A 72,089-nucleotide genomic window follows, 5' to 3' on the forward strand; every position below is an offset into this window, starting at 1 on the left:
GTCGCTCCACACAAGTGGAACGTCAAATGGCGTGAGAGCTTTACTCACCACTGACGCTAGGGGGCGATGTTTGTTTATTTCTCTGTTCCAACACACCCCATTCCACTCATTAGTTAATGACCAGTTTTAGTGTTCATGTCGTCTCTTACAGCAGAAACAGACTCTTCTGTCTCTTTAGACTTGATGCTTATAAGAGCATGCTTTTTAAACCTTTTTTCAGTATGATAAATTTTCATTACACAGATTAAAACTAGTCTAGTAAAGATTAGTTAAATTAGTCTGAATTAGATGCCTTAAATAATCGAATAATCTTTTCATAAGATTTTCAGAATGTTTAATATTATTCCCGTTAATCTATTACTTTTTTAAACTTGTTCACTTAAAGTTCATTTCCATTTCGCATCTGATGAGGAGGTTTTAATTTTCAAAACAGCTGCATATGTAAGATCCCTGATAGCAAAATAGGTCTGGCCCAGATCTGGCCCACACAATGCACTTACACTCGGCCCACATACCACAAAGAATGACTGCCCTTTGGTGGCCCATGTCTGGTTTGCCAGAGGCTGGCCAGATGTGGGCCAGCACTGGGCCACACCACATAAACCAAATGATAACCGGGTCACATCTGGCATGCCATCATATAAACAGTGCCATCACTGCCAGACCTGGTCCGCATCTGGTTGACATACCACTTGCCATGCCAGAACTCAGCCAGCAGTGCCGGCTTAATGCCAGATCTGGCCCAGACCTGTCTGCTATGTGGGATGGGGGTAACATTACTGAGTAACATTATTGCTGTTTTGGACAATCAGGTGAATAAAATACAACTTGATAGCTCCTGTTTAACTGAATTCTTTTTTGCTACATATAAGACTAGTGAATCAATTAAATTACAGTATAAGAGTTTATCCATTGTAGTGAGTTGTGTGGCTGGTTGGTGTTTAGAGGGGAATATTTGTGCTTGCATCATATTGTCATCGTCAACGCCCAACTTTAGGTATGAAAGAAGTCCAACTACATGGTGACAGCCAACCAGTCAGGTGAGAGAGTCAATATAGTTGATAAAGATCTGATTTTTTTTCCTGAACAGTAAGGCATTTATTTATTCTGTAACTTGTGGGAAGCTAGCCTTATAATGATCACTTCATTGATCCTTTTTGCATTTGTGGAGGTTATATTACGGCTGATGTGATAAAGATATGTATGTGGATAGATGCGTCTGGTGTGTTTCTGTGGGATACTTCAAGCTGTTACGGTATCAATGCTTGTCTTTTAGCGACCAGATGAGGCAGTTTTTTTTCCTTTATACTTCATTCTAGCTAGCTTTCTTACTACCCTTAGTCCTAGAGATGCACAGCCTTGTGGAACACCTCTATCTTTGCTCTGAGATTATAGCAGTGTGACTCTTTTCTCTTCAAGTAAAACTAGCTAGCTAAGATTAGGTTATTAGTTCGTTCAGCTGTAGCTTATGTGCTGTTTACGGCCTTGCTGGAGACACACCATTAAGTGATGAAGGTAATGTTCCTGCTCATGTTAAAGTTTTTATCATAACAGCAGCAGATACCTACATCCTCAGTGTCATGGACACTTGGGCCACGTCTCAAACCGTATACTGCTGTAGTAAATGGTTGTTGCAGCATTCAAGCCCTTGTCTTGATTGTGTTTTAATGTTAGAAAATCCTCTTGTTCCTGATTGTGAGAACAGGTATCATTTCCATATATCAGGCGGGTTTAATATATCCAAAGTGCAATTTGTTCTACTACTTGGAAATAGTTTTCATAGTATATATATCATTTGTTCTGATACATAAGACTAACGTGATTTTTTTTTTCCATGTTTATTCTAACTATTGATTGCTCACCTGAGAATGCATCATTAATTATTGCTGTTTCATTTAAAGTCAAACATTTATAGCATCTCTTTCTTTTTCCAGGTATATGCATGATATGATAGGATCATGATAGGGATAAATAAAATATCTCAATATACAAGAGGAGAATATAATAATGTATTAACTAAAAAAAGGAAATTTAAATAAATGTCTGGCTTGTGTAATGTCCACAGTAGAAAAGCCAATGTCCATTGCTCTGCTACTCAATCGCAAAGCTCTTATTATTTTTATGTGTGTGGATTTGGAGAGTAAAGGAATACAGGAGTGCATGTATGAGTGCTTTGAGTGTTTGGAGTGCTCTGTAATCTGTTAGAGAATGGATAATGATGGAGCTAAGAGAAGCTGTGTATGGATATGGCCCTTTAATTTAAGTTATTTGTGGATTGGCCTGTAGTTAGCTGGATTTGGTTTAGTTTGGTGAGCTCCACTGTTTCACAACACTCAAAAGAAAAAAATCGTTCAGCGTTTATTCGACTCATTAGTTCGTCTGCAGGTTTTAGTATGTGGCGAGTCGTTTTCTCTGTTACTGCCGCCTTTTTTTGTTTTGTTTAGTGCTGCTTCAAGCCAATTTATACGTCACTGACGTACACGGTTTCCAGAACATCAGTTTTCTATCATGCCTAGTGCTAAATTTAAAAGGATTTTGAAAAGAAGTGGTGAAGCCTTGTCTATCGTTAGTGGTTAGCTGGATTTGGACATAAGAAGGTCGAGCTCTTTAGCGCCCTCCTGCGTACTGCTGATGCCGCAGCTATTTGAGAGCTCGGGGAAGTGAGGGGAGCGAGGCGAAGATGCAGATACGGGCGAGCTTGGATTCTGGTTCACGCCAGGTTTCTTTTGGGTTATGGGAGATGCAAAGCTTCTCTCCCCCCGAGGGATTATGGGTGAGCGGATGCCAGGCGACAGAGGGCATGACCCTTTACTGGTGGGTGAGGATGCTGTTGCAAGTGTACGGTAATCAGTGCCAAACGGTGAGCTGTTAGGAGCGGGTGCTTTGGCTGCTGCTTGTTGGCTGGTGAAGCGTGACAGCACCTGTGTGACAGTGTTGCGAGCCATCTGCTTGGCAGTGGTGTTCTCAGATAGAGGGGGCACTGGTGTGGAGGTGGGTGAAAGCTCACGAGGCGACAGGGGCATCGCTCCACCTTGATCAGCCTGCTGGAACTTGTGTCTGGCGGCATGGAAGCGCTGGTTCACGCTCGACTGGTAGGATGATGGGTATGTAGGGCTGCAGCTTCCTAACGAAGCCAGGCGCTTGGCCAGGACGGGCGAGGAGCATGGCGAGGAGGAGAGTGATGAGCAGGCAGTGCTACTGGGAGACAGAGACTGGAGCGCATGCACAGGTGAGCTCAGAGCTCCTCCATTTTCTACTCCTCCGTTTTCGGCGCTTCTCTCTTCTGAAGACTCGCTCTCTTTACGCAGTTGATGCCCGTTAAGTCTCAGCCGTTGAGCTTTTTCGGTGATGACCGCTTTCCCATCTGGCTCAGTCTGGCAGGCTGCAGAAGCTGACACTACTTTAGGCTCCTTTTCAGCTGCTTTCTGTTCCTCCTCCACTTTCTCCCTCCATCTTTTCTCCTTGTCCCTCACATCCTCCATGTCATTCCTGAGGCGTTCAATCAGTTCCTGCAGCTCTCTGTTGTGGCTTTCCTCTTTGCGCAGCTTCGCTCTCATCTGCTCGCGCTCCGTGTCGAACTCGGCCAGCTGGCGCTCGATTCTGGCCTCCGTTTGCAGGGCACGTGTTTTCTCCAGCTCCAGATCTCCTTGTAGATTCTGCATGGCACTGCGTTCTTGCTCCAGCTGCCGGCACAGCTGGGCAACACGCTCACTCTCCTCCTGGGCTTGGGCACTGGCACGCTGGCACTCCTTAGCCAGGTTAGAAGAGAGCTGTTGCTGCTGTGCCTGATTTTCCTCTACCTGGGTGGAAAGAGAGTGACATTCACGCTCCAGACGCTCAGCTCGCACCCTCTCCAGCTCCAGCTGCACAAAGACAAGCAACAACACTAATCAGCAGGAAGTAATTAATCAGTCACCTCACCAATGGGCATTTTACTGCCTCTTCTGTCCTATTTTCCTCTCCCTATTTAAAATATTCTTGCACAAATATTCTTGGGAAATTATCTCCTAGACCTTAGGACCAGCTTTCTGATTACTTTTAAACGCTCTGTTTCTTTCATAATAAGACTGGGTTTTCTACCAATTAAAGATCTCCTAATCTAAACATCACCTAGCCTTTATCCAATGTTAAACAATCAGATATCAGTGTCCAATGTATCCACAGATTCCTGTTCTTGGCTGACTGAAGGGGAACGTGATGTACCTTTCTGCTGTTGTAGTCCATGTGCCTCAGGGTTTCATGTGTTGTTTGCTTCCCTAGATGCTTTTCTGCTCAGTATGGGTGTAAAGAGGGGCTAGCTGAATTACTATACAGTTCCAGCCAGCTAAAACAAATCTGGGCTTTGAACTTGTGTGCCATTTTTATGAAAATATTTTTTAAAAATGCAAACGTTTACAAGGTGAGCTGAAGAAATAAAAGAAGCTTTGCTGGAGGTAGAGCTTGAGTGTGAACCATGTTGCTTTTGAGGAAATTCATAAACGGTTTGATCCAAATGATTATGATGAATTCTAACTTTGTGAAGAGTTTGGAAAATATTTAACAAGCCACTGAAAAACGGTTGTCAAGTATATAAGAAAAAACTGCAAAGCATACCAAATAAACTTTATTAAAGCAACAAAATAACCATAAATGTACTACATTATATATATTAATTAAATACTACATGAGTGTAATGCATTATCATGACCACTAGGTGGAAGCAGAGCGCTTATTGTTTCTGGACATTCTGTAAAGCAGCACCTGCTCTAGCTCTGAGGCACAGTAACAACTACATACAATTAAACAGGGACAGGTACTTTAAAAATAAATAAATAAATAAATAAATAAATAAATCATTCTTGCTCTCTGATGCCAATTTTGGAAATACACGACAGTATAATAAGAGCGCTAGGAAAAAAAGATCTGGCTTCTGATAAATTTAAGCTATAGCATCATGTCTTGTGATGGACATTTTTACTGAGTGTGTAATGGCTTTTCTCTAGGCAGGGCCGGAAGGCAGGAAAGAGCTCTTACGTAACATAGTATATTCTGTCCTCTGACCTTATCACCCTTTCCTCTACCCATACTACATACTGCAGCAGAACACAGAACAATGGGTTCTTTTCCTCTGTGTGTTTCCTATAGAGCAATTCTGGACTCCTGCTGCTCACACACACACACACACACACAGTCCAAAAGGGCCATTGTGTGTAAGCTGTTTTCAGAAGCGTCTGTATTTCACCAAGTACAAAGCACAGATCAGCACCACAGCTGATACACTTACTGCTGTCTTCCTGACCCAGACTATAACACAGTGTGCTAGTCACCAGACAGGCAGCAATGATTTCTGAATACACTGGCTCATGGCGCTGTAAGGGTCTGGCTGTCTACAGGTGTGTGTTTGTTGGTGTTTTGGTGGTGCTGCTAGGTTACCTGCTGTAGTAATCGCTCTCTTTCCTTCTCCAGCATGTATGTGACATCATCACCCTCAGCTGTGTCTTGGGCATGGCGCCGTTTCTCTTCCTCCAGGTCAGCAATAACCTACACACACACAAAGACACTTTCTAAACATATACAGGTTTGAGCACAAAAAATATACTTTATCCAGGTCTGAAGTGAAAGAAAGATGGAGTCTTTAAACAATGGTTAGTTAATTCTGGAGTGCAAAGGTGTTGCTAAGAATAATATGAGTTATAAAATGTTATACATTTTGCAGCCATATATACAGATAGAAATACAGATGGAGGAGCAGAATTTACTAATATGGTGGAATAATAAAGGCTTTTCTCTTTTTTATTGATCTCAGTTTTAACTGCAGTGTATCTGAATCAAGTTCCACCCAAGCATGTGTGCATGTTTACATACAGATGCATGTGTGTGCATGTTTCTACTGATCATACTTGTTCATCATGACTACCTTCTCTGTCTCTCTCTCTCTCTCTCTCTCTCCCTCCCACACACACACACACACACACACACATCCCTGTTCTTCCTAGACTGAGATCATACAGAAATCCAGCTGTATTCTTTGATGATCTATTCAGGTTGATCAGGTTTCACACTAAAGTTCCTAAATCAAAGGTGGTTAAGAAAAAAAAAAGATCTTATTCACCAGGGAGAGAGAGAGAGAGAGAGAGAGAGAGAGAGAGAGAACGAGAACGAGAGAGAGAGAAAGAAAGAAAGAAAGAAAGAAAGAAAGTGGAGAGTGTGAGAGAGAGAGAGAGAGAGAGAGAGAGAGAGAGAAAGAAAGAAAGAAAGAAAGAAAGAAAGAAAGAAAGAAAGAAAGAAAGAAAGAAAGAAAGAAAGAAAGAAAGTGGAGAGTGTGAGAGAGAGAGAGAGAGAGAGAGAGAGAGAGAGAGAGAAAGATAGAGAGAGAGAGAGAGAGAGAGAGAGAGAGAGAGAGGGAGAAAAACTGACCAAAAAAGAAAAGCTGAGAAACCAAGAACAATATAGTGATGAACAGAGTTAATAGACAGGGAGGGAAAACCTGTAGCCCTAAATGAACCTGCTTCATTGTGTGCATTGGACTTTACAAGAAGCTCTGTGTGAGACAACTTAGATTCTCTCTCCCTCCCACACACCCACACACACACACACACACACACACCCACACACACACACACACACACACACACACACACACACACACACACATGGAACCTGTGGCTTGATAACAGTGTCATTGTGTGGAACTGAAATTTAGAACAGACAGGAACAACATGCATGGATTTCCTCTCTCGCGCTCTCTCACACGATACACACGCATATGCTGTGTCTCTGTCTTGCACTCATTCTCCTCACCCCAGGAGCTCTATTGTTTCTTTTGAGGTCACAAGGCTCATCTGAGCCGGGAGGGTTAAGGCTTAATCGCACATCCACACAAATGAAACGACTAGAATTGCTCTTGTGTAATACTACATGAGCCGCAGTCTCAGACGTGCTGCTCTTCTTTATGTGTATTTGGAATTATTTTTCTCTTTTCTCTGAGCTCTTTCTCAGATTTCGAATGATACTTCTTTTTGCTGCAGCGAATCTCCAAGAATAAAAGCAGACAGGAACCGATAGCCGATAAAACTGCATGGGTGTATGCAATTAAAAACACACACAAATGCTTTGCACACATCCCCACCTACAAATATAGACACGCTGTACTCAACGCTCTTCCTTATTACTGATTGCTGCCTACAGGAGCTAATAAGACATGCCACGTCAGGGTTTGGTTACAGATCCAGGACTAGCAGTACCTTCTGCAAATATGTGTAACTTTTTCATTACATACTGGGAGCTGTGAAAGCAGAGAGAGTTCTCTGGTGACTTCAGTAAAATACTCGATAATGTGCAGATTTATTTTCTTTGACACTATATAGATACTGGGTAACTTAATATTAATACTCAACTGTTTAGCATTTAATATAATTATTATTATTATTATTATTATTATTATTATTATTATTATTATTATTATTATTATTTATTTTTAATTTATTACATCTTTGCTGCGATCTTTCCAGTATAAGCGACATTCTTTGTTCATTAAATATCACTTGACAGTATTTATATTATTTATAAAACAAATCTCTTGGGTTTGATCAAAGCATAATATTCGCCACATAAGGAACGCTGCACGCTCATTTAGTAAAAGTAAACTAAAATCATTTGGTGACACATTTATTTATTTCCTGAAAATGTTAAGAAAATCCCAATTTGTTATGTCTGATGTGTTTTCACAGATACTGTAAATGGGACAGCAAAAAAAACTTGACTTGATTTGCTCTGACAGACAGACAGACACTCACCCGTCTGTGTCTGCTCTCGGCCGCCGCTAGCTGTGCCATCATTTTCTCCTGCATGCGCTTGCAGTGGCTCATCACCAGCTTCAGGACAGCTAGTGGGTTTGGGGTGACCTGGCTTCTCCCTCCGTGACCCCGCGCCTGAGTCTGACCCTGCTCGTGACCTTCCATAGCCTCGCTGTCTCTCTGAAGAGCCATGAAGGGGTCGCTGAGGTCATATCTCCCGTATCGCTCCTGCACAAACGCGTCTCGTTGCTGTGCCTGAGGTGGACATCAGAAGGTCAGAGGTCAGACCACAGGTAAGGTGTGTTATTGACATACTGTTGTAGTGATGTATGGTAAGATGGTTTTAATGCATTTGGAATGGGATGGATTTGGTTAAAAGCCGGCTGGCTCTGGATTCTCCAGAGAGGAGGTCTCATTAAATATTAATCATGGGTTGGCTTAATGTTAAAAAAGTGCACTAAAAAGCCAATTAAAATAAAACAATAGTAAACAACTCTGCCTATATGTGTGAGCACATTTTTTGTGTAATTTATTTAATTTTTTTCATATTTGCTTTTTTTTTTTAATTTATGAATGATTCTGGAGTTGATTTTACATGAATAATAAAACTACAAAGTATGAAAAAAATGCTTATTGATGAATATTATTATGAAATAAATATCAATAAATAAATAAATAAAAATAAATAAATAAATAAATAAATAAAATTAAAACAAACAAACAAACAAATAAATAAATGATTCTGATATGATATATATGTTACTTGTGTTGGAGTTTAACTATTGTTAAACAAGTCAGCCCTGATTTTTTTTAATACATTAAAATCCATCAAACATTTAAGTACAGTGTGTAGTATGAGGCATGGATGATCTTATTTTCTGCATTAATTTGTCCAAAAGTGTCATGTGTTATTTGATGTTCTGCCCTGAATCAATCACCTCTCTAAAGTTGTTCTATATATCTGCCCTGATGCATTATAGTAAAAGTTTTCCAGTCAGCTTCTACTCTTACACAGAGATTATATATAACATATACAGCCATTTAAATATCTAAACTGTTCTCAAGACTCTGCTTTTACAGCAAGTCTCTACTGTGATGGCACACAACTCATGAAAATAAATCAACCTGCCACGCAGGCATTTATTCAATTACAGCTCTTTCCTCAAATGGTTTTTGCAGCTGCAGAAGATGAATGTAGTGAGCGAATGTGGCATTTTTGCACGCTCTGGAGAATGTGTGGAATGTGTGAACAACTCTGAGCTGCTTTAGTTGGACCTTGCACCACATTCAAAGCTTCAGTCCCTAACGACTTCTCATCGCTCCCTGGGAGACCACGTGGAAATATGTGCCAGAGCTTTTGAAGGGTTTCATGCAGTGAGTGCAAATAGGGTCGAGCTCTGATGTGGATGTGGAACTTCTCTACTTCCTCATACAGGATCTCAGCAGGTAATGAGAAAGCGGGGGCGAAAAACATCACGAAAAAGATGAAACGCTGGAAGAGGGAGAGAGGGAAAGAGCTGCGGGCTGTGAGACATGTTGAGACGCAGTGAGATGGGACAGCAGGATGGCCTTCCTCAGGATGTCCATGCCAACACCAGCAGGGATCTCTGCTCTCATTTAACAGAAACCAGGTGCTCAGGCACACACGGTACATCCAAATCGACTCATAGAGGGATGACCAGATGCAGCCTGGGCTTCATCAGGTCTTCTTTCATAAATAATAACCACACACAGACACACACACACACACACAAACACAATACCTCCCTGCCCCCAAATCCCCAGACGCACACACTCTCTCACCAGGCCTCCATGGGCAGGTGTTAAACCTTCCCTTGGGGAGTGAGGGTCACCACCACAGAAAGGAGTACAAAAGGAGCAGCTGGTGAGGCTGGAACGAGTGTGTGCATGTGTGTGTTTGTGGGTGTGTGTTGCAAATGGGGACCAATTTGGCATGGCAATATGGGCTGGACTTAATGAATGAATTGGCAGATGGAAACACACACACACACACACACAAAATATATAGTACACATAGTACAGTGATATATACAGTCCAATATGAAACCTTGCATTAAAGTATAGCTCAAATAACAACTTACAAGTCTATTTTTGTCTGCACTGAGTAACAAAATGCATCAGGACAAACCCAGCTAACCGGCTTAGTGCAGGGAAGGTGCACCTTCCCAACATCAAAAACAAACACTAATTTCCATAACATAAATTAAGCATGCATGGATCCGGGTAACGGTGTCTGATATCATGCTCATTTACTTGCATTTGTAAAAGTATACCAACAACTTCTCAGTTTGTTTTTTGTGTGTAATGTGACGTAAGACTAGTGTCCATTGTCAAGTAACAAAACAAAACAGACTCCAAACTGTGTTTGTTACAACACCTTCCTACAATAGAAATAACCTAATAAAAAAACAACTTAAACATAAAGCTCACTGTGATATACAGGCACAATCAAAACTGCAGCAAAACATTTGCTAGGTCCAAACAAACGTCTACAGCCTCACTCAGTGAGTGAACATAACGGCTCTTAGGCTGTATTTTGTTCTCGATGATCAGCTACTATGGGACATTGACACCAGGGGATTCTGCTGCAATGAAAACAAAAACACACTTCATTTATAGCTGAACAGAAGCACTTTTCTGGAAATCTACTCAATACAAGGTAACTAATGTACTTAGCATATCCATAGTAAATGAAACTAGCTAACGTTTGGAAGAAAAAGCCTAGTCGCTTAAGCAACAAGTAACGTGCATATGTCACTGTGGGAACAGATACTGAGGTAAATAAAGTCTTCTGTGAGGTCTCTGATTGATTAGAACTAAGCAGATTGGTATCAGTATCAATGAGTACCAAAAAGCACAAATTTCTACTCATTGCTGCCTAATTTTTATGAAATCATTAGACTTCCCTGTGCAGGGAACCCAAGCCTGGATAAAATGGGAGGGTTGTGTCAGGAAGGGCATCTGGCATAAAACCTGTGCCAATAATTAAATATGCGGATCGGATGATCTGCTATGGTAACCCCAAACACTGAGCAAGAGAAAGACAACAACAACTTTCAACTGTTATTCATTTAACAGCAAACAGCACTCGTTATGAACGACGCTGAGTAAAATGAGTTAGCGCATTTTTGGATTTGGACCGGATAAATGCATGCTGCTTAGATTCAGTGTTGAAAAATGGATTCAAAATGAAGTCAAACTTTTTTTTTTTTTTTAGAGTTGAAAGCACTAAATGGCCCTCCGATGATGGAATCAGCCTGAGGACTGTATGAATGAAGGATTCCTGGAAGTCTGGAAAAGGCTGTGGGACAGAAGCTGCTCTACATTCTGCATTTTAATAGATGGAATTTATTGTGATCATGAAAATGGTCATATTACATAACAGCCATGTTGGTGCACTATATAATGGCATGTGTGTGTGTGTGTGTGGTCATGTTCAAGTCTACAGCAGAACTTACAGACATGTAACACACACACACACACAATTCCTCCTAATGAGATGGTTTCTCTCAGTTTGCTAACCTTGTTTTTCATCACACAAATAAACTGCCTGCACCTGTCTCTCCTTTTATCTGCTTCCCTTCATCTCTCTCTCGCTTCATATTTTCTCCCTCTCAGTCTACCCGAACAAAGCACGTCAACCTTTTCATGGGTACAAGATTACAGGACAGACTGAAATAACAAAGGGCGTGCATGGGTAATATTTAAACTAGCTTTACGAGCCTGTGTTACTGTTCTCATTTGACTAATCACGCCAGTCTTAGTAACAAAGTCCACAGGAACAAATAACTCATACACAAAAATATACAATCCTGTGGGCAGTAAAGCTTTTTTTTTTTTTTTTTAGGATCGTTCTGGGCAGTGTGTGTGTGTTATTATGATTTGCAAGTCCAATGTGTCTTATTTCAGCCTGGGTGCAAGACACCCACAGCTGAGCACAGTCACGAACACATGAAGCTCTTCTTTTAGCATCTGGTGGTGTATCTTAAGTGTGGTTAGACTTATAAACAGTGCTGAGTGAGTATGTGTCTGAGGCATTCCGATGGTGAGAAATATTAGATAAATATCATTAAAACACATACGTATCTTGCATTGCATTCTCCATAGTTACTTGCATTCAGCCATAGATTTGCATAAAGGACAACACAAGGTGCTCTTCAATGTGTGAGACTTTATCTAGGATCACTAGGGTACAGTCTCTCACTCTCTCTCACTCTCTCTATCTCTCTCTGGAATGTGTGGACTCTCGAAGTGAACCAGCATGAATTCTGGCCATGAACCTGCAAAAAAAAAAATGTCTGTAGCGTGGGACACCCAGGGGAGTATGGATAGATGAAAAGTGAGAGCAGCTGGGCCCCAAAAATGAGAAAGAGAGAGAGAAAGCAAATGAGTAGGATTTGAATTGAGGAAGCGGATGAGTGGGCACTGAATGGAGGGAGGATGAAAAGAGTGAAAGGAAAAGGTTAAATGGGAACCGAATGGACAGGGAGGAAGCAGATAAGACGGCACAACCCGGGCCTTAATGGTGGAAAAGGAAGCTGAGGAAAAGAATACGCAGGGGCCAAATGGAGGCTTATAAAGTGAGATTAATGGAAGCCGAATCCCAAACTGAGGGAGACAAAGAGGATGGGTGAGGTGCAATGGAGGGAGAGAAAGTGAGATAAATGGGGGCTTGAATCTGGAACAGAGGGAGAAAAGATGCAGGAGTAAAAGCTGAATCGAGAGAGAGAGAAAGAGAGAGAGAGAGAGAGAGAGAGAGAGAGAGAGAGAGAGAGAGAGAAAGAGAGAGAGAGAGAGAAAGTGGAGGATTTGGAGAGTTAACCTACTACAATCTCAGAATTGCTTTGCTTACACAGATGAAGAAGGACTTTACTTACGTCAATACACAAGTACACTTCTCCATGTCCTTTTGAATATAAAAATCAACAAGATTCATATTCTTATATTATTTTAGACTGAGTTTTCAAACACTGAAACCTCTGCAGCTGTGCTGACTTGAAAAAAGGGAAACAAACTAAAAACAAGATAATGTGTTCATCATCAATTAATCACAATACTTAAAGAGGTCAAAGAGGTTCTTTATGCACTTCTCCACATGTGTGATGGACATTCAATGATCTGTTGTATAACAAAATTTTCCAAGCCTCCCTCAATAAAAGAAAGAACTGCATATTATGCTACATAGAAAGCACAATGTGTGTGAAAAAAAAAAAAACTGCACCAGCTTTCCTCTACTGCAATCCTCTACTACTCAAGTACACAGCAGTTACTTCCTGGATTCTTCTAAGATTTCCATAGAAGACTAAACTTCTTCCTCTAATGAACTACACTCCTGTTCTTCGCACTGAACTATCAGTGACACATATACTCCTGTTCTACACACACACACCCACCCACCCACACATACACACACTGAACTATCAGTGACACCCTGACCAGTCTAAGCAACCAAAGCTTGACTTTATAGGGTATGTGCTTTTTAATAAGTTCTGAATTGAACAGTCTTCTCTGCACATGACTGATTCAAATTGAGTCAGTTCCTCATTCGCTTTCTAATTCTGCTTTTCGGTCTAATATTAATTCCAGAAAAAGACACACGATTTATAGGAAGATATACCGCAGTCCTCAGAAATACATGGGCTTCAGATTTTCACAGTGAAACCTTCACACTGAATACAGTTTGCATGAACAGTGTACCTGACTTGTTAGTGCGTAATTACACGAAAAGGTAAAGTCTAAAGTTTGTGATTGTAGCTTACAACCAGTGTCTGTTTCCTGTGTCTGGTCACGCCTCTATCTTTCTCCCTTCAAAGCTGTAGGCAATACGGTCATCAATCAGCAATAGTTAGGGGCTATAAAAGGATGATGGCATATTACACATGACCTCACAAGCGTAGTTAATGGTTTCCTGCTGATAAGTGGAGCCATTGGGAAATTAGAGCTTATTTCATCTCTACCTAACGAGATTGATGCAGTCCTATAGTCTGTCCAGCTCTTTCGCCTCCTCACCTCCGACAGATAAGCTTCTAAAGCTTCAAATTACAAGTTAACACTGCCATCAATGCCATTGTCCTTCGCTAAATAGCCGAGCCAATTCACTGCTATAACTACTGCTGTTAACTGCTGCTGTGTTGCATTCTGAAACCTTCAGGCTAATGTTTGTTGTCTCCACATATTTACACTGGCTTTCTCATTAGGATGACATTAAACATTGCTGAAAATGTTACTGAGAAAAGAAGCCCGTTCTCTTTTGTTTTAAGAGCTAATAAAAATCGGGCTGTTATCACTCATACAGTTCTTGCAATCATTTCTTTCCCTATTAAACACCATTACAGCTGAGCTAGCAATAACAATCTCCCCCTGTGGTGCCAGAATAGCACACATCATTCTCACAGGAAAAATACATAATTTATAAAATGCAGCCAACATCAACAAAGCACCAGAATCACTAAACAAATGGCACATATTTTAATCTAAACCTATGTATTGCTGTAGGTTAAATTTTCTCTTTAAAGCCTACGTTGTAATTAAGTCATAAAGATTAGCATATAAAGTAAACCTGTGTTAGTTTGGGTGGCGAGTACCGGGTGAATGAACTGGGCGTGCCGCTGTCTGAATGACGGTAATTTATACTCAGACCGCCAGGAGATCACTGTTTATTTTTCTTATGCTGAATGTAAAGCATTAATCCATATCACTGCAGCTAATTACTGCTAAACCACTACTCCAGGGGATAGAGCTATTCACTTTTTTCCTCTGCCTGACCGCTTCTGGTCGCATTTATAGGTCCTGAGGTCAAAAAGACAGAAAAAAAAATAGAAGAGAAAATGAAGAACAGGCAGAAAACTGAGAACAGAGAGACAAAGATAGAGAATGTATAGAGCTCCATTAGGAGGTTCCCTTTCATTTTGGACTCAGAGAAGGTAGATATCAGGTGTGATCCCTTCTCTGCAGTGGCACTCAGTAAATATACGGTAGGAGTGTGTGTGAATGTGGGAGAAAAAGAATGAGAAAATAACAGAGGTGGAAATGCAGAGTTGGGGGAGGGCTCTAATGAGTGTATTAGAAAAGTAGGAGGCGAGTACCGACATGTCCACTTACTGAGCCATGGGAGAGTAGTGGCTTTCACAGTCCCACAGATTTAAAAACACACAAAGTCCATTACACACTGACTGAAACGTGCAGCCGTGGAGATTGAATGCATCTAATTCCCAAGAGAACTAGTCAAACCTATCAAGTTTTCAGACCCAGGAAGGAATTTAAGGTGTGGGTTTCTCAACATGGATATTAATAATGCAAATACAGCAGCACATGGAATCTCAATGAACAGTTATTATGTCAATGAACAGTCATTTTATGTGGATAAATATACAGAAGCTTAACACAGACCTACAATTTCCTGAGCGAATTACTCAAATAAACTGTGTGTGTGTGTTTGTGTGTGTGTGTGTGTATGTGTTCAGAGGGGGGAATGAGGTCCAGAGACCTCGTAACACTGCTTAATATAGTCTCCAGCAGTTCCAACATGATCTCATCCAGCAATATACACCTCATAGCCTTAACATACCACATACTATTAGGATTAGCGCACTGGAAATACAGCTCCCTCAGATCTCAGAAGGCATATAAACGTATACGACATTATGCTGTTCATGTTCAGATTTCAACACTTCAGTCCACACTCTCACCCAACACCCACGCTGCTTTTCTAAACAGTCAAGCATCTAGAGTCCAGACTGAGGTCATCATTAACAAGATCATGTACTCTCATTAGATGAGCTAATCTAAATTAATTAAGTTTTTCCTATAACAAAATTTTGTTTTATATAATATAATATATTTAATCTAATATTACTGACACCCTAAAGAATCTTTAGCCTCTCAGAAAACCATTCCCACATATGTTTTCTATATTACTTATATTTATTTTAAATAGAATGTACTGAATAATATCTCATTAAATTATTGCAAACAAATACATAATAATAAATAAATAATAATATATATAAATATATTTAAATAAATAAATAAATAGCTCTCTTTGGTCTACAGTAACTCTCTTTTTTCTACTGTTTATTTATTTCCTATTTCCTTTGGGATATAATGATTGTGCATGCATATGAAGTTGGTCTTTGATGGTTGGAATCACAGACTGTATAGGATGTCTTTGTATGGGTTTACACAAAGTTTACACAAACCTTTGGTCACACAGTGTATATAGTACTAGAGGAAGCTGTTATTTCCAATACCAACACCGAAACACGGAGTACCAGCCAATACCAATGCACAGCTGCTATTATTTTTTATTATTATTATTATTATTATTATTATTATTATTAGTATTATTATTATTATTATTAGTAGTAGTAGTAGTAGTAGTAATCATATAAAATATAAAATAATAATTATTATTTTATTATTATTATTATTTTTTATTATTATTATGCCTTTGGGATGAATAAAGTATCTATCTATCTATCTATCTATCTATCTATCTATCTATCTATCTATCTATCTATCTATCTATCTATCTATCTACCTATTTTCTTTCTTTAAAAATCACTCATTATATGTAAAAAATTCAGTTCCAAATATAAAGTTCTTTTCATATCCAATTCCAGTCTTTGCCATCTGTTACAGGATCCAATATGTGATATATTTTTTACTGAAATCTGACACACCATTTCTGGATGGAATTGGCCTAATACTGATCCTGGGCATCAAATCGCTGCCAGTACAACAATCAAGGCTATAATTCTTTTTTAAATGTGTGTAATATTTATAACCAGTGTTCATCAAAACACACTCTCGTGAAGGGTGCCAGTAATTCCAGATTTGATTGTTAAGAGCACAGCTGAACTGCACACACTCACAATACTACCATCATTCCCATCAATTAACACTTAAAGGCATTGTTCATCAAAACCACATTTTAAATGAATCTAATCTGTGTGTTTTTGGTGGCGGTGTAGTTATTGGGATTGCTGGGTGCTTTGTTGCAGTCAAGAAGTCAACACACGACACACACATCCAGAGACACACACTTGCATTCCAGGTCTTTCAGCGCTGAAAAATGCCCCATTTTGCCCTTAGGGTGTGCCATGCCAAAAGCCACAGAGAACGATACAATATAACCATGACCAAACATGGAGCTAAGTAAACGTTTCCCCCTTCCTGTATTTATCTCTGTTTGATCGCTCTCTCTCACACATTCTCTCTCTCCTTCTTCCTGTCTCCTGCTACAAATAGTGTACTGAAGCACTACAATATTCTACGCCAATCAAAGCACAAAACCACCCAATTGGACTGCTAGCTTTCATTTTAAGGATAGCTTTAAATGCAACATCTCAAAGTACAGGTATGACATCTACTTCCAGAAAAAAAGAAACAACGAATGAGTCATGCTGGTGTAAACAATCTATTTGTTTGGACATATTTTCTAACCGCAGCAGGAACAAAAGCCTTTGGCTCAATTTACTTGACTCCCAGGATTCCAGATCTTTTAGGGCAACACCATGGAAACATAACAACATGATAATATAAGAGCTTTCGTTTCAGACGTCCACAAGCCCTACATTTTCGTTATGATTTCTCATTTATACCATGGTGCCTATGAATGCTCGATTCTGATTGGTCACAAGGAGATGCAATGTTTATATTAATGTGCTCATTCAGGGACAAGGAATAGTATGCATGCTTCACAAAAACAGTGAGTCACTGATATGGTGAAGTTTCCCGTTTCTATTTATTTAGCATTTCCAGTGTCAGTTATTTGTAACATTCAGAGTTAAAGCTGATATACGATGATATCCTATCGTCAAAAATACAATTATAAATGAGAAAGAAGTATGAAAGGCCACGTCGAACGACTCTGTGTGATTATTTTCCGATTTTAATCCCTTTTTTCTGACCAGTCTAGTGAGTGATTTATAAGATCTACATTATCAGTAAATCTATAGATCTCAATCTCATCTGGGGAGATTAGTTAAGAAATCTGTGTCATTAAGTCCAGGTCACACACACACTATCTGTATCCGCTTGCTAAAATCAAGCAAAATAATTCCCAGAATGGCACACTGGGAGGGCAGGAAACCGTGCCTAACAGGAAACAGAGGAGAGGATAGATCCAGCGTGAGACCAGTGGACACAGACACTGTTACACACACATATATACATACACACATACACACACACACACACACAGACACACACACACACACACACACATACACATACATCCACAGTTCCATCAGGGGCTGAAATTCTCCAGAGCATTCTGGGTTTCTGAATGTTGCTACTGTGAGATGTGGCCTTTTAGGCCCGAGTCTGACAATAAAACACAGTAATCTCACTCTCACATATACACAAATGCACTGCTTCCTCCAGCAGGGTGGTGAAAAAGAGGGCTTAAAAGAAAAGTACAGCCTCCAGGCAGAGAGAAAACCCCAGTGAATAACACAGCCTGCAATAATAAAGGATTTTGTGTGTGTGTGTGTGTGAGAGAGAGAGGGAAACAGCAGTAGTGCATTGTAACTGGGGGCCTAAAGGCAACTCCTTCTACTCTGATTGATAATAAACTCAAGACACAGGCCCAGTGTTTTCATTAATGCCATTGCCAAGCACTCAGCTGCCTGATAGAAAAAAACACTGTATCCGTAGTAATAATCATAACCTGTGTCTGTGTGTGTGTGTGTGTGTCAGTGAACATTCAAGTGTTGGAACAAGTGTAGTTAATCATTTTGTCATTACTAGCCATCTCACATACTCAAATTACATGAGAGCTGCCTTTAAGCCTTCTTTCCTGTATGCTCGTTTTCACACATCAGTCACATAGCTCTCTCAACTCATATGTCTGGGCAGAAACATGTCTTCACTGGGTGGACCTGCCTGCACGCTGCCGCTCTGAGGCTTTCTACAGCGAAATGTGAACTCTGCCTGGGATAGTATTTCCTCTCTAAATGGGTCTTAAGAAAAAGCAAGTAGCTTTTCACTGTGACAGTAGACTGTAACACAATATTACTAATACTGAAACTCTTTAATAGAAGACCTTATAAAAGAAGATGGACGATAATAATGTAGTAATGACCAACGTAATAGATAAGGTTGAGGTTTTTACCGCTGTTATTCACAAGCTACCTCCTTCCCAGAAAGCTAAACGGGTTTCTTAATGTAGAAGGGCTAAAGTATGTTATGAGCTGTAAAACCCAATTTCATCATTTTGATGTAGAATTCATCCAGTATGACCTCAGATAGGATTTCCTCGACAACCTCACAAATATGAATACAAATTGTGCAAAAAATGCACAATGCCTTCAGCAACAGCTGGGCTACAGTCTGTAATGATGCACATACATGTTAAATGTTAGCGATACCTTATAAAGTGGCTAAGTATAGTTATAAGATAAATGCACATAATAAATGAACACTAAAACTATGTATAGAATTTAAGACATTTCCATCAGGAGGTGTGATGCAGGTATGGCCACTACACCTCTGTTAGTCTCAGAGACAGAAAAAAGGCATTTATTCTTTTCGCTCCCAGTGACAGACATTTGGCCTCTACGCCTGCGAGTCCATTTGACTTTGGCATGTCCTTCATGCCTGTTAGTTCTAGTGAAGAAGCTGTGGCCTCTATGAATGTTATTTGCTCTGAGTTGTGGCCTCTGTGCCTTTTAGTTCTAATGCAATAGGCATGTCCTCAAAGCTAAAGGTGTTTTGGGGCAATACTGATTCCAAATGTCCCACGTTATATGAGATATTTTGACACTTACTATCCACAAAGTGGCGGAACTGCTGTATTTATTCACCCGTGGCTGTGTGTATGTCTATTGTGCTGTTTCGTTCCTATTTAGGCGACCAGGTCATCATCTAAAACACTATACTCCACCTTCCAGTTCTCCTCGTTTTATACTTGTTCACGAAGCAGTCATACTCCTGTCATACTGTCTTGTAAGTCTTCTATGTTGCATGTTTCAAAATGATACCACCAAGGTGAGGACAGTAGCTTGTTTTTACTGAGATTTAATTATTCATTTTAAATCATATTGCTGCGTTTCCCTGATTTAAGAGTATTTGCTAGTAAATATTTTGTAAGCACTGCACTGGGCTTGTAAAGAGCACAGGAAAGAGGAAGTGCCTATTATGTTCTCTTATTGTTGGAATTGTTTGTCTATGCTTGTGTTTTGTCTTTCTGTTGTTTGTCTGGAAGCCATTACTGATGTCATTCTGTGAAGGCTATTCTCTAAGGACATGGTTAATATGCCTTTGCAGTACAGAAAGAGCTTTATATTATATATTATGCCTTTCTTCACCACTATCTTATAGGCACATCAGTATCGGTGCAGTACAACCTAAACTGACATTTAATAAGCCGGCATTGTTTCCAACTGCAATACCGGGGTCTCCTTTTGTGAACATGTTTGTGGGGGTTGCCGGAATCCCAGCATGCCCTCTGCTTTGATAAGCAGGCAGCCATAAAACAGGCAGGGGGATGTGTTTCGGGGTTAAAACCCTAATGAGGCCCGCTCTGATCTCCGTGTATCCCGCTCTGTCATTAACACTGCCTTCACCCTCCCTCTGTACCACTTACACACAGTCTTAAACACACACACACACACTTACATGCACACAAGTCCCTCTGGTGCACTACAGCACTGAGCTCCCAAATTTGCCTGGGTTGAATCTATTAAGCAGCTGCGATTTAAATTCTGTGCATGATAAAACACCCAATGAATTGGAGAATTAGTGTAATGTGAAATCCTACAGGCTCAGTTGCTTTTAGAAAAACCGAGACAAAAAAAAATTACTTAACAACAATAAGCACCTACATTATGCTTATGAGAACGGCTTACAAAATTATGAGAAAAAAAAGAATGTTGTGTGAAATATTATTTGGTGCAAATACAGATCAGCAGCTCCAGCTTTCAGAAACCAGCCTTGTTTTGACACAGTGTGTCACTGAGTGTGTGCATAGGAGCTATGAGCTAACACACATGGCCTTAAAGGTGCTAGCCGCCTGCTGCAGTACTCTAAACACACTCTGAGATGATTTCCTCCACTGGGCAAGAGTGTGTCATTTACAGGAATAGCACTGCTTGCTATTGTTCTCTGTTCTGCACATTTCCTGAGTGACACACACACAAAGCATGTTTCCTTCTATTTCCAGACATTCTTCGGTCATCATAGTGATCTGGACGATCTCTATATAACTCTTAGCTGCGTGGATAGTTATTGAGTTATAATACTGAACCAGAACAGAGCACAGAGCTGCCACATGAGGAGGATGCAATAAGTAAGGAATAAAATGCAAGGGATTTGCTGTTATAGGAAAAAAAATAATCCATGCGGTGTATAATGCGGCATGACCCCAAAGCAGGTTATTTTTATTTTTTTTTTAATAATAATACATTTTATTCCGCTTATACCAAAAAATTTGTCATTTTTATTTCATACTTTTTATCTATTTATAGCTACATTTAAAGTTATGGACCATCCATGTGCCAGTATCTTTTACTACATGCAGCTTGTCATGTTTTCCAGGGAACTGTAAAGCTCTCCATCCTATAGATTTACCCATGTTGACTGCTGCAAAGCACTGACACTGGAGACTCCTTCCAGAAATGTTATATAAACGTTTTCTTGCAACATTCAATTACATAAACATTCAATAATTATTATAATGATTAAAATGAATAATTATCATTCATTATTATTGATGTTTATTTAGAGACACACAAGTCCCTGTATGAGTTGTTTCTGCAGACACGGTAACATTAGAACGAGTGTATTACTATAAACCTTGCAGTCTGCACTATTGTTCCAGCTGCTGTTAGAGAAATTCATCAAACTCAAAAACTCTAGTAATCACTGGCAGACTTCCAGCTGCTGTCAGTAACTGTGTGCCTGCATGTTTGTCACAGGTGAGGTCTGAATACAATGGTTTATCTCTTGGGTGTGTGCATGTGTGTTTATGTATGTGTGTTTGCAGTCCTTACCCTGAGAGTGTGTATGACAATGTCCTGAGCTTCCAGCTCTCCCTCCAGTATGCTCAGCAGCATTAGCAGCTCTCCTCTACTCAGAGACTCAACATCCATCCTGCTGGGCTGCAACACACACAGAATGAAATGACTCATTATTTCTGCCTGCTACGCGCACACAGTCTGCTTCATGTAGCACAAATGTAAGTGATTTTTAAAATATCAGTGAGTGGTAATGGTATAAAAACAGCTAAATATAAGCTAACGGGAAAATAACGGGAGTGTTTAAAACAAGGGTGGACAATATGATGATTTTAGATCATGAACGATCCATGATCCGTCTTTACAGAGAGACTGCAAATACCGTGATACTAAATACACTGTTGTCAGTTGAGCTGAAAATGCTCAGATATACAAATCCAAAATGTTTTATGAGCTCTATTCATTCAGCCCCTGACAGACACATAATCACACCAATAACAAACAAAATTCTCTCTCTCTCTCTCTCTCTCTCTCTCATGTTTGTTTAATCCTTATGAGGACATAATTATTAATTAATGCTATGGCTACACCTAAACCACACCGAAATCTTTATCTCAGTAAGCATAAGGAAAACAAAGTTTGGATAAAATATATATTTATAAAATAGCAGTTTTTCTTACGGAGACTAGCCAAATGTCCTTACAAGGTCAAAACTGTCAGATCTGCCTTTGCTTATAAAAATAAAAAAGATGCCCCACACACACCACACACACACACACTGGTGTTTGCTATTTTTGCTTTGTGGCTCGACTAGATATGGAAAACCATTAACATATCTAAAGCATGGGTGTCTGCAATACAGCCCAACTACACACACATACAGAAAAACTTTGCTTTGGATGTGATGTGTTTGGCCAGTAATATTAAATGCTTCTCAGCTGTTGATGGAAATGTGTATCCTGTAACAGCAGTGTTGACCCTGCACTAGTCAGTTTAATGTTTTTGTTTTTGTTCATTTTGTTCTTGTTTTTTTGTTGTGGAGCAGACAATGGTAAGACTTCCCTGACTCTAAAGCTGCTCATTTACTATCTCAAAATGCTTATTATGAGACACAGAGCTCCAAATGGCACTGCGCATGCCTTTTTACAGTTCACCAGCTGTGCATTTACAGTATAAAGGCTACAAAATGACCATATGACCTTACTGTGGCTTGGAAAAACACAGAGGAGTGGAATAAGCGGTGATGGCCTCAGCCTGTTGACACAATCCCTATGTCTCTATGCTCAGACACACACTAATCTCAAACATGACATCATAACCAAGACAAGCATCAGAGACACAAAAACTTCACAGAACAAAAGGGGAAATCAAAATAGATCTATATCTTAATCTCTCGTAGCACTTACTCACTCACTTTAAAAACTGAATCCACTGCCTTTCTCAAGTCTCAAGACCTGACTCTGCCTTGCATCATCGCTGCTACACCGGTCAGCCTAAACAAACACTCTCTATGTAATGATAACATCTGGATTCTTTCCAGTATGCCTTGCGGTTTTCCTCACTAATAATGAGTCATGTTGACTCAGATATGCTGGGACAGTACAAAACTCTCCAGAGTTTCCACTGTATGATGATATCATATCCAAATTCTATTAACACGCACACCCTTGCCATGTGTTTGAGTTTGTTTTATTTTCAAACAGACCATTTTTCCACGGCTTTCTTAATGTTCGGGTAAATTCCATAGACGGTAAGACATAACTTTTCAGTCAGGTTAATAAGACAGAAGGGTTCTGAAATCTTCTGTTCAATTACTCTGTCTATACACTGGTCTATAAAAGAGCTAACTTAAATGTTTTAGAGGAATATATAAATTCAGGATATAACATATTACATTTTAATTGAAATTTATCCCTAATGAGCAAGCCAGAGGTGACAGTTGCAAAGAAAAATCTCCAAGAGGCCCCTTGAGATCATACACTGATGTGTTTTTCTTCACAATATGGTTTCTGAGAACAGCGATCGGACTTGGGTGCAGACCACAATCAAAAATACACATTTGGTTTACATGTTTAACCAACCAGTCTAACCATGACAGAGGTCACTTGGAACTGTTTGGAGACAGTCTGAGAGAAGTGGTCTTGGTCAAACATGGTTCAACTGTTTCACTGATGGAATTCAACCAAACATTTATTTTGGGTAGCAGCAGCCCTCACTGAAGAATTACTTCTGTTTGGAGTTTCATCACTTGTCTCATTCCTGCTGAGAGCTGATGGCTCCACGTAGACTACCTGAAGAAATATGGGACTGCTATGTATAGAAACACTTGGAGACCATGGCACCGGCTTTGAACTGCTGTTATGGCGGCGGTCAGTTTTGAGCTTTAGATCTATAACAAATTACACTAAAAAATTAAACCAACCAAGCAACTTTTACTCAAAACTTCCTGGTTACACAACTCCACTTGACTATACACAATTGTAGAAAGGACATTGTTTATAATCACACTCTCTGGTGTCACCCAGATGAAGATGGTTCCCTTTTGAGTCTTGATTCTCATCAAGGTTTCTTCTTTATATCGTTTCAAAGAGTTTGTCCTTGCCACCATTGCCTTGGGCTTGCTCATTAGGGATACATAATAATATACAGTGCTCAGCATAAATGAGTACAACCCCTTTGAAAAGTAACATTTTAAACAATATCTCAATGAACACAAAAACAATTTCCAAAATGTTGACAAGACTAAGTTTAATATAACATCTGTTTAACTTATAACATGAAAATAAGGTTAGTAATATAACTTAGATTAAACATTTTTCAGTTTTACTCAAATTAGGGTGATGCAAAAATGAGTACACCCCACTACTACATCTAGTACTTTGTATGGCCTCCATGATTTTTAATGACAGCACCAAGTCTTCTAGGCATGGAATGAACAAGCTGGCGACATCTTGCAACATCTATCTTTTTCCATTCTTCAATAATGATCTCTTTTAGAGACTGGATGCTGGATGGAGAGTGATGCTCAACTTGTCTCTTCAGAATTCCCTATAGGTGTTCGATTGGGTTCAGATCAGGAGACATACTTGGCCACTGAATCACTTTCACCCTGTTCTTCTTCAGAAATCCAACAGTGGCCTTAGCTGTGTGTTTAGGATCATTGTCATGTTGGAAAAGTGCCCGACGACCAAGGGCACGGAGTGATGGTAGCATCTTCTCTTTCAGTATAGCGCAGTACATTTGTGAATTCATGATGCCATCAATGAAATGCAGCTCCCCGACACCAGCAGCACTCATGCAGCCCCACATAAGGACACTGCCACCACCATGTTTCACTGTAGGCACCATGCATTTTTCTTTGTATTCCTCACCTTTGCGACGCCTTACAGTTTTGAAGCCATCAGTTCCAAAAACATTTATCTTGGTCTCATCACTCCAGAGTATAGAGTCCCAGTAGTCTTCATCTTTGTCAGCATGGGCCCTGGAGAACTCTAGCAGGGCTTTTTTGTGCCTGGGCTTTAGGAGAGGCTTCTTTTGTGGACGGCACCCATGCATGCCATTCCTCTGCAGTGTATGCCATATTGTGTCACGAGAAACAGTCACCCCAGTTTGGATTTCTACTTCTTTAGATAACTGCAGTGAACTTGCATGCCGATTTTCAACAGTCAACTGTCTGCTGGACACCTGTGTAATGAACTCACCTGTGGTTGAATTCTTGTTAAATTAGATATTTGTAGTCTAAAATTTAGCTTTCAGTGGGGTGTACTCATTTTTGCATCACCCTAATTTGAGTAAAACTGAAAATTTTGTTCTTTAACCTTACTTTCATATTATAAGTCAAACAGATGTTAAACATATAAAACTTAGTCTTGTCAACATTTTGGAGATTGTTTTTGTGTTCATTCAGACTGCTTAAAATGTTACTTTCCAAAGGGGGTGTACTCATTTACGCTGAGCACTGTATATTTTATATTATTTTATAAATATAAATTTAACCTTTGTCATTTTTATTCATATTTTTTTGAATTTCTGTAAAACTGCACTGTTAAAAGCTCTATAAAAAATAAAATTAAACTGACTTAAAGAATTAAACAGTCCCTCCAGGATTTCAGGAGTTTTTTTTGTGTCTGTTGCGGCCATAAATTAGAGATGCAGTTTGAGTTTTTGCTGCTTTTTCATGCAGAAAACTGCACGAATTGGCAAAATTTCACACGCACAGGATACTTTTAAATTCCTGCCAGTGAAGACAGAAGTAAAGTAAATACTGTCTATCATAGCTGTACTCATGTTCGATGCACATGATTCAAAGAGGTCTTTGCTTGAATGAGCATTTGTGATGACGTCTTTGGTCAAATCTGTGGAAAATCTGCGTTAATTTCTGAGAAATTTCAAGCTGCTCTGAATATTGCAAAGCTAGATTGATTTTGTTTATTTTGGCGATCGCAAAATCCTGAAATCCTGGAGAAACTGACCAAAAGTCATAGTCATAGTCGACTGACCAAATCTAGGAGCCAGCTCCTCCTACTTATCTCCTACTTAGTGTGTTTCAGGCAGAATTAAGTGTATTTGTTGTTCAGGGTTGTATAGTATCTCTTATGTTAAGGTCAGTGCTTAGGGTTAAGATTATAGGAGAAACTGCATCAGGTCCAACCCTAGTCCACTAACCTAGACTGCAGAGAGAACTATCTTGAATGTTTTATAGATGTGAGATGCTAAACTGACCTATGAGGCACAAACATCTCAGGACAAAGCTGCAGCAATGCCTTGTGCTCAGGATATTTAAAATAAACACTGGATGTGATGCACAGAGCATCTTGAACTAGTTATTTATAGAATTATTTAATTATTTATTTCGCACAACTACATATTCCTGGAGCTCAGGTAAGTTTTGGATGAGTCCATGACTGTATTTCCGAACAATGAATGAAAGCCGCTTCATGAGTACACTTTGAAATAGCAAACAAACCAAAAATATCAATTTTGCTCTGATTAATAAGTGTGAAAGCACCTTTAGAATAACCCTGTGTGTACCGGGCTGTGAGTGTGTGTGAGGCTGCCCTTCTCATATCTATAAGCAAACAAGGCCAGCTCAAAGGATTAGTCACTACCCCAAACTTTGACATGACAACCTATTTACAATATAACCATAGTAACCGAAAGTAGTAATAAAAAATCTCAGCTTGCCTTTATTGCATTTTTGTTTGCCTTAGAATATTATGTTTACCTAAATAACATCACTGCCTAACAACTCTGATAGCCACAGTGGAGATGTGTGGTATATCCAGTGGTACAAAATGATTCCAAATATACACACAGAGAAAATCTCAATGCTTTGCAGAGGCAGGACATTTCTACAATAAAAAGATGCAGAACTTTACTGCAATACTCAGACTGAGAACTGCTTTTCATTTTATGATCAAACCACTGACCAACAGATCATTACTTTCACATTACCACTAGAGTCTCTCTCTCTCTCTCTCTCTCTTCCTGCTCCTTTTCAAACATCTTGTACAATGACTATTTAAAGACCGGGATGTCTATGCCAAAAAATCCTATGATGCATTTTTACATGCTGCAAATAAGTTAGCAAAAGCCTGAGAAAGGAATGGCATTCCTAAAAACTCTGTACATGCTACAAAAAAAAAAATCTGTTCCTCCCTGAGGGCACAACCGTCGAGGTGCTGAAAAGTGCTGCAAGGCCGGGTGTTCAATCAAAACCGAGCTTCTCTGCTGTGCCATGTTGCAACAAACAGAGGAATAAATAGGAGCTCCTATTGCTCAGTACTGCAATTATAGGTAGTCAATATATACTACAAATATATAATGTGACAATGGTGGCATGTTGTGCAGTTGGTAGCGTTGCTGTGTCATGGTTCCAAGGTTTGAGCTCAGGTTACAGTCTGTGTGGATTTTTGTACTCATGTTGGTTTCTTCTGGGTTCTCCAGTTTCCCATCACCTCCCAAAAACATACTGACAATGGCTGAATAAGTGCAGGGATATACACTCAAAGGGCACTTTATTAGGAACACCCCCACAGCGTCTCATTCATGAAGCCGTGCAGTGCATAAAAACATGTTAGATGTGGCCCAACAGCTTCAGGCAACATTCACATCAACTATCAGAATGAAGAAAAAATGTGATCTCACTGACTTTGTTAGTATGCAAAGGCTGGTTTGAGCATTTCTATAACTGCTTAGCTTTGTTCAGAATGCTGCACTTCAAGACTGGTTTGAGCTGAAAGAAAGGCTAGAGTAACTCAAATAAACACTAAGATGAATTTGTGTTGAACAGAAAAGAATCTCAGAATGCACGAAATGCTGAGCCTTGAGGTAGACTGCAACAGCTGAAGACAACATCAGGGTCCACTTCTGTCATCCAAGAACAGAAAGCTGAGGCGGCAGTGGGCACAGACACAAAAAATAAAAGAGTTTTCTGGACAGAAGACTGGAAAAACAGATAAATCTCGATTTCTGCTGAGGCACACAGATGGTAGGGGCAGCCAACAGCATGAATCCATGAAACCAACCTGCCTTGTGGCAACAGTCCAGGCTGATAGAGGTGGTATAATGGCTCACGCTTCAATACCAATCAATCATCGCTTGAGTGCCAGAGCATCTTTTAGTATTGTTGCTGACCATGTGCATCCCATCATATGCTCAATTTATCATCTTATAGTGACTAATTCCAGCATGATAATGTCACAAAGCAAAAGTCTCCTCATGAACATGACAATGAGTTCTTCAGTGGCTTTTCCAGACACTGCATCTGAATCCAAAAGAACACCTTTGAGATGTGGTAGAATAGGAGATTCACAGCATGAAAGTGCACCTGCTAAATCTGCAAGAGTTGTGTGATACAATCATGTGACCATGGACTACAATCTCATGGGAATATTCCCAACATCTTCAATCCATGTCATGAGATTTGAGAACAAAAAGTGCCCGGTATTAGTATAGTGGTCCTAATGAAGTTCTCAGTGAGGGTATATTGATGTACTCCATATAAACCAATGTAAAAAAAAACCGTGTAGCATTGCTGATATGGGGCGATGGGGCGAATTAGCATTTTTGTTTTATTTTGATTTTTTTTTAGAGTCTCCGATGTCAGTGTTGTAATAGTCCGAAGCAATTATGTAACTTTAGACTAGCATTTTATGTCTTTACAGTATCAAGTGTGAGAAAAAACACAGAATGGCAAGGGATCGACAGTTTATAGCTGCTATAACAGAAGTGATAACAGGAACTAACTACTGTAGTTGTGTGGATGTTCCACAACATTAAAAGTAACCATGAAAGGAATAAAAAGTATAAAACAGATCGCTGCTAATGGATAAGTTGTCAACCAAAACAATGTTTGATTCCTTACGTATTTCCTGCCCCTAGTTGTAGGCTAAATTTTCATTTGTTACTTTTAAATAATAATAATAATAATACAGATGATCTGCTTCACCACTCAGTAGTCATGTATCCAGCTGGATATTTTAGGTCATATCATATCAGTATGCTTTTCTGAAATTATTCCATCACTAAACAGGTTTTAATTGCTTGTTCAGTGATGCTGTGAGTCAAGATGACAATCACAGGGCATTTGAAGCTAATTAACACCATCCTCTATGAACACCAGTAGTGTCACCCGCCTGCTGCAGAGCATAATTATAATTTAATGAACCAAGTCGCTCTCAACATCGTGCCATCAGCACAGAGGGGTTCCGGTTTTCCTGCCGGTGCTCACCATTGTGACAGCAATTCAGAGAAGCTGTAGAACTCAACGAAGTTGGCTGAATTTGCCTACTCATGTACCACATCTCCCTTTTCCTCTGAATCTAAACTCTCATGTTAATCCATTGTCTATGCCGGAAATGATAAAGCAAGCTGAAAGTGTTATAAATGACTGAGGAGGAGTACACAAGCCAAGGAGTGTTACAACAAACCACAAGCTTATTTTCACTACTTCTATGTTATCCGATTCCTGTAAAGCCAGGCAGTGAAAACATGAATCAATTTCCTGGTCAGATGTTGCAAATGCTTTACATATACCAACAGGACACTGACTAAGCATCAGGATTCATTTCAGATGGAGATTATGCACATAATAACAAAAGTGAAAATCCACCTATTTTAGAAACAGATTTAAATCTAATCGCTTAATCTACTTCCGGAGGTCTGAGATGATTTTTTAGCCACATACAGGTGTAAAAACATCTGTCTCTCCACACCACAGTTCACAACAAAATCCCTCCTAATAGGTGACCCAAATGATCCATGAAGTCTGGAGCTGGAACCTAGCAAGATTTTTAAAAACATTGCATGTTTTTGTAGATCTTATTCATAAATAAATGAAATTATCAGATTTGAATTTGCCTGACTCTCTCTTTTCTGTCTGAATCAGTATAAATGCATGTGGTTATCTTATTAGAATACAATCCATACAAGACACATGAAATGACCGGGTCAATGCGAGCCAACACACAGGGTGTGTCCATGGGTGTGTTTGTGTAAAACAGTGTACAGTTTACAGGTATCATAGGAATTTACCTTCTCATAGATGCATCAACTATTAACAAAACCTGATTCTAGAGTCTATGCTATGCAGCACCTGATTATTAACTTCATCTGAGGCCAGCATTCCTCCTATTACTGACATTTAGGACGGAAAACAATTAAAAATTAATGTTTCCACTGAGTTCTCTGGTTTCATCCCGTTTCCCAGAAACATGCCTGCAAGTGGATTCTTTATGGGAAAATGCCCCATAGTGTGATTGTGTGTGAACGTGTGGGTGCTATGGTGCCCTGTGATTGACCAGTGCCCCTTCCATGGTGTATTCCTGCCTCACAACCAGTGCTCCCAAGAGATCCACTGCAACCATGACCGGGATAAAGCATTCACTGAAGATGAGTGAATAATAAATGACACTTCCACTGCATGTTTCATTCCCTGCAACTGCAATGCACAAAACCCCGTATTATACCAGTGTGACCTTTAATGGTCCCATCTTAACCTTTCAACCTTACAAATCAAGGGCAATGGTCTTAGCATGTGTAAACATAATCTCACACCTCAGCTCTGGGTATAAAAAACAGTTAAAATAAAAGATGTTAAGCTGACGATGCCTCTGTATGACATGAATGTCATAACATAGAGAGACTGAAAGTGCACCAACGGGACAGACTACATTTTTGCACTTGAGAGAACATGACAGTGTGCCATCAACTCGCCTAATCACATCAGATTAAAGTCAGCTTCCTTCACTAATGAAAGGAGGAAGCAAAGCTTTTACCTACAGCCTGGTATGCGTGGTGGAAGCTGTCAATGTTTTGAAGCTGTTCATTACTTCTAATTATAATTATCATTCCAATGTGTCCTAAATTGTGTGCTGTTAATAGAGTCAATGCATAGCTACTGGACACACCTATTTAAAATATATATATATATATATATATATATATATATATATATATATATATATATATATAGTAAACATATACTCAAGATCTAGTACTCAAGGTCCAGGATCTTATTAAGAACCGATCTTATTAGCCTATAGCCGATTAAATAATATCTCAAATTACAATAATACATCAAGGTTTACTGGCAGCATGTCTGCACTGAAATACAAGGCATTCAGGGTGCGTTCACGAGCGCATGTTAAACAATATGTCAAAATAATAAATACTGTACTAGTCAGTACGGTAGAAAAAAAATAAGAATCTATGTTGAATAGTAACTTTGCAGAATTATTAAATAAAGTATTATCACACAGCATGCATGTACACCGAGATCAACATTACAGACAAACTGTGCTTTAGGTTGTAAGCTGTAGGTAACATCATTATGAACTATTCTCAGGAATGGCACACGCCTCATTGGCTCTGCCTCTCGTTATCCTCATTGTGCTCGCACGTCGCAACAATGTGATTAAGCTCATTCCACTCACCTTCATACGATCCAATAGTGGTTCATCGATTTCTAAAATATTCCCGCTATTTATGTGTCAGATGTCCTGTTATGAAGAGTACGCTACGGCATTCCCTGCGGACAAAAAATGGACTTAGGTTCGGTGACAAAGTAGCAAACCAATAGAGAGAGGGACGATGGCATTCACCAGCCAATAGCAGAAGCGTTAGAACTGTAATGGGAGGAGCCAAGGATCCGACGGCTGTAGCCGCCTCTTTGTCTGCAGTGTCTTCGCAGACAACGTGATTTATTTTATGTACACGTGAATTTCACCTTTTTAATCTATCCGACTGTAAATATTTAACTGCACATGGGCCACGCCTTTAAATCAGTATTTTTTTTTAATTGTATATGACAGAAATGAAATCAGACCTTATAAACACCATAGGTAACCTTAATAACATAAATCTGATCAACTATAATAATAATAATTTAGAGAAAAACTGTGGTTATACATATATATATATATATATATATTCAAAGACGAGTACATTCATGACTTCCCGAGTCAATTTAAGGCAATGTAGCTGATAGATTTACAAGAGAAATTATTAATACCTGAGTTCGGTAAAGGTGTTTTGTATAATTTGTATTTTTGCGCCACCTAGTGACATAAAGCAGAATTTGAACCCTAAAGCGGAAGTCAGGCGAACCTTCATACTTTACGTTCCAGACCAGTCACCATTTCCTCTGTTGATATAAAACAAACCTTTGTACAGTAATATGCAGCATTATATACATTAACATGATATTTTACATTACATTGTCCACTTTACTAATACTAAATATTACATATCCTCATCGTTTCTAATCTTAAACTCTTAACTATGAACTCATAATTTGCATAATTCATCTAATTTCAATTAACTATGGATATCACATTCTCCTTTAACAGTTAAATGTTCACATTGGAAGTGTATCACATGATAAATGTTGACAATGTTGTTAACTGTTGACAATTTGTGAAGTAAAGCTTCATATTACTTAATATTAACATTGTTACAATATCTAAATTCGAATTGTCACATACATAACCATACAGTCTGTACAACTGCATACAACTGTATTCTCTGATGGGAATTGTACATATATATATACTGTATATATACAGAGTTATATAGAAGTATATATGTACAGAGTTAAATAGAAGTTAAACAAGAGAGCTGTAAGGATAGATATATGATATATTACAGAAAGAAAGAAAGAAAGAAAGAAAGAAAGAAAGAAAGAAAGAAAAATGTGAACAAGAAAAATGAATAAATAAAAATAAATAAATAAATAAAATACAAAAAATAGTTGTTTTCATTTTAAATATAAATATCTAATTATTTGAAACATTAATTATTAATTATTTGGAGGTTTGGAGGACAAATTTAGGGAGGCCAAGATGGTTTGGACATGTTCAGAGGAGGGAGAGTGAGTATATTGATAGGAGAATGTTGGACATGGAGCTGCGAGGCAGGAGGAAAAGAGGAAGGCCAAAGAGGAGGTATATGGATGTAATAAATGAGGATATGAAGCTAGTGGGTGTAAGTGTTGAGGATGCAGAAGATAGGGATAGGTGAAGAGAGATGATTCGCTGTTAATGATCATTTTTACATTTTGCACACCATATGCAAAGAAAACCCATAGGAAAAATTTTCATTTTGTTCATCATTTTGTTCGAATATATGTATTATATTTTAGAGACTCTACATCAAAAACGAGTAAAATTCACTACAACCCATGACAGCAGTCGATCTACTGTTTTCTTTCCGGCAGTTTGTTTGACCCGCCTCCAAAATGTATCTCTATATTTCTATTGGCTATCCAGCGTTTCACACCTGCGTGCTATTGGTTTTCGTGTAAGAGTCGGTCGTTCCTGTCTGTGAGCCCCGGGGAGGGGAAGACGCGACACTGTAAAGGCGGAGTACAAGTGTGGTGTGGTGTAGCTGCCAAGACAGGACTCGAATTTGGGTATTTTCAGTTAGAACATATTATTCAAATGTATTCTAGATGGCTCATTTGTTTAGAACATATTATGTGTTCAGTCTTATAATGTTCGGCAACATACACTATATTGTACTATATATACACTATATATATATACCCAAAAGTTTTGGGACACGCCTCCAAGTCATTAAATTCAGGTGTTGTTTTTCAGGGGTTTGGCTTGGCCCCTTAGTTCCAGTGCAAGTAACCCTTAATGGTTCAGCATACCATTTTGGACAATTATGCTCCCAACTTTGTGGGAATAGTCCATAAAGACATGGATGAGCGAGTTTGGTGTGGAGGAACTGACCTCAACCCGACAGAAAATCTTTGGGATGAATTACAACAGAAACTGCGAGCCACACCTTCTCGTCCAACATCAGTGCCTGACCTCACAAAAGGCGCTTCTAGAGGAATGGTCAAAAATTCCCATAAACACATTCCTAATCCTTGTGGAAAGCCTTCCCAGAAGAGTTGAAGTTGTTATAGCTGCAAAGGGTGAGCCAACTCCATATTACATTCATGTGTATGTAAAGGCAAACGTCCCAGTTTTAGCCTGGCTCACAGTCTCCGCTCTAATTTATCCCGAAGGTGTTCTGTCAGGTTGAGGTCAGGACTCAAGTTCCTCAACCAAACTCGCTCATCCATGTTTTTATGGACCTTTGTGCTTTGGGCACTGGTGTGCAGTCATGTTGGAACAGGAAGGGGTCATCCCCAAACTGTTCTCAAAGAGTTGAGAGCATGAAATTGTCCAAAATGTCTTGGTATGCTGAAGCATTAAGAGTTTCTTTCACTGGAACTAAGGGGCCGAGCCCAACCCCTGAAAATAACACCTGAATTCAATGATTTGGAGGGGTGTCCCAAAACTTTTAGCAATAGTGTATTACTCTAATGTATGCTAAATGGATAATTTGTTTGTAACACATTATCTGTTCAGTCTTAATAATGTTCAGCAATATACCTTTCTGCAAGTGTAGAATCATAACAACCTGTGGGATGCTAATGTAAGGTGGCTGGTGTTACGTCATATCACTTCTGTGTTGTTTGCCAAAAGTCCAGTAGTATATCTCTAAGTGATGCAGATCATATGTGAGAGGAGGGAATAAGAAGGAGGAAAAAAAATTTTCTTTAAATATATCTTTTCATTTCTCACCCCTACTGCCACTTTTCTAGGTAATATCTCAGATGCTGTCCACCTTTAATGTTTATACACTTTATGGCCAAAGGGTTATTGACAACTGACCGTTCCATTCCAGATTGTCTCCCAATTTGTTGTTATATTAACCTCCACTCTTCCAGGAAGGCTTCCCAGATTTTTTCTCACTTGTAAGCTGTGGACAAAAGCTCCAGCCGAATAAGCAAATCTATCAGATTATAGCATATTACTACAAATATAAAGTGATATAAAAAGGTGCTCTAATGTCCTGTACAGTAAATATATTTATATATAGTACATAGTTCTTTCCTGTCAATATGTTTTACCATATATTTATATACTTTATATATTTTATATCAATTCATTGCAAATGCTCAGTTCATTACTGGTAACTCTACTGCAACTAATGACTTCTCTACAACATGATCACTAAAGCTGCTTCATTATTGCAGAGAAGGAAATGCTCCAATTTTTCACTTTGCCATCATTGTAAGTTTAGCACTGAAGGACAAAGTATCCCTGCCTCAAAGCAAAGTTCTTCAAAGAGAAACTTGCTGCCCCTGTGCTGCATGAATAAAATCTAGCCATCTTTGTCAGAAACAGAGAGGACAGTACTATAGAGAGGGGAGAGAGAGAGAGAGAAAGAGCCTAGAGGGTCAGAAAATAAGTAGAGGAAGTCTGAAGGAGAGAGAGAAACATTGTGTATGAGAGAGAGAGAGGGAGAGAGAGAGAGAGAGAGAGATGAAAAGACAGTGGGGGAGTTAATTTGTTTCAAGTCATGAACCCCACATTGATTTGTGCTTTATGACCTCAATTAGTAATCTGAAGGATGAACTGAATGTCACTGTGCATAATATCTTTCTCATGTCCCTGAACTTGTACGTTATGATGTTCTGAATCCCTGGAGAAGCTGCCATTGAATGAAGTTGCTAAATAAAGGTGAAATATTTACATTATAAGTCTATACACTTTTCACGGTTTAAGCTAAATGTTGTCAGTGCATCATATCTTTATGATCTGTACTACAGGTGTTTCTTAATCATGTTAGTGAATTACCGAAGGCTGTTAGACTTCATGACCAAACTAGCAGCGCTGCTGACATAAGTAAGTATAACAGAGATTATATGCTCACATGATGTCAGAGTTCATGCCACTGCTCTGGAGGTGGGTTATCACAAAACTGCACACATTTGGCCTGGTGGTGCATGGTATAGGAAAACATATTTATTTGGAAGAAGAAGCCTTTATTTTCCACATACATTACAGCAGAATGAAAATCATTTCTTCACTAATCCCAGCTTCTTAGGAAGGTGGAGTCAGAGCACAGGGTCAGCCATGATACAGCACCTCTGGAGACAAGGGTCCAAATCCACAGCTTAACCACCTGCCCAAGAACCTTCAGCTTTCCTGACTGAGAATCAAACCTGGGCCACAGCAATGAGAGAGTTGAACCCTAGTCACTAGACTACCACTATATCAACAAAATTAATCTTAAGATTAAAACCATGCTGATAAAATGGAGGGTAAAAACCAAAAAAGACCTTCCTGACTCGTCGACTCTACCGTAAACCTGCTGTGCGGCATAATGTGAGGGTGTATTCACATACCTGTGATTATAATAATGATGAGCATTCACCGAGATGCTAAGCATCTGGTATTCACCTAGCCTAACAGTTATGATAATCATAGCTTCTGCCTCATTGTGGTTTGAGGGTTCAGCTATCAAAGTGAACATATGGTCCAATAACTTAGGTTTGTTTTGAAATAAGTCCTCAAAATCATTTTGTACAAAAATATTTCCCATGTATTGTTGTGTGTCCAGCATCAGGCTAGAACCACCTGCTCAGCTCATCAAGCCTGCAAATGATTTGTTTACAGATGATTACACCAACCTCCCTGCTTGCTCAGAGAGCCATTATAGAAAACGACCTTCTCAGGGTTGATTACTAAAAACAGAACGCGGACACGCACACGCATGAACACACACATACACTGGATGACTAGTGTAATGACCCAGACTGTGATGCAGACTGCATGTGGAAGTGAGTGTGTAAGTAAGTGAGGACGCAACACCTGGAGATGTCAATGACCGATTGCAGCGTAATAGCTCTCCCTCCCCCAAAGTAATTGCGCCCTTGTCCAGCCAACTGTAAGTGTGTGCGTATGTATTTGGGACTACATCTCCTGAGTGCAGTGCCAAATGAACAGCCGATGAATGTCACCTTTCTGTAGCGTCCTCTTTGTTCATATCAGTGCTGGTGAGTGTTAATCTGTCTGTGTGTGTGTGTGTGTGTGTATATATATATATATATATATATATATATATATATGGGAGGGAGGGAGAGTTGTCATGTCAGCTATAGAGTCATACAACAGGCCCAATATTTGTAGCATATTTTTTGCAAAAGCAGAATGAAGTCATTGTCTATTTTTTTTCTGTAGTCCAGATTAAATGAATAAACCTTATCACTGTCACAATACAATCAGTAAAAAAGGAATAAAAGCAAAGACTAGTTAGAAAATAAAACACTATTTTATATAGTCTATTTAAATAGTCTATTTTGTATAGTCTACAAAATATGACCGGGTCAAGTGCATATATTTTTCACTCCGTCTATGGCATCTGTATTTTATGTGCAAATACCAGATAAGAATTTCAGCACCACGACTAAGAAAATCTTTTTCTCACTGCTGTTGGGAATTCTGTGAAATTTAATTGTTATATGTACTATTTATAAACTAGTCATCAAATGCATTTATAATAATAATTATCATGGAAGAAATGGGACAACTTTGGGGAGAATTTCTGGTTATTTATTGCAGATCTGGTTTATGTATATATTTTGCCTGGACAGATTCTAGAAAATTGCATTAAAAGCACAAACTTAGAATTTCCTTTTAATCTATTGCTCCAGGCACAGTGGAGTGTGTTGTCACCTCATAGCTCTAGGGTACTCGGTTCAATCCTGAGCTTGGGTTTCTGTGTGTGTGGAGTTTCATCTGCTCCCAGTGTCAGTGTGGGTTTCCTCTGGGATCTTCTGTTTCTTTCCATGATCCAAAATCATGCTGGTAGGGTGACTGGTGACTAAAATATCCTGTAATGGATTGGTGTCCCATCCAGGGTGTATTCCTACCTTTTTTTCAGTTTTAGGCTGAAAAATCTCTGATTTAAAATGAATAACAAATGAATGATAAAGATAAACCACCGTAACAAAAGCCAGTAATAAAAGTCATTGACAGTTGACCTATGTGTGTGCTATATAGTATATATCATAAATGTTTATAGACTGACCCAACACCCTTAGTGAGTTTTGACTCTTTTCTCAGCACAGGGTATGTAAACAAAATGGATTTTGATTTCCAAAATGGATTTGACATAAATGCATATATGCTACAGATGCTGTAGATTAACATTTGGTCAAGAGTGCTCTTGTCAAGCTGCAGTACAATGCAATGACCAGAAGAGGACAGCAGAAGGAAAGCTGTTCGAAACAGAACACAGAAGGTGCATCTACTAAGAGTGTGGTCCAAGGCTCAGTTTTCCATGTTCTCGTGATTAGTTGAATATTTTAGGTTTATTTCAGTACAAAATGGTACTACTTGTGAAAGCAAATGAATCAGAGATTTAACATTGGTGTCACTAAAATTCAATTTAGATTGACTTTATTAATTTGGTTTTATATTTATAGCAGTTTTGTAACTATATCAGTATGTGAAAGTGGAGTGTTGGTATTGAGGTGTTATTAATACATGGGTGTTGACATGATCTGAACGACCAAACACGAGTTTTCCTATTCTCCTTCGTAATTTGGTCCAACAGATTTCCTGATGTTCATTCTCACTGTTCTGTTTATTCAGTTAAACAGTATGAACTGGATCTAAGCTACATTAATTAAAAAGGTCATAAAAAATACACACTCAGTATGCACATTGGTCTCAAATAAATTAAATTAAAATTGTGGACTATTACAAGTTCTTATCACAGGTTAAAATAAAAAACTAATGTACTGATTCAACACCAGGATATTAGACTGCAACATTCTCTGGCAGATTCCCTTAAAAATCCCTGTAACAGCTTCAGCTCATCTTAAACATGTTTACAAGAAAAATAAAATGACTGTATTAGTCATTAATTAGTACTAAAGTTCTTTTATTTGTTTACTAACATTTTAATGGCATTGTAGCCAAATAGATTTCAGCCCTGCTGACTATAAATAAATTAAGCAGCTCAAAGTTTCTCAAAGTTTCCAAAGCCTCACAAAGCTGATGAGATGATCTTATACTTGAGAGAGAGAGAGAGAGATGCTTACACTATTATTGATCAGTGATATTTTTTATCTTTCTCAGGTCTGAAGAATTCTTTTGTTATTCCTTGCCTTAGTAATACTCAGAATTAAGGTGCTTTAAAACTTTATGATCACGCTTCGGTCATTCAGAATAACAAATACCACTTGATAACAGCATGCAACATTTTCAGCAAAACATTTTGATATATCTGTGATCCTTCCTGCGACAAGAACAACATGAAGGATCATTATACTCCAGATTAAACTCCAATTATAGATCGACTGCATCCTAAGGTATGCATAACTGCTTTCTCCAAAATGCCTGTGATATAACTTAGTTTAGAGTATGTAATATTTAATGCCCTGGTAATTTCCATTAGGATGACAAATATTGGTAAAATTTTATTACAGAAGCAAACTCAATCCTCTGAAATGCTCTTACGTTATCATTTGTAAGTACTCAGATGACCAGGGGTCATTTCATTGTTCTTAATATGAAATTTATATCAAGGTCCTAATATTTGGCATGCAGTACAGATATATTAATAGATTTTTCAATTTGGTTTAAATAAATGTCTTGGCATCTCTCTTGGTCAACAGACTAATACAATAATAAGCAAATGTTTGGACAAAAGAGATTGAATATTGATTTTTCATAAGCTTAAAGGCATTTTGAAAGGCGTATGATTATATTTTTTTCTAATTGCCAATACATATAAATAATGAAGTTGATGCTCATGTCTAAATGTATTTTTGAATCAAAAGAATTCCTGCATAGTGCCTACTTTGGAAATAGTTTGATGTTAGACTCATTAATACACTTGTTCTAACATGTTATCATTTCTATAGTAGTAACAATGTACACAGAGTCATGTATTTTGGATATTCCACATAAATGGATTAAAAGTATGTGCTTATGCTATGGAGACTTTTGGAAGGAGTCTCCTAACTCATTGGTTAAGGGAAAACTTAAACAGTCAGAGATAAAGATGTAACTTTGAATTTTCAGACATGGGAAGGTTCTCAAGATAGAGGAGTTTGCAGTTTCTTGGTAGCATGACAAGCTGTACATTTTGTCTTAATAACTTCAGGACAGAGAGCTGAGAGAAAGAGTGGGAGGGAAAAACATTTATAGTTACTACATAGTATGAAGCATATGTAAACTGTATGGCTGCTTACAAAGAATTGACCCAAGCCAAGCATTCTATGTCAAAGGCCCTCACAGGAAGTCATGCCACCAAGCTTGGGCTAAAAATAGAACAGACCACCCACACCACCAATCTGTCAACAACAAAAAAAAATGCTCGGAAAATCACGTAGCTTTCGAATGCATGCCAAAGACACCGTTGGCATCGCGGGTTGACTCTTTCAAAACAGCTTTTGCTGACTGAAAACAAATTCGTAAAATTCGCAAACTTGCTTCGGTTGGCTTCGCTTGGCTTTCCACTGACGCAAACAAGTTTTGAATGGCTCCCGGACGTACACGCAACGTAGCCGGCTTTCAGTTCAGTTCATTCGTATGCCGAAAATGCTTCGTATGCAAGATGCAAATTTCAATTCTTAAGGCAAAAAATTTGTAAGGGAGGGCGTATGCCAAGTTTCCAGTGTAATTTGTTTCATTGACATTTAAAGTAACTAATGGATATAAATGGAGTCATCATTCATATTAATTAGTAAAAATTTGGAACCATGTGTAAATTGCTTGCCTAAAACACACTGGGACAAGCTGTTACTGGAAAACAATCAACACATCACTTATCACCCAATCCATACAGATGATTGGACATTTGTATTAGAAAAAAAGGAACAATATATTTGAAATTATTTTAACTCAACCCCAAAGCCCTGACTCCTCTGCCCGATGATACATGGATCTTCTTCCTGAGTCTATTCCTCTTCTTTATTACTAGGCTTCCCTTTATTCAGAGATGCAACAAACCATGCACATATGCATCAAACTGACATGAATCTAAGTTTTTCACTGGATCAGTAGAAAATCCAAAAAAACCAAAAGTATGAGCCATAGAAGCAGGTGAGAAATTATCACCATCAATTCCAGGAGCTGAAAATGGCCTCCAATATTCGAGAACATCAAAATACCACAGGAATATTTTTGATTTGGTTGAAAATGTTCAATCTGTCTTCATGCATATTCTCATATTCACTCATCTGTGAAATGGGGTTTGAACCAAACCCATGATTCACATACAGTACATGAGCATACATATGGATGAAGTTTTTGAAAGTGTGTCCTATTTAGGCGCTGAACCACTAAATGTCTTGCTCTAGACTTATGACTAAATGTGTATATAAATGTTTTTTTTTGCTCAGTCCTGGCTCTCTGCCCATACAGGAACAGACCATCATCACAATGCCCCAGAGTTCAGTTGAGAGAACAGAGGAGTTCAGTAGGGCAGACCTGCGCCAGAGGAATTAATGTAAGAGACAGAGAAAAAAAAAGATTCTTTCAGATGTCTTCTTTTCAGTTTAAAGAATAGATTTTTTTTATCCTTTAAGCCTCTATATCACTCTTGGGTATGATTCAGTGTTATTAGGTTTTGAGTTCTATATTCCTGCTGACAGATGATAGCTGTGAAAAAAGCATCAGGGGTCAATTTCAAAATTTTAACTTAAGAGGCTGCCATTGCTCTTACCTATAACAAGGTAAGGTTTTAATCCTCTGATGTCTCTGTCTATCTGCCCACAGTAGGTAAAGTTCTGCCAACATACTTAACAGCATTTGTAGCATTTAAAAGACTTGCAGCAAATACACAACACAACTAATACAATGATAGTATAGTAATGGTAACAGTTTGCTTAACCCTTAATGTATGATGTCCAGACTTTTTAGAAATATATAAAATGAAAATACTTCTCCAATGTCATATATATACCATTCTACTGACTTTTGTTACTTCATGAAGTGTTGCTCCCAACACTTCCAATCCAACATTGTTTACAATGGCAGATGCAGTGCAAGAAAGGTCAAGTAAAAATGCTAAACTGTAACAATTATTATTATTATTATTATTTTTAGATTTACAAACCATTTTTTCAACCTAAAACGTTGTTGAATGATGGACTTATGCAACCGATTCTGAAGCTTATGTAAGATTTTGAACATCCTATCAAGGATCTGAGAAAATATACGTAAATGTGTTATTATGGTGTCATTACATTATTATAACTGTCTGAACAAAATTAATAAACTATACGTGACTGATTGTGGGGTTATTCCAAAATAACAGAGTGAGTATTCATTAAAATTCTGTAAGTATAAATTCAATGAACTTCACTTGCATTTACATTTACATTTGGGAGCCACCCTTATCCAGAGCGACTTACAGAAGTGCTTTTGAAGTCGCTGTCACTGAATACGTCGATACTGGTTCACTAGGTCACGCACTAAGAATACCATCAGTGTAAAACTCTGTTGGGAGGAAATACAGCAAGATGAGCAGACAGACTTTTTTTTTTTTTGCTTAAATTGAAAGGGAGATACAGTATACAGAGTCTGTTTCAACATTTACTTTGTAACAACAATACTGACTACAACAATAATGATAAGAGTACTTACAGTATTACATATAGTACCTTTCACAGATTTTTACAACCATATTACTGTCATGACACAGAACCGGTCAGATCAAGCATGCCTTCGTTTATCATAAATTCCACATTGTCATGGCAACATCATAAACAGTAAGCAGGGAAGATGTTAAATTATCACACATTAAGAATATACAAAGCAAGCAAACTCATAACTAGGAGCATCAGTTTAGTTAAGAAAGAAACCATTCTTTTTACATCTTTTCTTTTCACAGAAGATGTGAAGTGAACGGACCCAGTTAAACACACGGGGTAATGAGACAGAAACAGGTAACAGGTGCGATCAGTAATCAGGCGAAAGTGAGCTGAACGTCAGATGTGACTTCTGGATCAGCAGCGGATTTGGATGTGACAAAAAGAATAAGCATATAACATAAGCAAATGTGATAACTGGGAAATATAGGAAGAATGACGGAATTTGGTGTAAAAACATCAAGTTACACAGCTTTCATACAAGTTTTCTTGACATTGTTTTACCAACAGGTTCCAGTACAGGAAACACTGCAGAGCTCATTTCCTTGACTTCATATGAGTCTGACACACTGAGGTACAAAGTCAACTGTCATGGCACTTTAAAGTACAACAACCTGGAAAGTGTCATAACACTGTCTTATGTCACACATGACCGCTGCACTATGTCAAACTGACGACAACCTAGATGAAAGCAGACCTAATGTCGGCTATTGGAGTAAGCCTTTCTAAATTCTTATATACTGTAGGTTTATATCAGTTCTAATAAAGGCCTTATTTAAGTCTCATGTAGCTCTATGAAAACTACCCGTGAGTTAAAATAATTAATGCATGACCTTTAAGTAGTTGTTTGAGGAAAGTCTGATCTAATGGGAGGAGAATTGTTTGAACAGGTTTGTTTGCAGTTATCATGCACTACAGCATGCACTGCCACTTGGCCCCTCAACTGTTTTACATGATAATGGAACATGCCAAGACAACAGTGAGCTGGAACCCAGAGGAGGGTAAAATCGTAATGACTTGAAGCTTTGCATTGTGCCAACGAGCACCAGCACAACAGCCCTCGGCATAATAGGATGTGACTGAGGATGATGGATAAGCTCTCGGCAAGTACATGACTCTTGCAGTGAGAGACTGTGGGATTTTAATGAGTGGTCAGCTAGAGTGCTTTGGCACCTGTAGTTTATCGGCGGTGTCTGCCTCTGATGGCATATGATTAGTGAGGTGGATTGTATTTCTAGAAGTCTGTGTGTCCTTATGTCCGGCAATGTGAAGCCAGCGAATGTATTTAAACGATGCAAAAGTCTCTCTATGTTACTGCACCATAAACTTTAAAGTACTGAATGATGTTTTTTACAGAGCTTTTTTATTACAACGAATTTCTTAATTTAGATAGTTCACTTTAAGGTCCTTTACAAGCAGTCAATTCAATTCATTTTTTTTATTTGTATAGTGCTTTTAACAATAGACACAATCACAAAGCAGACTTCGGATGTGGATTTATATTTAGATCGCTAATGAGCAAGCCAGAGGCGACAGTGAAAAAGCAAAAGCTCCCTGCGACAACACGAGAAAGAAACCTTGAAAGGAACCAGACTCAAAAGGGAACCTGTGCTCTTCAGGGTGACACTAGATAGTGGGATCATAAATCATCACTCTATACTGTCATATAGAAAAAAGACAGAAAAAACAGTACTATTGTGTTGGTTTATTTGTTGTGATCATGTTATGTGTAGGAATCTAGTATGAGACATGGAACTTTTTATGATCGGAGCAAGAAATCATGTCTTGAAAGTATAAATCCAAATGATACCGCTCACTGCAGTAGGAACGTAAGGCTTCGGCAGTTTCTCTGGTGTGTACAGGGTATCCACCATTATTACGAGGTAAGCAGTAAGGTAGCATAGTAAAAGTAAAGCATCAGGGTGTGTTCGAAAGAAAAACCCAGAGGTTGTCATTAACTAGTCTTTAAAGTGATTCTACACAACCTGGCACCAGATGTGTAGCTAGCTTCCATCAACATGACATACAGCTGTTTGCATTCACTCATGATAAAATAAAGACAATGGAATTTAATTTATACCCATAAGACATCACAGATGTTGCTTCATTATGATAAGTAATAAAAATGGCCAAACATTGTGATAGGAAAGTCACAGCGGGGATAAAAAAAACATTTACTGTATTAATTCAAAAGTTTTGATTGGCATTTATAAACGTGACAAATGTTCTCTAAAAATTTCTATGGTCTCATGCTTTCATCTCAGCATATGGAATACATCATAATAGCTCATAATTGTCATGAAACACTCTCAAAGTCAGATGCAGTTGCAGGTAAATGTGAACTTGAATAACAACTGTGAAAAGGCGAACAAGGGTCAATTGATTAGCGACCTTGGTGATGTCTGACAACTAGCATGAAATGAGCAAATTGCAAATGTTTAAACTAATTAAAACATTTACAATTGAAAGTTTACAAATAATTCAAAAAAAGGAAGTGTCTGCTAATAGTAGTTTACAGTTTACACAAATTTTGTGACTGTTTTTCCTTTTGAATGTCTAAAGTCGCCTGTCTAAAAGGTGTTAATTGCATCAGTGGCATATTTCTTAAAACCCTTGTGATTTTGGGGGAAAAAAAATAAGAAAAATTTATTATGCTTTATTGAGGGACTTCTCTATTTTCTCAGAGAAACTCTGCATGCACAACAACAAAGCTCACACCATCAAAGATGTTCTTCAGAAGCACAGAAGGCATACAGGCACACTTACACATGGTGATTTTCACAATACGTTCTGAGGTACATGTGATGCGAAATGCAAAAGCTTCCAAATGTGAGTAATTAGATTGAAATATGACTTACCGTAGCCTCTCTAGAAGAGATTTTTCTTTCACAGAAGAGTGAGTCTGTCGTAGTTCCCTGTGGTTAAAAATTAAGTCCTCAACAATTAGTTTCTGTAATGGAGTAGGACTGAAAATGACAAAGATCAGTGGCTGCACTTCTCATTCTTACAGCTCTATTATGTTAGAAATATGGACAATGCTGTTAATAGTGTGTCATAAAGAATGAAATTTATACAACGAAGATGACAACACGGTAGTGTTTACTTCAGCGCTATATATAATAGTCTGGAGCTTTGTCAATGAAACTCGTGTGTTTTCATGCTTGTGACTCATAAAACAGGAGAGAGTCTGCAGTACACAGCGTCAGACTGATGACCAATTTGTTCTGCCTCAAATTACAGACTTGTATTAGTATAATACAACTTGAATATTTCATACAGATTTTATACAGACAGTTCTGTATTGTTTCCTGAATAATTTGGGGACCAAGCGCTAAAGGTGCTAGAACCCTATTGTTTATGTTAGGATTTTCTCCTTCTTCTTCTTCTTTCATTATAATAATTTGATTTTCTTTCATTTATTTCTGATTAATTAGGGCTCCAAGCACTGAAGTTCTAGAAGCATGCAACCTAGTCATAGTACTGGCTCCTTCTACCCCAGCAAGAGATTTGACCCTAATCCAACTGTTGGTGGCACCATAGTGTAATGTTTACATTAAACTGTGACCTATATCTTTTAAACGATGGAAATCCAGGGAAACGTTTGGCCAGATTCCTTGTATTCTGGCAATCAATAAAGCCTCAAGGAGCATTTTGCATCACCCACTAATTTGCTAAATATACAAAACCTAATTCTGCATGTTAAGATATTTAAACTGCACTGTACAGCCAACACAGTATGTTGACATCTGACCATAACACAAAAATCTGGAAACCTTTTGACCATTTGTCTTGAATGACTTTGCATACTGTAGCATTAAGATTTCTTCTCACTGAAATTAAGAAGCCTGTCTTAAAACCTGTTGCAGCATGTCAAGTGCGCAAAGTGAGTGTCATCAAGGTATGTTTTGCCAAAGTTGGGTGTGGAAGAACTCGAGATCTACATAGTAGAAGTACAGAACCCTGACCTCCTCCTCACTGAACACCGTTAGGATGAACTGGAGCAACAAAAAACCTGGAAGGCCATCTAGAACATCAGTGCCTAACATGTTTTGTGCTTTTGTAGCTGAATGGACACAAATCCCTACAGCCATGATCCAAAATCCAGTGGAAAGTCTTCCTTGGAAAATGGAGGCTGTTATAGCAAGAGAAGAGGAAACAACTCGGTATTAATGCACATGATTACACTTGGCCATATATAGTCTAACAGCTGTAACTCAAACATAAAAGGGATGTTCAGGACAAGATTCTGAAGACACCTACAAGTTTAAAATGTTGAAATTTGGTATACTGCTCCTAATATGAAAGTGGACCTGATTAATTACCGTATTAACATTGCTACCATTGGAAGGTCATCTTTGAGCAAGCATTTCACAGGGTTAAGATTAAGCTACCATTACAAAACCTGAACTACATGTTATTCTATGATCTCTTTATTGGTTTGCAAAGAGCTGGCCACTGAGGGCACTATGATGTGAAGGGTGCTTGATCCCATTATAGGGTTTTGTTTCTACCCAAAAGCTACGTACACACATACAACACACATAAATTCTGTCTCTGTTTTCCTACAGTGATGTAATCCCAAGTGACTAAACACATTCAGAAGGGAAGCAGCTTACTTTGTATTTAGGTGAAGACTCCAAATAAGTCAAGTCAAGTCAAGAAACTTTTATTGTAATTTCAAACATATATAGCTGACGCAGTACACAGTGAAATGAGACAGTGTTTCTCCAGGACCAAGGTGCTACATAAAACAACATAGAGCTAGAAAACAAGACAAAGCTGCGGACTGAAAGTAAGTTGTCCTAGCCATGTAAAGTGCAACTTGTGCAACCTAGTGCAAACAGTGCAACACAAAAAGACAATACAATACAAAGCAAAATAGGAAAACTGTAAACAAGAGGGTTCTTGTAAACATATACACTTCTGTATAGCAGCAGTTGGTGACAGTTTTAAAATGCGTGCAAAACAGCAACAGCAGCAATTGAGTAAGTGTGCAAATACAACATGTAAACAGTTATAATATGGGTAGAGTTATAGACATGTAAGTGTTTGAGTCTCGAGTTCGGAACAGATCAGTTCACACAGTTGAGTGTGTGTGTGTGTGTGTGAGTTTGGTACAGTTCAGTTCTGGGTGTTAAGGAGCCTGGCGGCTTGACGGAAGAAACTGTTGCACAGTCTGGTTGCGGGGGCCCGAATGCTTTGGTACCGCTTCCCAGATGGCAGGATGGTGAAGAGTGTGTATGAGGGGTGTATGGGGTCATCCACAATGCTGCAAGTGGTGTAAATGTCCGTGATAGAGAGGAAAGAGACTCCAATGATCTTCTCAGCTGTCCTTACTATCTGCTGTAGGGTCTTGTGATCCGAGACAGTGCAATTCCCAAACCAGGCAGTGATTCAACTGCTCAGAATGCTCTCGATGGTCCTTCTGTAGAATATTGTCAGGATGGGGGGAGGGAGCTTGGCTTTCTTCAGCCTTCGTAGGAAATAGAGATACTGCTGGGCTTTCTTACTGATGGAGGTGGTGTTGAATGACAGGTGAAGTTCTCTGTCCGATGAACACCAAGGAATTTGGTGCTCTTGATGATCTTCACAGAGGATCTGTCGATGTTCAGGGGAGAATGGCCACTCTGTGGCCACAGCAGTGGGCTGAGCACACAACCCTGAGGGGCCCCAGTGCTCAGTGTGGTGGTGCTGGAGATGCTGTTCCCAATCTGGACTGACTGAGGTCTGCCAGTCAGAAAGTCCAGGATCCAGTTGCAGACGGGGGTGTTCAGGCCCAGCAGGCTCAGCTTCTCAATTAGTTGCTGAGGGATGATGGTATTGAATGCCTAACTTAAGTCACAATGATTATATTGAATACAATGATTGTGTTGAATGCTGAAATTAAGTCTATCCTATAAATCTACATAAAAACATAACTAATATTGTACTCAATTCACTTATTTTAAATTAACTATAATTAACAGAATGACTATACCAATAAAATGATATATAGCAGATTTCTTTGAGTATCTCTCTCTCTCTCTCTCTCTCTCTCTCTCTCTATGACCAATTGAAGTCTCTGCTGAGAAATCAAGGCAGGGACATCGTAGTCTCTCTAATAAAACCAACTGTTCTATTACTTTTGATGTGGGGACGCAGACAGAGTATGAGCTAAGGACGGGGAAAAATATATAGCCTTTTATGCTGGCCCCAGATGAAATGAAATGAAATGATGTTATTGACTTCTAGTGGAAATTCTTTTATTTTAATAGCTGGGTACAAAATATTCTGTCTGTAGCACATATCTAGAAAAATTTTGGATTTTGGATGTGATGTCACACATAGATGCTGGTATCCATTATAACAAAATTTGAAATAGCTGTGCTAATAACATTATTCTATAAAAGTATAGATAATGAAATCAGAGCAAAAGGAGCAATCTTCTTAACTGGTCTGATAATTTCCCTAGAGCACAGATTCATTTAACTCTGCTGGACTCCAGCTGGCCATCTAGGAGTAGAGAATCTCTTTTATAATCAAATAATGTCATATTTGCATTATCATTGTTACTTGTTACTTGAATGTTTGGCCTGAAAGAAAAATGAATTGTGTAAACATTCTTCTCTGGTTTGGCAGTGTGATGATGCATTGTGGGAAATTTAGACATCTGTATATGATTATATAATACATTGATTAAGTTTATTTCCATGTTGCTCTGGGACACAATCAGCTAGCATGGTCTTACACATCTTTAGACTCCTTCCACAACATGTTCAAGATTAGAAATATGTTCTAAATAAAATAATTAAGGTAAAATATAGTTTTGTTTTCTTTCTTTTAAGTAGAAAGTTTAATCTTAGCAAAAAAAAAGAAAGAAGCTTTTTCCAGACCATTACATATATCAAGTATATATTATAAAGCATGATAGTGGATTAAATAGTTATCACACTACAGGTCTCTAATGCAATATATGGTATAACAGTATGCCCAACTGTATTCCATAGTAATAAATGCTACTACTACTATTATTATTATTATTATTATTACAATTATTTAAAAAAGACAGACTTGTCTAAATCAGATTTGTCTGAATGAATTAACCACTTGATTAAAAACAGAAGAAAGATTCTAATCTTAGATTCTAATGTTCCTTTGACAACAGAATGGCCAAGAACATGGTAGATTTAGCTCATTATACCTAGATCATAATGCTCTATTTACCTGTATCACAATGTATACACCATTCACAACACTTGATTTACCTGTATCACAACCCTCGATTTACCTTTAACACAATAAAAATAACAAAACAAGGAAAAAAAGAGGTTATTCACAAAAAATGCCCCACTCAACTTACCATAAAGCGCTGCATTATTTATTTGTGCTTTATGAAATATTTATAATATTCAATTGTGTCGCTGATTTCATATACAGGTATACATAGTATAAAATAATATGAGGAGTTGAAACATTTTAACTCATGTTCTCTTTTGTTTTGCAAAGGATTGCAGTTTCTTAATTGAGAACCAACGGAGCAGAACATTGTATAAATAGCTCCAGTCCCTTGGAGGATACACAATCCTACATAGGGGGCATAAAGCATATTTGCGTAGCTGAATTATTACAGAAGAAAAATAATATCAGTCCTGAGAATGTGTTTAGGGACAGATGTGGATTGTTTTTGTTCAACAAAGCCTCACTGGGTCAAGACACATGCGCAGATTTGTGTTTTATTCATTCGTTCATTTTTCAGGTTTTATCCTGGACAGGGTTGTGGTAGATCAGGGAACACAAGCTATAAGGAGCAAAAAACATACAAGATGGGATGATGCGAATCTACAGAAACACAAATTCACACACTCATTCACAAATTGGGGTGTTCTGGTGTCGCCAATCCACTTAATGGCATGTTTTGTTGAGGTGGGAGGAAACTGATAATCGCAGAGTTAACCATGCCAAGACAGGGAGAAACAGTGAATCTGATCAATACCAGATAAATAAAAGCACAAAAAAGCTACACAAAATTCGATAAAGGGTAGAAAGTATGATGAATAAACAAAGAACTAGGAATTAAAGGAACAGAGGAACTAAGAGCTAAAGAACGTCAGTCTAAGGAATCGTAGAAAAACAGCAGAAACAAAGAAACCAGAAAACACATAACTCAAAAAGTTGACTAGGAATAAGAGAACACGAGGGATGCTGACAAACATAATGTTATAAATTCTGAAGCTGATGAGTGTTAACAAGACAGAGACACAGGTGCAGACAGAATACAGGACAGACATCGTCTGCAGGAAGAAAACGAGGAAATGAAAGACATGAGAAAACAACAGCTAAAATAGAAAAGGCAAACAGGTGGCAACTCTTACTTTAAATCATAGATTTTGACATGACCTGTTGCTATAACAACATTATTTTATACTACAATCTTAAATGCAAAGGATTTAAGGTGGTAGTATGAAAGGATCTGACACTTTAACTAAACGAAATCTAATTAAAATTCCTACCCAAATGTTTTTAAACTTCTCTGCATTCACGCAGCACTTCCTGCATCCACCACTCATGTGGAGAGAAATTTTACAAGACTACAGACAATTAAGAACAAACTGCATCGCACCATGACAGAAAACCGACTTAATGGACTAACTTTTCTCTCTGAGTGCAGAGATTTCAGCCAGTGAACTAATTTAGATTTACTGGAGGAGGACAAAAAGAAAAGTATATCTAGTTTTATGCCGTGAGATAATTTTACAGAAAAAATATATTTTCAATAGTCAAGTCAAGTCAAATCAAATCAAGAAGCTTTTATAGTCATTTCAACCACATATAGCTGGCGCAGTACACAGTAAAATGAGACAATGTTTCTCTAAGACCCTGGTGCTACATAAAACAACATAGAGCTACAAAACAACACAGAGCTAAGGACAGAATGTAAGTCGTCCAAGCTACATAAAGTGCAATATGTGCAACCTAGTGCAAACAGTGCAATACAGAAGACAGTGCAAAGTGACATTACAAAACAAAACAGTACAAGACAGATATACACAAAATATACAATAAAGACAGAATAGTGCCGACCAGTATACATTCTGCAACGTATAAGCAGTGCAATGTGCAAAATAGGAGAACTGTAAACAAGAGATTTCTTGTAAACATATACATTTCTCTATAGCAGCAGTTGGTGGCAGTTTGAAATGTGTGCAAAAACAGCAAGAGCAGCCACTGAATTGAATAAATGTGCATGTAAACAGTTAATAATATAATATAGGGGGAGTTACAGACATGTATGTGTTGAGTCTCGAGTTCGGAAAAGATCAGTTCACACAGTTGAGTGAGTGAGTTTGTTTGTGTGTGTGTGTGTGTGTGTGTGTGTGAGTTTGGTACTGTTCAGTTCTGGGTGTTAAGGAGCCTGATGGCTTGAGGGAAGAAACTGTTACACAGTCTGGTTGTGAGGGCCCGAATGCTTCTGTAGCTCTTTCCAGATGGCAGGAGGGTGAAGAGTGTGTGTGAGGTCTGTGTTGGCTTTGTGGGTGCAGCATGGGGTGTAAATGTCCACGATAGAGGGAAGAAAGACTCCAGTGATCGTCTCAACTGTCCTCACTATCCACTGCAGGGTCTTGCAATCCGAGACGGCACCATTCCCAAACCAGGCAGTGATACAGCTGCTAAGGATGCTCTCCATGGTTCCTCTGTAGAACATGGTCAGGATGGGGGAAAGGGAGATGGGCTTTCTTGAGCCTCTTCGTAGGAAGTAGAGACGCAAACAGTAAGACTGGTATAAAGATATTATATAATTTGATGGTGTTAACAAATGACTAAAGTTCAGCGTGTGGTGTCCTGTCAGTCAAAATCTATAACACACTGTACAGTTTGCTGTTTTGACAAAGTAAATACATTATAAATTCATGACCATTAATATTAGCTGACTTGCTTATTGCTAGCAAAACACACACTTTCATAGAAGCATCTGCTTTGTCACCTGCATTACATCTGGAACACACCCAACCCATAAATCAAAATAAGTTAAATGCAGCATAGTTTCTGCAGTTCTGCCAGAAATGCTGCGATTTTCAGTGTTACACAGTATAAATATGATTTTACAATTACTGAGTCTACAAGATTAAACTTTAAGATCAATAAGTGCAGGTGTAGTCCTGAGCAAAAGGCATTATGGGTAAGTTTCTGTTTTGCTCGTTTAGTTTATTTCAGCCGGGAGTTATCCGTGCACTGTAACCCTGACAACTTTATTCTGACTGAATGAGTAAAACAGCATGCGTCTGCAAACTTTGTCCCTCTCATTACTTCCTAAACTAATAACAAGTTGTTACGCCGTCGCTGGAGTTCCTAAAGTGGTGAATGTAACATCGTCTACTGTAACATCTTCTGCTTGCTCTTTTCTGATCCCTCAGCAGTGTGTTGAGACATCATTGACCTGATCTACGACACCACAGTGTTGTGACACTTTGTAAAACTAGACTTCTCTTGAAGGTTGAATCGTGATCACGTATGATCTATCTGACATGATGTATGATGTGTGTGTGTGTCCTAAAGCTTGTGCCAAAATGCGACAGGCAGCTCTGACTGTGAAACACTAATGTAGGCTTGCCAGGGTGACTCACAGCCTCGCAGGAACACCATGTTTTGAAGTATTTTTTTTTCTCACCTCAGTTAATGATAAGGGTTATTTTTCCCCCATTTCATACAAAAAACTCATGCATTACAGCTGAAATTTGACAAGCTCATCAGATCCATTATATGTTTAAGTAATGTTTGTGTTCCAATTTCATATTAACTGGAGGTGTTCATAAATTGGAGGTTCACCAAAAGCTTTTTTGAGAAAAACTGAGTTAAAAATGGCATACATGGCTTTTCAGAGCAGCTGAGCGCTCGGTAATCCACAACTGAATGCTGCAGCATTAACACACATGCACAGGTGAGTCAGTGAAACCAAATGCCTGCTGAATATAAATTGGCAGCGCACACTCTTCCTGCTTCCTGATTATGCATTCACTGTGGCTCTCAACTTAGCATAGTGCCTCTAGAGAAAAGGATTCATGTTAATTACATGGCACAGGCAAATAAAGTTGTGCTAATGGTGTACCATGATACTGTAATTCATAGTAGAAATGCAGGTATGGGGAAATTATTCAGATGTACTTGCTAATTTTTAATCACCTCAACAGTGTCCTGTCAGGAAAAGAAAACCAGGTGTAGTGTGCAAAGGTCAAGCCCACCTATGCTCTTCTGTAGCCTTGTTCAAATGACAGGACATTATGCTAAATTAGAACAAATTACACTCACCAACCTCTTTATTAGGAGTAGCATACTGATACTGGCTAGGAGTCCCTCTTTGCTCATCACACAGCTTCAGGTCATCATGGCATGGATTCCACAAGGTGTTGGAAATATTCCTTTGAAATTCTGGTCAATGTTGATATGATCGAAGCATATAAATGCTTTTTGTTTGTTTTTTGATGCTGCCGATGATCCGTTCTATCGCATCCCGAAAGGAGTTCTACTGCATTCAGATCTGGTGACACTAAACTCATTGCACCAGTTTGAGATGACATTTGCTGTGGGACATGGTGCATTATCATGCTGAAAGTAGCCATTAGAAGATAAATTGTGGCTATTAAGGGAGGCACATGGTCAGCAGCAATAATCAAAAAGGTCGTAGCATATAAACAATACTCTATTGGTATAAAGTGTCCCAGAGTGTGTCAAGAAAACGTTCCATACACCATTACACCCATACCACCAGTGTGAATCGCTAACGCAGAATGTTATTGACGCCATCTACATGTCAGAACACGAATCATCAGATTTTGTTCATCATACCAGGCAATGCTTTAACAATCGTCACCTCTCCAGTTTCACTGAGACCCTCAGTGAGATCTTCCTCAAGGTTTGATATATTCTGAGATGCCTTTCTTCTCACCACGGTTGTAAAGGGTGAGTAAAGTACACTAGTCTATGTAAACTCTACAGACTGTTATTGTTGTTGTGTGTGCGGTAGGATAAAAATTCCAGAAAATCAGCAGTTTCTGAAATACTCAGACAAATGCATCTGGCACCAACAAACATGCCATGGTCATTGAATCACTGAGTCCTTCTGTGAATCATACACATCTATATACAACACTTAAAATTCTATATTATAAAAACATGTATATATTGTGTAATATATAGTGGATTTGATGGTAATTGAAAAGACATTGGATAATTCCTATACAAAATATTTGGGCTGAAATAAAAAAAAAAAAAAAGGACTTGTTCAAGGACAATGTTTAAAAAAGAACATTAAAAAGTTGCCATTGTCACATTTAACCTAATTTCCATTTGGACATAAAAAAGTTTTTCACTCCTTTTGGTTGTTTCAGGGTGAAGCTGGACTATGTTTAATTAAACTAATTGAGGTTGGATAATTAAGCAAGCTGTTTTCTCTCCTTCTCTGTGCACGCTCTGTAATCTTAAGTTTTTTCAGTCATCCTCAAAGGTAAGGTAAGGCAACGCAGTCTAGCCGGAGATCAGGGCTACAGATAATGTAGTAGTTGTTTGCATTAGTTACACCTCATGCTATCTCTGGTTCCTTCCTCTATACCTCAGTCTTTCTCTGGTTTGTGATTTGCAAGTGAAAGTGCTTGCTCCTGTTGCAGGATTTTATTTCAAGGACATAAGATGGGTAATAAGAGTCTCTCTAATCCTGTCCTGTTTGAAATGCATACAATAGCAGGAGCGTATTAGCATCTGAAGATTCTCTTAGCTATTTTGGACCACAAACATCACCATTATGACTGTTTATGCGTAGACTAATCGCTTACTTACATATAGCCATGATGACCAGGTTTCCAAATAAAACATTATGGACTGTGAGGGATGGTGATGCTATGTAGCTTCTGAGAGGGATTTGCCACATCAGTTGAAATCTTAGCATTTATGAGAGGATTTTCACCGTAATATCAAATGATTCTAGATATACCCTCTTTTTCAGGACTGCTATCAGTCGAGGTGATTAGTATCTGTTCTGATGTGCTTTCATTTATTATTTTGTACTCGAGTAACTGCAAATGAGTCTTTTATTCAATAGATTTTATCTTTCATAGTTCGACTGATTGTCTTTTGTTGTCATGTCATGTGCATTTACACAAACCCTTACGTCTAATAAGGTCTAATGTGTCCGATAAATAAATGTATACACTATGTATACACCAGAAACAGTTTATTTTTTTAGACTTTGTTAAGCAAAGGAGAGAAAAAAAAAGGCATGAGAAAGTCTATAGTTTTTACAATAATAAACAGAATATTTAACTCTTATATGACTTTTAAATAATGACAAAAAAGGAGAATGATCCATGACAGTGACAGATGATTCTTTTCCAACATTATAGCCTAAAGAGTTTTCTCTCTCTCATACCACTGCAATGTTTCATCATGAACCATTTTTTATTCGTTAAAGAATGTTACATTCTACCTTTTATTTATTTACAGTTATGCTGCATGTTATTGAATGTCTGCAAAACCAGTTAACTCTTTTTACCAGAGGCAGAATTTGCACCTGTTTGTTGTGTCCATGTTCAGCACTGAATTTCTTTCTCATGTCACACTCCACAGTGTTGGTTAATGGTTCATATGAAAGTAGATTTTGTAGGATTTTGTAATTATTTCTGGTTTTGTCTTGCTTACTCAGGGCAATATATTCACAGAGAAGATCCACAAAAAATCTAAAAATTGAAAGATATTATATTCAACCACTAGTGAATGAATGTAGTGTCGGTGTGTGCCCTGCGATGGGTTGGCATACCATCCAGGGTGTATCCTGCCTTGATGTCCAATGACCCCTGAGATAGGCACAGGCTCCCCGTGACCTGATGATAGATCGGATAAGCGGTACAGACAATGAAATGAAATTTTAGAAAAAAATGAAACCACTAAAATTCTGTGTAAGGTTATCCCAACAGAGGTAAAATCATTTCACAATGAAAGCCAACCATGTGCTGACTAATATTATATCAGACTTGTGGCCAAAAAATAATTCATTTGTTTATACTGATTATGGCAGATTATCAATTTTCATTTAGTGTACCCTGCGATGGACTGGCGACCTGTCCAGGGTGTACCCCTGCCTTTCACCCTATGTACGCTGGGATAGGCTCCAGCAGACCTCCGTGACCCTAATTAGGAATAAGCGGGTATAGACAAAGGATGGGTGGATGGATTTAGTGTACCGATAAAAAGGGTTAATCCCTGTTATCACTTATGTTATAGTAGCTATAAACAGTTGTTCTCACCAGGATCTTATTTCTTTTTCTTTCTTTTTTTTTACTATTGTATAGTAAATAAAACCAAAACGTTGCAGCTTGTCACCTTACTCCTACATCCTGAAATATTCTTATATCTGAAAACTTAAAATTTCATCTTTTACCTCTGACTCCTGCAAAGTGCTGACACTGGAGATTCCTTCCAAACTTGCAAAATAAACATCTTCTAGCAGAAAAAAAAACACTTATCAACAGTTATAATATTTAAAAAAAAAAAAAAAAAAAATTGTTTTTGTGGCTCATCCTCCATACACATCCCTATGAAAGTCACCACTAAAGGAACTTTTAATACGAGATTGAACACATTAATATAATCCAGCAGTAGAGGCTAGACTGTGGTACAATATTAAATATTATATTGTGATATATGTATGCTCTTTTGCCAGGGTTTAATGTTTAATGTTATGTGAGTCAGAAGAGAGCCAGAGACACTAATACTACTACATGCGTTTAATAAGAAAGCACTAAGACTTAAGGACCCGTCAAATGTCTTAATTAAAGAAAGCACTTGCTTGGCCATGCATTGGCATACCACCAAGAGTGACATTATCTCACCCAGACAATCAAACACTCAAAGAGTGTCGTCATCTCCTGCCAATACAGTCTGAGCTTTCATTACCACTGATTAGCCTGTCTATTGACTACTGACAGAGTGAGAGTTCAACAGGGGAGAAAGAGAATGGAAAATATTTACTCTGCCTATAGTGAAAAGTGTTGTGACTGAAAATACACACATACAATATGTAAATAATGCATGAGAATATACTTCCACAGCTCTGTTTCTTACAGAAAGCAATTTGTTGTCCATTTTATGGATATGTAGACAGTATTGATTGACCCTCTCTGACGTTTTCTGTGCAGGGCCTCGTTACTGTATAGCTTTATAGATTTGTCTTCGGCAGCTCTTCATTCTGATATGAAGAAGCTTACGCAGCCATGTGTAAGATTTTTGAAGTAACATAGAGTCAATGGGGCCTTCAAAAAGATTACTGATTATTAGGGGTCATGTGCTAAAGATGTGTTGGCACTGTATTATAACTGTATGTGTTCTTCTTCTTATTGTTATTAAATATTATTATTATTATTGTTATCTCCCACACAGTAATTTTGCTGCATAAGCTCAACCAACAGGGCACAGTCGGACATATTGTACATATACCCAGGTAGCTTAGCGATTAAAGTGTTGGCCTAATGATTGAAGGTTGTGAGTTTGAGTCCCAGGTCTACCAAGCTGCCACCGCTGAGCCCTCAGCTGTATAAAATAAGATAAATTCTGTATAAGAGCACCTGCCAAATGCTGTAAAACTCACCTGAACATTAAAGAAACTATGATTTTTTAGGGCTTAACAAGTACCATGTTATATTTTCAGCAAAAATATAACATGGTATATACAAATTTCAACCACAGCATAGTGAGTCCAGCCCAAACAAATCTTTTCCAAAATGCTGATATGCAAGAATGTTTCATTCAGAATGCACAAACAACACATTCACACCAAACTTGGCACATATATTTAGCAGCAGCACCTGATATGAACAAACAAGCCTCGAGTTCATTTGCAAATTGAAAGGGCTACTGAAAACAGGATGTGTGTCAATACTGTATTTCAGAAACAGCATCAGATATACTATATCTCTTTGGGAAGTAGCACTTCTGGCAAGTCTTACTGGCTTCTTGTTCTTCCCCAGTCATTAAGGGCTATAATTAGAAAGTGATTGTCTCCTTAAGTTCAGCTTGCAGGTATATTTTTGCAGTAAATAAGATAATTGGTCACTGCAATAAAGTTTTCATTCAACAGGCGTGACTTTACTGTGTAAATCCAAGGGGAATCCAAAATGGGGAATTTCTTATAAATGTTGGTCAAGTGCAACTACAAAACCATACATTTATTAATATTAAATATTAGCTAAAGAGAATAATACAGATGCACATGTGAGAAATGAATGCTGCAATGGACTGGCCCTTATACAGGGCATGTTCCCATGTCACACTCAGATAAAGTGGTTACTGAAGATGAATGAATCAATGAATCAATCACTCAATTTAGGCTTTGTGATTAGATTGCTAATTACAGCCTGTAGCTTGAGCATTTGCTTGTGTCTAAAATTCCTAAAAATAACCAGTATTGGTAGACTGAGCATCTGTCAGTAATCCTGTTGAGTCATGCTTTATATGTACATATATAAAGACATACACTGACACATGGACTAATGGTCATATTCGCCAGAGTGAGCTGGCACAGTGTTGTGGTGTGAAATATTGGAGATGACAGACTCTTTATTATTCATGAAGGAGAAATCCCAGAGCACTATGAGAGGCAGAGAAGGGGAAAGGGGAGGGACAGTCGATTATAAATTCATTAGCCTTAGTGTCCCCTTGCTTCTATTCATCACACACTCAACATGTGAATGTGACAGTGGGCATGAAAAAAGAAAATCATAGAGCTTTAGCACAACATGCGAAACCATACACTCATTGTCCACTTCATTAGGAACACCTGAGCAACTGTACATTCATGTTGTTACCTTATCTTATAGCTGCAATGCCGTCCGTCAATCATGCTGCCCCGTGATTGGCTGATTAGATAACTGTATGAATGTGCAGTGTTCCTGATAAAGTGTAGGGTGAACGGTATTCATATGATGTCGGTAGGGATTTTCTCTGATTTACTGACTATATGCACTTTTTGACCATATAGTACATTTATAGAAAGGATTTTTTTTATTCATACTATCCAGTGTCACCCAGATGAGGATGAGTTCACTTTTGAATCTGGTTCATCTCAAGGTTTCTTCCTCATTTCTTTGTGATCATCAGTTCTGACATGCTCGTTAGGGATAAATTAGAATTTCAGATTTATATTCTGAATTGATATATTTCTGTTAAGCTGCTTTGTGCTAATGTCCATCGTTGGGCATGGGATTTGAGAGATGGAGAAATGTCTAGATGGAGAAATGTCAGCGTTGTCAACATGATCTGTGAATTCTGGCTCTGGCAGTTCTTCAACCTCAGCTACATCACTCAGATTTATAATTGATGTGTCCAGGACCGTTTTTATCCCACGTGTAGGGTTTTCTTTTTTTTTTTTTTTTTTACCTGCGATATCATATAACTACGTCCCAAAATATAGAGAGACTATGAATAAATGAAGATTTTAAATTTGTGTTAATAAACATCATCTTTGTTGGTCCCCCCTCCTGTTCACCCCTGTGGTGTCCTGTCCTGAATCACAGTGCTGATGCACACCTCTAATCTCTACCAGATGTCCTGTGAACCTTTCTGGAAACGTAGTCCTCCTTTTAATGTCTATATTTGCCTGGACGGTTCTATCATTCTTTCTAGTGATTACAAAGGTAGAAAGTGAAGCTTCCACAGACTGCAAGAATGCGGCATGTTTGTACAGAGAGCAGATGTTCACCTTTATTATTCTCTGAACGCTCAGTAAATCCGATATTTACAGCAGCAAATCAAATTTTACAGCAGATCAGGACAATTTGAAACTGCTCATGTAATGCTTAAGCTGCAGGCATGTACAAAAAAAAACCCTGTCAATCCTCAGTGACATATGCAATGAAGTACTGATTGCATTGAAAAGGTTGACCCCTCTCTCTCTCTCTCTCTCTCTCTCTCTCTCTCTCTCTCTGGTATTGATGTTGTTATTTGGAATGGCAAGAGAACCCTGCCTGAAGAAAGTAGGGCAATCGGAGAGAGACCTCTTGACATCAGCCGGAATAGCACAGCTGAACATAAATCACATTGTTCACACAAGGAAAGAAAAAAGAATACCGACACAAAGAAAGGAAGACCGACAGGTAGGGAGTAAAACTCTCAGCAGGTTAAAAATAGAACAGTGATAAGGCTATCAGAACCGTGTTATGCCTCTGCATCTAGAAAGTGCGCAATCCAACATTTTATACAAATGCCAAAGCGATATATCTCCATAACAATCAGCTGACCTTCACAACGAAGCCTGTGCGTGATTTTCTTTTGATGGATGATGATCTGAGAATGTATCGTCAGAGTCATCATACATCAGTTATGTGAATAAATGATTTTGCACATAACTGATGTATGATGACTCTGACTGATATTTTAGCTGTCAGGACATATCCTTGTATCACATTTAAATATATGGATATATGTACTATTTATGTAACTGTAACTAAAAAACCATGTATCCTAATTTCCTAGATATTTGACCTAAACAAGATTACATTAATATGTTAATTTGTTTTGTTCATTCAGTCCTTTGTCTTCTGCAACTGCTTACTGCTCACAGTCAGATTCAGAGAACATTGAGTGTGAAGTCGGAATAAATCTTGAATGGGATGCACATCCATTACAGGATACACTCTTTCAGAGGTGGGGAAAAAAATGGAGAAGCATTTACCTTTACATTTGCATTTTCCTGCGTTCTCATGTGTATTCAGAATTTTCCTGTGTTTTCCAATGTTTCCAGGCATAGTGGTAAGGATTAACTCCAAAAAACACTGCTTGCAAAATAGCCCATGTCCATTTCAGGCTTAAATTCAGATAAATTAAATCTGTATATCGCCTTCAACAATGGACATTGTCACGAAGCAGCTTTACAGAAATATATAAATTCAGAATATAAATTTCACATTTAAATGATCCTTAATGAGCAAGCCAGAGCAGATGGTGGCAAGGAAAAACTCCCTGTTTCCCAAACATTTACAGCATTTGGCAGATGCCCTTATCCAGAGCAAAAATATGTATTTAGGAGTCTCGCCACGGAAAATCCTGGAGTTCTTATTGAGTATTAAAGTGAAGGACCTCATATAACTGCTTTTGTTGACACACTACAAAAATATCTCGCTTTACCTAGCCGGATCCTGCCATAAAAATAGCCATTGATGCTGGGATGGCATTAAAAGATCAATAAACCAACAAACACATATCCAGAGCGACTTACAGAAGTGCTTTTAGAGTGTTTATCATTAAATACCTCAATAACTCATATCGAGAATCCATATGAGCCCATGCATAATGAAAACACGCAGAACAGTCAGTAACCTGATCTCAGGATGAATCCAGGGACCTGGGAGCTGTACTGAACTCATTGCCTGCTGTCTAATCCTCACTCTTTGACCTTCTGAATCGAGTGCAAGAGTGTGAAGCAAAACTTTTGTGTTTGTCTAATGGTGCATCTTGTATGCTGTCTAGTCCTTCTGTATTTACCTCTGAGCTAGAAGCTTAAACAGGCTTTTACTTAGTGGCACTCAGTGGCATTTCTAACAAAGTTACTGACCCGTGCATAAACAGAAGAAGTCTATAATTTTAGCTTGGTACACAGATGCTGTTTTAAAATGTCTTCCATCTGTTCTAAGCATTTGCACTTTTAAAAGGCCTGTGTGTGTGTTTGTGTAAAGAAAAGAGAAACGCACATTAAGAAAGCCTGCTACTCCTTACACCTAAACAGTGTGTGGGAGTGTGTGTTTTTGATATTTGGAGACAAGCCATACTTAAACGAGGTAAGTTTAATCATTTCATATTTAAATGGCATTTAATGAGTAAGATTAGATTAGTGTCTAACAGACTAATATTTACTAACACAACTGAATATATTGCTAGCCTGTGAGTTTTTCCATTTTCAAAGGTCTTTGCTGAACCAGCTTACATAATGAACCAATTAAAATGTGACTAGTGAGGAATTTTTTTTTTGGATATATACAGTCAAGTCCATATATATTTAAATATTGACAAATGACAGATTATTTGTTAGATTAGCTGTGCACCTCAGCACTATATTGGAGTTGGAATTAAATAATAATTAAGAACTCAAAGCGGAGACGAAAGTGGAGCTTTATCTTGGTCTCACACTTTTATACATCAAGCATGTGTGGCATCTTTCATTGTGTCTCCTAAACATAGAAAGAGAGCAAGTTTCCTGAACATTATGCTTGATTTCACATTTTTGACAAGCCAGGAAAAGTAATTCTAAGGATTTGTCACCTTGCTGTCTTACTCTATTATATTGTGCATCCTAAATCTTGCTCTACGAATATTTGATACTAAAAATGATAAACAATGATCCCGCTATCTCTCAGGTATCAAGACTCCTCTTTGTTCTGGCACCTAGGTGGTGAAATGAAATGTCTTCAAACATCGGGTGAAGGCCTGCCTCTTCCTGAAATACTTAAACTAGCACTTGTTTTATTTATTATTATTTTATTTAAATAAAAAAAAGAAGAAGAAGTTGTCTGTGTACCCTTCTTGCAACAGAGTGTTAGACTGATGGAATTCTTAAACCTCACTATGAAATTTCAATAGCTGTCTCTACTACTGTGAAGCAAGCTATGATTAGACTGAAAATTCAAAACAAACCCGGCAGAGAGATATTTGCTGTAGCCAAATCAACTCTTTGGTTACTTTAGAATAACACAATGCCCTGGTGAGTTCAGGAACACCAAAAAGCCTGGAAGACCATAGAAAACTACAGTAGTGTGATGGATGACAGAAGACTTGTTTCTTGGTGAGGAAAAAACTCTTCACAGTTTGTCGGATCAAGAACATGCTCTAGGAGGTACGTGTATCTGTGTATCACAGTCAGCAATTACAAAAAAACTTAGCCAGAGTAAATACAAGGGGTTTATTACAAGATGTAAAACACTAGTAAGCCTGTAAATAAGGACAACAACAGAAAAAAAATGTAAAAATCCCATATGGTTCTGGAATAACATGCTGAACAGTTGAAAGATCAAGAGCAGAGCATGGAGAGGGAAGGAATTGCTCATGATCTGAAGCATACCATCTCATATAATAGCATGGGCATTGGCTGCCTGTAGAACTGGATCTCTTGTATATACAGATGATGAGACTGCTGATAAGAGCATAAGGATGAGTTCTGTGTATAGAGCTGTAAGTGTAGAGCGTTAAATTACATTCTCATTTTCAGCCGAATGCTTCAAAACTCATTGCATAGTGAATCTGTGCAGATGGAAAATGACCCAAACCATGCTTAAAAAACAGTGCCGGACTTTTTTAAGGCAAAGAAGTGTCCTACAATGGCCAAAGTCAATCACCTGAACTGAGCTGTATTTCACTTACTAAACGCAAATCTGAAGGCAAAATGCCCTGAGAACAAGCCAGAACTGAAGGCAGATGCATTAAAGGCCTGGCAGAGCATCACCAAAGAATAAATCATGTCTTTGAATCTTACTCTTAAATCTAACTGACTTGTTATATAGATGTAGAAAGATATTTAAGAAGGTGTTTACACACTATTATTATCTTTGAACATTTCACTTAGAAACCAGTATTTTATTTGACAAGTATAAGTGCAACACACCTACTTTATTTTTTTTTCATTTTTACTCTATAAAATGAGACACCGGAACATTTCCAATGTTTGGTTATTAAACTTGGCACCCTATTTATTAACAATAGGTCGAGCCCTGAATTGCAAATAGGGGAATTCAGTCCTCTTTGGCTCATGCATTTCTCAAAGCAGGTGCAGTTAAATGTGAAAGAGCCTACACAGAATGTGCCCTCTATGCAGAAAATAAAAGCCCCTTTAGTCAGCTGGTGAATTTTCAGAGCGTCCCATCATTAGAATAAAACTGTTAATGGTAGATAAATAAGATAATCTCACATTTTGTGAAAAAAGGCTAGAGGAAAAGGTCTGCGCTTGGTCATCTTTCATGCAGTTTGTCAAATTGCCCCTTTATTTAATGAAAGTAGGTGCTGTGTACTGACGAAACGGTTTGGCTTCTGAGACTAAATGCATGGTGTTAGAAATTGCTATATATGTAAACAATTACATGCTTTTATCAGAGAAGGAAAAAATATGTATTATTCCTGTGGAAATATTTGGTTCTAATTGGATCCCGATGGTGACAAGCAGAAGTGGCCATACAGTGAGAGTTTGGAGTACACAAGGATTTAAGCTGACAGGTTTTACACAAAGAATCACAAAGTTGTGATTCTAGGTTGTGAAGCATGAGAAGAACATAAATAAATGATTGTTCTTATTATCAATGAACAATAAAAAAGTAAATAGTTAATAGTCATTTGGGGTTTGATGTTAAAACTTACAAAGGAGTAGAAAAATGGTGAGAATGAAAGAAGGGCAAAGAGTGAGTGCACAGATAGACGGAGGAGGAAGGGTGAGACGAACAGTTATAGAAGGATTAATGTGTGGAAATTGAGTTTAAATAAAGGTTATTTGCTGTTTGATTATTTTAGACTGAAGCTAAAAGACTGTCTAGTGTCCTAGACAAAGGTATATGTGTGTAGGTGTGTACTTTTTCTGTACTTCTTGTGCTTCTTTTATAAAATGGTTCTGCAGTGTGTCAGGGAGCAACATGTTGTCTGGACGTAAAGGGTCAAAGAGATGGAAGGTCTTTGGTGTCATGTCAACTTCTGGAGAATTTCCAGATCAGCACAAAATTTTATGATGAACGTCTGCAGCTTTGTCTCTACATTCCAGCAATCGCAGGTTAAATCCAAGCCTATTAATCTGCTGTTAAGCTAAAGATTTAGTATTTCTTGCCTCAGAGTCAATGGTCTTGATGCATATATTCTTAACAAATGTTTTAACCACAGATATTTTGCTGACAGGTAGGAATTTCTTTTTAATGTACAATATTAATTGACACTCTCTGGAAGCCACGCCCCCTTTCTGCATCTCATACCTAGTGCTTTGCAGTGCTTGTAAGATGCACTGATGCAGCACTCTCGCTTCCTGACAAACCAAATGGAGAACATGTTTAGTTCACTGAAAAAAAGAAAGCCTACAATGAAACAATAAATCTAACACTTTATAAATAATGTTAATGTTAATAGCAGTGACAATTGTACAATGTTCTCAAAAAACTCTGGGCGGAAAATAAATCTGAATATGTCTGTACCAGAAGGTAAAATCACAGACAAATATCTATGCTAAATTAAACCAATTATACCAATGCTAATTAAAAATACAGGCTACTGAGCAGAGTCAAATAAAATACAAATGAGAACTAATATCTGATACAATGGATAAACTGTCGGTGGTTCTAGAAAACTAGGAAACAAGAAACCTGGGAAACTATGAGAATAAGAATAATGAGACTAATAATCTCAAACTGTAAATCGAAAAAAAAGGTAAATGCTGGACAAATGCCTGGAAATTGACTAGGTTAAAACTGGCAATTCAAGTAATGTAATAAATAATGGGCAACTAGTCAGCTAGTTATGTGCATTAATACTATAAGAAAGAGGAAACAAAGGAATAAAGGAAACAAATGGAAAAAGACAACTGTGTAGACATAGGTCTTCTCTTTATATATTTTTTATTTAGTGTAGCACATTGACAAAATGTCAGCAAGTCATTATCTATGTGGTATTTTTGCATTTAAAGTACATTTCTTTTGAGTATGGATAGCATCTTTGTTTTTTCTTAGTTATTATTAATATGACTTTTAACTAATTTGTGTGTGTTGTTCTAGCGGCAAGTAGAAATACAGTATATTGTCTATCATCTGTGCATTAATTAATCTGAACCTTTGCTGAAGTGTGTGGTTCAGCACGTGGTGATATTCAGAAGCACTACTGATACAGCATTGAGGCGTGTTGCACCACCATGAAGTACATTAGGTATAAAAATACATACCAAATGATGCAAAAAATCAATAGGATGTAGTATTATTCTTTTTGTTTTTTGTATCCTGCCCTGACAAAAAATATAATATATATGAAGCTGTATTTTTTTTTCCTGCTATCGTAATAAGGCATAGGGGTAAAACAAGGGTGACAGTAATGATCAGGGAGTGAAGATAATGAAACTGAAGAAGGAGATGTGGAAAACACAGGAGGGCTCAGTGAAATAATCTCAACGATTTCTTAGGCTCCTGTGATCCATTCCGTAAAAAAATAAATCGACATACTAGAATGTACAATTATCCACATAACGTAATCTATTTTAGGATTTATTCCACATCAAGGTATCTGTTCAGTAAAACTGAATGAATCTCTTATGTATATACAAGGTATCAATGTTTTTTTAGGAGCTACTTGTGTGTGTGTGCTTTTAAAGATAATTTATGAAGGGCTTCCAGAGCTTGAACTGATTGATTGGCATAATCTTCTTTATTGCCTCAAAGGCCCTAAAGGACTGTTCACATTTGCACCTCTGCTTTAACTGTGCACTGAAAGGGGAGAGATCAGGCTTTACTTTTCTTCTCTACAGATTCATCTGTACTCCCTTTCCTTCGAGAAGCTTAGCTGTGGGTCTAAGCCCAAAGCTTCATTTTGCTCTCTCTTTTCTCATCCGTAACACCACTGATCCCAAGGCCCTTAAATGTACCCTACTTTAAGTCTTTAAGTGCAGCACTCAAGGTGCTGAGACTAAAAGATACTGATAAGCTTCAACTAATAATTTATCATTTTCTCCCATAGGTTAGGGCTTTTATATGCACTGTACCCGCAGTTTAACTTCTTGTTAGTCTAACCTGTAGTCAAGAAATTTTGAAGAATTCTGGCACTAACAAAACCTAACCCTAAAAACGACTATGATGATGATATTTAACTCAAGCTGTTCTTGGTTGCAAAGGGTGTTCCATTTTCAGCACGTCTCACCTTGTACTTCAGATATCTCAGTCAGGATAAAGGATCATGAGAACCAACTCATCCTTTTGAAAATAGATCTTTTTGTCATCCCTGCAAGCCCCACAAGCCAACATATCATCACGTACAGTAAAGCTAAGCTTTGCACTGCAAATACCATGAAGGTCTGCTAGAGATCTCTCGATTATAATTGATCTTCAGCTTGCTCTGGAGCATACTGGAGCATATATGGAGCATATGGCAAGGGCCTGATCTTGAAGGTTTGCTCTGTATGATATGAAACTGTACGTCTTATCCAAGGACTCATCATCTCATGGTTCGACTGCTGCAACCTCCAGCTGGTTAGTTTGCAATTAAACCACTGTAGATCTTCCCAAGTTGGTTTGCCTTTTCCCCTTCACAGACTTTACGAAGTGTCAGACTGCCAAACACTCTGTTGTTTCAAAAGCATCAGATTATTAATGCAACAACTCCTTTCCATGTGACTAATTTGGCTGCTGAAATGCCAAGTGCCTATAATTAGCTATCATGATTGTCTGATTGCTTTTGCTCTGAAAACACTTAACCCTAACTTGTGGGCATCTCTTACCACTGCAATTTTGTTGATACTTAACTGTAGCTGTCATTTCCTTCAATATACAATATGCTCCAGTCTTAACTTGTGTTACAGATATCTCTAACCAGTTTAAAGATCATCACCACAAAGTAAAACTTCAAAAACCAAATGCAGCAATCTAACAACATGATTGTCAAGTTCAGGTTGACTGTGTGGAGATCTTGGAGGAATAATCAGTGCTCTGCAGCAATTAAACCCCAGCAGATGACCCATGTTGAAATGAACTGCACAACTGGCTTTGAAGACTCACTTCTTTCGAAAGGACCAGAATATTGATACAATAAATCTTTTCACTGGGACTACCTTGTTGCTGAAATTAGTGGCTATTATTAGGCAGGAGGATTGAATGATTGCTTTGGGATCAGTATGTGTAGCAATCTGTACTACTTACTCCAGCTTCTGTGTTAATTATTACTTCCTCGTACAGCTTACTTATTCTGGTTCACTTGTATGCCATTTCAAATAAAAGCAAAATAAATAAATAAATGTAAACCACCTGGTTTACAGTAAAAGCTCCACCATGGGTAGTTAGACTTACAATATAAAAGACTGTACCACATACATTACATTACTCAATTCAACCTGATCTTTTCCAGACATCCACAGGCCTCTTGTCATTTCTGTAAAAAAAGAATAACCTCAAATCTGGTGTTCTGTAGTCTGCAGGGGATAATAGATTTTCTTAGGATGACTGGTGTGACCTCCTGACACCTCTGGTGTTTAACAAATGTCTTCTGATGTCAGAACACGTATAGCATCATGAGATGACATGTAGCAGGGACGGCCTTGGATTCACACAGTAAAGTCACGCGTGTTGAATGAAAACTTTATTGCCTTGTGTCAATGTTCAGTATCATAGCAAAGAGACATTTATGGTTTGTTACTGTCAATGTCAAAGCATGTGCTTCATCATAAAGACAGATAGATAGAGGTGGATATAGTTTTCAGTGTAATTCCGTAGCTCAGGGTCTGACAACTATCTGGAGATACATAGAATATACGAGGTCTGAAGGGGTCCTCGAACCCAGTGATCAGATCACAATTAAAAAATTGCAGGTAATTGTGAGATGATTAAAATACTGTATATATAGATAGATAAGTAGATACATAGAAAGAAAATAGATAGAGAGAGAGAGAGAGAGCGAGAGAGAGTATAAATGGGTGCTGTTTGTAAGAGAATAGATGACACCATGGCAAACAGGGTTCCTTTTGAGATCACTATGGATCCAGTAAATCCACATTAACCATCGAATGGACAAGACTCTAAGTGAATGTGTTACCTCTGTGCTAATAATAAACGTCTAGGTATTCATATTTTATGTATTTTATTCGATATTTCTCAAACCTGGTCCCGTGACTCATTAAAGCAATACATTATCATGTCACAATATACCTTTAGAAACCTAGTCCATTTCCTCTCAGAATTAAGCCTTATGAATTATTCAGGCCTGATACGAACATTATAATTCGCCCGAGATTAATTATTTATCATTAGGAGAAAAAGTCAAAAACCTGGGAGAAATATTAGTCAAAGCATTTGTAGGGAAAGTAGGCATTTAGGAAAATCCATAGCGTTTGACTCTAAAGAGAGGAATGAAGTGAAAGTGTACACAGCGGAGGGAGTGTGTGTGTAGCATAGTCTGACTTATAGCTAGAAAGGAAGATGAGAGTCCTCCCTCATTAAAAGACACATCAACTAAAAGGGAGTGTACAGGGTTAGCAGTTGCTGGCTGATTTTTTATTTTTTTTTGATAAGATGAAAGCTATGCTTCTTACCCATGCACAGCCACCCTTCTTAATCAGGGCTGCCGTGAATCATGTGCTTTTGAGCATGTGTCCCTTATGGGAACAGTAAAAAAAATGTGCTATTAATATTACTACTACAATTAATTTATATAGTGCACACTCATGGCCATTTTAATGGGAACACTTGTACTCCTGCTAATTCATAGAATCCCATCAGCCAATCTTGTGGTGGAAGCGCAATGTATACAATCATGCAGATACAGATCAAGATCTTCAGTTAATGTTCACATCAAACTGAACAAGGAAAATGTGATCTCACTGACTTTTCCATGGCATGTTATTGGTGCCAGATGGGCTGGTTTGAGTATTTCAGTAATTGTCAAACTCCTGGGAACAAAAGTAAGTGACAGGCAGAAATGTTTGCTGATGTTACACGTGGAGATAGGAGAGAAGAGGACAGACTGGTTTGGGCTGACAGAAAGGCAATGGAGACTCAAATAATCACTCTTTACAACCATGGTGAGTAGAAAAGTGTCTCAGAATGCACAATATGTCAAATCTTGAGGCAGATGAGCTAGGGGAAACAGGAAAGTCAGATTACAGTGGATACAGGCTCACCATAAATGGTCAATTAAAAATTGGAAAACCATTTTTTAAATCTCTTGATCTGTGTCTGCATGATTTTATATGATTTTATATATGCTTTTATCTGCTGCTTACAAATTATTGGCTGATAATTGCATGAATGTGCAGGTGTATCAGTGTTTATAATAAAGTAGATGGTGAGAGCATAGATAGATAGATAGATAGATAGATAGATAGATAGATAGATAGATAGATAGATAGATAGATAGATAGATAGATAGATAGATAGATAGATAGATAGATAGATAGATAGATAGATTTCTTTGATTATTATGAACTGGCATTTGTAACAGGGCATGTATTTTGCACAAAGTAAACATCCTTCACAATGGTTCCAGACTGTTTAGACCTAACTGGTGGAGCTGTCTGGGTTTGTGATCTAATGTAGACTAATGATCATATAACCTGTTTCAACTGCACCTCTACTGGAAATGTCATTTTTATAAATAGCTCTGGACAAAATGTGAACCCTTAAAATAACCCAGTGACACTGTGATGCCTCTGTTCTAACACCATGAAGATCCCTTGAATGACAGCAAGGTAAAAGAAGATGTAATATTAATGAAGCCATTTGAAAATGGACATCAGTGAGGGCAAAAGATGAAAGGACAGGACAGGGGTGGAGTAACAACATCTAGGTTCTGTTGTCTAATGTATTGCAGTGGAGTTCGGATCATGAAAAGCTGTGGGTCAGAGGCCAATTTTAAGGAAAAGTAAAAAGAGTACAAGAACAATGAAAATGTACAAGTATGACATTGTAAGATGGATGCATGTAAACAAAAAAGAAAAATCAGGCGTTATAAACTGGATCAAGATGTGGATGCAGCTATCCAGGCGTTATATTACTAGAAATACTGTTTTAACTAACTCGTTTGTTAAACCAGTTTGTTGTCCATCGTGGCTCAAGTGGTTAAGGCTCTTGGTCATTGACCAGAAACTCAGGGGTTCAAGCCCCAGCACTACCAAGTTGCCACTGCTGGGCTGTTGAGCAAGGCCCTTAACCCTCTCTGATCTAGGGGCACTGTATCATGTCTGACCCCAACCTCCAAGGCAGGGATATGTGAAGAAAGAATTTCACTTTGCTGTAATGTATATGTGACTATTTCTTTCTTCTTTTCTTCAGTTTTCTTAACCCAAACCATCACAGATTCTGTAGCAGATCCTCTGCTTATATAATCACATGTTGTTGTTGTTCTTTCGGGTGCTCCCTGTTTGGAGACGCCACAGTGGATCATTTAGGCCACATATTTCCATTTGGCAGAGGTTTTATGCCGGATACCCTTCCTGACGCAACCCTCCCAGTTAACTCTTTAGTGGCTGGGTTAGCGGAATCAAACCAGGACTGCAGCAATGAGAGAGCAGGATCTTGTTGCTGCACCACCAGGAAGCTTTATATAATCACATGTATTTATATCAATTATTTAGCTGAAGATAGCTCATCGGGCCGGAAAGCACATAGATGTCAGATTTTTTTTTTCCATTTACACTTTCTGTCTTGATTACTGAAGTGACTA

General features: G+C 38.2%; 1 protein-coding gene across 1 annotated transcript; it reads right to left on the bottom strand.

Moving 5' to 3' along the window:
* Positions 1-2,180: 2,180 nt before the first annotated feature.
* Positions 2,181-31,843, bottom strand: cttnbp2nlb (CTTNBP2 N-terminal like b). The gene is made up of 5 exons (XM_058390042.1): positions 31,690-31,843; positions 21,791-21,898; positions 7,776-8,030; positions 5,413-5,520; positions 2,181-3,863 (listed from the first exon to the last, which is right to left on the bottom strand). Exons 1-5 carry the CDS (start codon positions 31,693-31,695, stop codon positions 2,574-2,576), a joined length of 1,767 nt encoding a protein of 588 aa, XP_058246025.1. The 5' UTR covers positions 31,696-31,843; the 3' UTR covers positions 2,181-2,573.
* Between the last annotated feature and the right edge of the window lie 40,246 nt (positions 31,844-72,089).

This window comes from Hemibagrus wyckioides, linkage group LG05, assembly GCF_019097595.1.
Source record: "Hemibagrus wyckioides isolate EC202008001 linkage group LG05, SWU_Hwy_1.0, whole genome shotgun sequence".
NCBI lineage: Eukaryota > Metazoa > Chordata > Actinopteri > Siluriformes > Bagridae > Hemibagrus > Hemibagrus wyckioides.

What these genes read in the sequence shown, in the direction of transcription:
- cttnbp2nlb (XM_058390042.1), bottom strand. An exon ending in CCGAGAGCAGACACAGACGG is followed by an intron (nt 5,521 to 7,775) that starts GTGAGTGTCTGT and finishes GTGTGTGTGTAG; the next exon opens with GTTATTGCTGACCTGGAGGA. An exon ending in GAGAGCGATTACTACAGCAG is followed by an intron (nt 3,864 to 5,412) that starts GTAACCTAGCAG and finishes GTCTTTGTGCAG; the next exon opens with CTGGAGCTGGAGAGGGTGCG.